Genomic DNA, 72,089 nt, shown 5'->3' on the forward strand with positions numbered 1-72,089 from the left:
CGAAGTGGCTCACACCTTCCAAGTGCCAACACTTTAGAAGGCTGAGGTGGGAGGATTGCTTGAGCCCAGGAGTTTGAGACCAGCCTGAGCAACATAAAGACACCTTGTCTTTACAAAAAAAAATTTTTTTTTTAAATTAGCTGGGCCTGGTAGCACGAGCTTGTGGTCCCAGCTGCTTGGGATTCTAAGACGGAATGCTGAGCTTGAGCTCAGGAGGTCAAGACTGCAGTGAGCCATGACAGCACCGTTGCATTTCAGCCTGGGTGACAAAGGGAGACCCCCATTTCAAACAAAAACAAAACAAAATAAAACAAAAACTTGAAGAAAAACTGCAATGGTGTTAGTAATGGTGATCTTTCTTTCTTTGGGGGTGGGCAATTTTTTATTTGGGGCTTTTTTTGTTTTGCTTTTACTGGAAAGTGGGTCAAATCAGAAAACTGCTCAGCAGACGCAGACAACAAAAAACTTTCTGGGGAAGAAAAAAACCACTGTAAACAGAACAGTGTGGAGGAAGTCCCTGTTTTTCACCTTCCTCTTTTTCCCCTCCCTGCCCTGACCTGAGGCCAATCATGCATCTCCCTGGCGTGGCATGCATGTGGTGAAGGGTGAAGAGGGGTCTCCATTATTTTTCTCTCCACTTCTCTCTCACTCACCCCCTGAGGGTGGGCCCAGTTGTATGGAACTGGAAATTTCATTAGCACAGAGGTCAAAACTCTTAACGAACCCCATCTCTCCAGCCAGAGGAATCATGAAAAGAGATCCCTGGAAGTTAGACACAGTGGAGGAAATCTCACAGGGGCGAGATTTTGAGAATGAACCTAATTCTGTGAATGAACTGACACAAGTCCCAGGCTCACCTCCAAGCTGTACGTGGAGGAAGACACACACACACACACACACACACACACACACACACACGCGCGCGCATAGCAAAGGCTTTGAAAACTGAACTAGTATTGGAAATACTACCCAAAGACAGAATTTGTAATCTAAACCTATGTGGGTTTTTGCCTGCTGAAACAAACAAAATGAACATTCTCCAGAGAATTTTAACAGGACTCAGAGACTCACAACATAATATTTAAAATGTTAAGGATATAATGCAAAATTACTTGATATATAAATAACCTTGAAAATTGGATCAATCCTCAAGAGAATAAACAATCAACTAATGCCAAACCCAATGTATTAGGGTTCTCTAGAGGGACAGAACTAATGGTATATATATATATATGAGTTTATTAAGTGTTAACACACCATCACAGGGTCCCACAGTAGACCATCTGCAGGCTGAGGAGCAAGGAGAGCCAGTCCAAGTTCCAAAACGGAAGAACTTGGAGTCCAATGTTGAAGGCAGGAAATATCCAGCATGGAAGAAAAATGTAGGCTGAGAGGCTAGGCTAGTCTCTCTTTTCACATTTTTCTGTCTGCTTATACTCTAGCCTTGCTGGCAGCTGATTAGATTCTGCCTACACAGGTTAAGGGTGGGTCTGTCTTCCCCAGCCCGCTGACTCAAATATTAATCTCCTTTGGTAGCACCCTCACAGACACACCCAGGATCAATAATTTGTATCCTTCAATTCAATCAAGGTGGCACTCAGTATTAACTATCACAAGTCCAACCCTTGTTAACTTGAATCCATACACATCTCCTGATATCATACATAATCTTCAAATAAAGACAATAATAAAGTCATAATTATGCCTAACATAATACAAGTATCCTTCGCACAACCAGAAATGCACTAATCCGCAACACAAATACTATTTCATAAAGTTAACAATACTTAAATGCTGATGTGAAGTCAATAAATCTTATGTCACTTGGTAAAGGAGAAAGGAAATAAAATGAATATATTTTCTTAGTACGAGTGTATACATGCACAAATGTTTTTAACAAAAGGAGGAGGAAATATTCATGACAATATAGGCCTCGTTTCTGCAGCTGGTCGCATGATCATGGCTGGTACTGATGACTACCTTCTTCTACCCATTCTGTATTCCCTTTGCCTTCAGCAAGCACCTCAGCAGGTCGTGTTTTTTTCCTGGTGGAGTGACCCGAACCTTCAGTCCTCAAAGGTCTGGGTCATTTGTAGTCCTGCCTGGATTGGGTAGTCCTACCCAATGTGGTGGTTTCCCATTGACCTTAATCACAGGGCATGGTAATACTAAGAGACACCCTAATGGATCTCTTGTATTCCATGCACACTTTTCCTTCCCTCCATTGTGGAGCAGTAGGCTGATTTCATCTTGATAGTCCAGGTCAGTCACGCCAGCCACCACTGTAACTCCCTTCTTTGCCAATTGACTTAAAGGCAGGAGGAGCCCAAAGTGTCCAGGTGGCAATCTTAACTTCCAGTTTAATGGAATCGTTGTGTCTCTTGGTGGCAGCATTTCTCCCTCTGAAACTAAGACCTCTAGGTCAGCAGAACGTAATGTTGCAGGAACAGGAAGCAAAAATTTTGCTAGTGGATCACTAGGGGTGATAGTGAATGGTGCCACTTTCACTTCCACCTCTTGATTCCTGGACCTGTGAATCCTGGCTATGGGAGAAACAGTACCATATGTTGGACGCCAATTCAGAGCATACACAGCCTTCTGGAGAACTTTACCCCAGCCCTGCAAAGTATTGTCACCTAGTTGTCATTGTAACTGTGACTTCAAAAGGCCATTCTGCTGTTCTATCAATCCAGCTGCTTTAGGATAATAGGAAACACAGTAAGACTGGTAAATTCCATAAGCATGAGCCCACTGCTGCACTTCTTTAGCCATAAAGTGAGTGCCTTTGTCAGAGGCAATGCTATATGGAATACTGTGATGGTGGATAAGGCATTCTGTGAGTCCACAGATGGTAGTCTTGGCAGAAGCTGTGCGTGCAGGATAGGCAAACCCATATCAGCAGTAAGCATCTCTTCCAGTGAGAACAAACCTCTGCTGTTTCCATGATTGAAGAGGTCCAACATAATCCACCCACCACCAGGAAGCTGGATGGTCACCCTGAGAAATGGTGCCATATTGAGGGCTCAGTATTAGTCTCTGCTGCTGGCCAGTTGGGCACTCAGCAGTGGCAGTACCCGGGTCAGCCTTAGAGAGTGGAAGTCCACATTGCTGAGCTCATGTGTAACCTCCATTCTGGCCACCATGGCCCCTTTGTTCATGGGCACATTAGGTGATGACAGAGGTGACTGGGGAAAGAGGCTGAGAGGTGTCCACAAAACAGGTCACTCTATCCACTTGATTATTAAAATCACTCACATGGGATACAAATGTCTTCACAGTTTTTTACCACTCAGAGAGGTCCATCCACATACTTCTTCCCCAAATTTCTTTGTCACCAATTTTCCAATCATGCTTCTTCCAAGTCCCTGCCCATCCAGCCAAATTATTGGCTACAGCCCATGAATCAGTACATAATCACACATCTGGCCATTTCTCTTTCCATGCAAAGTGCACAATCAGGTGCACTGCTCGAAGTTCTGCCCACTGAGGAGATTTCTCTTCATGGATTTCCTTCAGGGGTGTCCTAGAAAGAGGCTGTCGTGCTGCAGCTGTCTACTTTCAGGTGGCGCCTGCATATCGTGCAGAACTGTCTGTGAACCAGGCCCTAGTCTTCTCTTCCTCTGTCAACTTCTCATAGGGAACTCTCCCTGAGGCCATTGTTGAAGGCTGGGGGAGAGAAGGCAGGGTGGCAAGAGTGGAGACCATGTGCATTTGAGCCACTTCCTCATGTAACTTACTTGTGCCTTCAGGACCTGCTTGAGCCCAACTGCATATATACCACTCTCATTTTATGATGGAATGCTGCTGTGCATGACCCATTTTATGGCTTGATGAATCAGAAACAATCCAGTTCATAATAGGCACTTCAGATTGTATGATGACTTGATAACCCATAGTCAAATGTTCAGTTTCCACCTAAGCCCAATAACAGGACAAGAGCTGTCTCTCAAAAGGTTAGTAGTCATCTACAGAAGATGGCACAACCTTGCTACAAAATCCTAGAAGCCTCTGCTGTGATTCACCTATGAGGGCCTGCCAAAGGCTGCAAATAGCATCCTTATCTGCCACTGACACCTCAAGCACCATTAGATCTGCTGAGTCATATGGCCCAAGTGGCAGAGCAGCTTGCACAGCAGCCTGGACCTGTTGCACAGCCTTCTCCTATTCTGGACCTCACTCAAAACTGGCAACCTTTCAGTTCACTGATAAATGGGCCAGAGTAACACACCCAAATGAGGAATATGTTGCCTCCAAAATCCAAATAGGGCCAATAGGTGTTGTGCCTCTTTCTTGGTTGTAGGAGGGGCCAAATGCAACAACTTATCCTTCATGTTAGAAGGAATATCTCGACAGGCCCCATACTACTGGACCCCTAGAAATTTTACTGAGGTAGAAAGTCGCTGAATTTTAGTTGGATTTTTATTTCTCACCCTTTGGCACACAAATGCCTCATCAGTAAGTTCAGAGTGTTTGCTACTTCTTGCTCACTGGATCCAATCAACATAATGTCATCAATGTAATGGACTTGTGTGATATCTCACAGAAGTGAAAAGAGATCAAGATTTCTCCAAATAAGATTATGACACAAAGCCAGAAAGTTGATAGATTCCTGAGGTAGGACAGTAAAGGTATATTGCTGGCCTTGCTAGCTGAAGGCAAATTGCTTCTGGTGGACCAGGACAGGAATGGAGAAAAAGGCACTTGCCAAGTCAATGGCTGCATATCAGTTACCAGGAGATGTGTTAATTTACTCAAGTAATGAAACCACATCTGGTACAGCAACTACAACTGGAGTCACCACTTGGTTAAGCCTCGATAATTCACTGTCATTTTCCAAGATCCATTTGTCTTCTGTACAGGCCAAATGGGAGAGTTAAATGGGGATGTGGTGGGAATCACAATCCCTGCATCTTTTAAGTCCCTGATGGTGGCACTAGTCTCCACAGTCCCTCCAGGGATGCAATATTGTTTTTGATTTACTATTTTTCTAGGCAGAGGCAGCTCTAATGGCTTCCATTTGGCCTTTCCCACCATAATAGCCTTCACCCTACCAGTCAGAGAGCCAATGAGGGGGTTCTGCCAGCTGCTAAGTATGTCTATGCCAATTATGCATTCTGGCACTGCAGAAATGACCATAGGATGAGTTCCAGGACCACTGTACCCACTGTAAGTCAAACCTGAGCTAAAACTCCATTAATTACCTGACTTCCACAAGCTCCTACTTTAACTGGAGAACCACAATGATGTTTTGGGTCCCCTGGAATCAATGTCAGCTCAGAGCCAGTGTACAGTAGTCTCCAAAATGTCTGATAATTTCCCTTTCCCCAATGCGCAGGTTACTCTGGTAACCTGTGCCCTGAGGAAAGGGAAATGGCCAGAAGTCTTTCCTTGGAAAAGGATGGGAGAAAGATTCACTGCATAAATTGTCAGTAATGTAGTGGAGTCCTTCCTCAAGGGGACCCAACCTCCCCTTCATTCAAGGGGTTTTGAGTCTGTAAATTTCCAAGTCTGGAAATTGATTGAGGGGCCATGATTCTCTGTTTTTATAATTCAAATTAGTCTTTTGTCTATTTGACCTAGAAGTTTTCTGCATGTCTAAATTAAGTAGGAATGCAATAGGCTTCCTATCAATTTCACTTCTAGGAACACTGTGATTAATTAACCAATGCCAGAGCTCTACATGAGTCAGGCTCTTCTGATTGCCACTTTGCCTCTGCTGTCCATTATGGTAGTAGCTATGCCCACTTTGCCTTTGATGGCTGAGTGCCGCCACTTGACCCCTGCCACCTCAGGAGCCAATTATTCCCATTGTATTTAAATTTTGTAGATTAGTGACTGTGGTTCCTACTGTTAGAGCTGACATACAGAGAAGAGCAATTACAGGGCTCTTTAAAGATGCAGGTGCTGTCCTCACAAATTTGTTTTGCAAGACATTGGTCAAGAGTATATCTTCTGGACCCTCCCAGCTGGAATGAGTAGGTCTAAAGTGACTAATTCACTCCACCATCCAAATCTCCCTAAGCCTTTGGATCCCTTCCTCTACATTAAACCAAGGAAGATCAGGCATTTCCAACTCGTTCATACTGAGCCATCTTTTTTTTTTTTTAGATGGAGTTTCACTTTTGTTGCCCAGGCTGGAGTGCAATGGCACAATCTTGGCTCACTGCAACCTCCGCCTCCCAGGTTCAAGTGATTCTCCTGCCTCAGTCTTCCAAGTAGCTGGGATTACAGAGTGGGGCATCTTTTAATCCATATTTCAGCTAACCAAGCATATAAACTATTAGAACTTTTTTTTAACTCCCCGAGCTGCAACATTAAATGCAGAGTCCCTACTTAATGGGCCCAAATCAATAAATTCAGCCTGAACCAACTCTATGTTCCTTTCACCATTATCCCACATCCTTAAGATCCATTCCCATGCCTGTTCTCTAAATTTCTGTTTATATAAATTGGAAAATCCAAGCAGTTCTTTTTGAGTGTAGCATAGCTTCTCATAGGTCACATTCTCAACCTTACCTCTAGGGTCCTGCCAGGACTTTAGTCTAGTTATAGGTCTAGAAGCAAACAGGGGTGTTGGGGGTGGCTCTTGATGAGAATCAACATTATCTTGCCTGGCAACTACCTCAGGGGAGGCCATCACTGACGCCTCAGGCAGTGCAGGGTTTATCTCCTCAGACAAAGGTGGAAGCGCTGATGGCAGCATGGGTTGGGGAGGGGATGTTGCCACTACTGGGGATGGGGAAGCTGTTTGTTCTGGCAAAAAAAGTTTTCTCAGAGTTTACAAACTCAGTGTCCCCAGCTCCATCAGGGTCCTCCAACATATCTCCATTCCAAGTTGCAGGGTCCCATTCTTTTCCAGTCAAGCCCTCACTTAAACAGTCAACACCTGGCGATGCTGTGCATGCACCCTTCCTTGCAGGTCACCCACTCGCATTGTAAGAGCTTGTGTCTGTTTTTCCACAATTTCAGCTCTTTCTCTACAGGAGATAAGACTCTCACTCAGGGCAATCTTAGCAGATTTGAGGCTCAGTATCTGCTTCTGAAGCTGTGAGTTCATCATTTTCTTCCATCACTTTGTCCACTGAATTTAGGAGCAACCAACCAGCTTCATTATGTTCCTTGGTTCTCCACATATGGTCAAAGGTATTATGTATAGAGTCACCAAACTCCTTGCCTCTCATGAGCAGTGAGTCAGGAATATCAAATGCATTTATTTTGCATAACTCTCTAAACAGTTCATGTCAAAGACTATTAGTGTTCTCCATACTATTAGAAGTAGAGTCCTTAGCATTTTTTAGTCTAATCATATTAGGCAGCCAACTCCAGAAACCCCAAAACCAATAAAAAGAACTCCATCCTTAATATTCTGTTCCTCTAGAACCACTCCTGGTACCAAAATCTGTATTAGTCAGGGTTCTCTAGAGGGACAGAACTATTGGAATATATATATATAAAGGGGAGTTTATTAATTATTAACTCATACAATCACAGGTCCCACAAAGATGTCCCAAAAACACATAGATCCCAAAAACATGTAGGTCCCAAAAACATGTAGGCTGGGAGGTTGTTTTTCTGCCTGCTTATATTATTGCCACACTGGCAGCTGGTAACAATGTGCCCACCCAGATTAAGGATGGGTCTGCCTTTCCTTTGACAACACCCTTACAGACACACCCAGGATCAATACTTTGTATCCTTCAGTCCAATCAAGTTGACACTCAGTATTAACCATCACATCCAAGATTATCCAGATGCTGGAATCATAATACAAAGATTTTGAAGTAGTTTTTATAACCAGTTTCCATGAGATAAAGGTAAAGACTCTTGAAATGAATGGAGGAATAGATGATTTTAGCAAAGAAGTAGAGAGCATAAAAAATGAACCAAATGGAAATTTTAGAACTGAAAATATAAGAAATTAAATAAAAAATTAACCAGATGAGCTCGGCAGCCAAATAGAGGTAACAGAGAAAACGGTCAATTAACTTGAAGATAGACCAATATAAATTATCCAACTAGAAGAAAGGGAAAAAACAAAACAGATTAGAGCTTTTTTTTTTTTTTCTTTTTGATGGAGTCTTGCTGCCTCCCAGGCTGGAGTGCAGTGGTGTGATCTTAGCTTACTGCAACCTCTGCCTCCCGGGTTCAAGTGATTGTCCTGCTGCAGTCTCCCAAGTAGCTGGGATTACAGACATGCGCCACCATGCCTGGCTAATTTTTGTATTTTTAGTACAGGCAGGGTTTCACCATGTAGGCCAGGCTGGTCTTGAACACAGTACGTCAGGTGATCTACCCTCCTCAGCCTCCCAAAGTGCTGGGATTACAGGTGTGAGACACTGCACCTGCCCTCACTGGCAGATTTTTAAGAAAATCTGTGATCTGTGCTATGTAACCCCCATTGTCCATAGTGTATAAAATTCAGTGCAAATGTAAAGCTCATTAGTCGTTTGTAGCATGTGTCTACTTCTAGAAAATTGGGCAAAATGGAGACTTACTTCAGCCTTAGGGAGGGTGAAACAGAGGATGTCCTTCTGTCCTGTGACTTCTGGCCATGCCTTCCTTCTCTTGACTCTGCTGCTGCTGCTGTTCATTCTCTCTCTGATCTTTCTTTAGTTCAGGAGTGAGCAAAATTTCCTGTAGGATGGCTATTTCAGAAAAAAAAATCAAAAGCCATATTAAAACATTATGTTTTAGATCAAAAACCATCTAAAGGCAAGGTTAGGCATTTCCTTAAAATTTTCCTTTCACTAAAGTTTTTCTCTTTATTTGTTCCTTTGTCTCTTCTTTCTTTTACATATTATAGTTATGCAGCATACACTGGAATCCCTAATTATGTTTCTTTTTGAACAAATTTTATTTTAACATCTTTTTGTTGTTCACACTTCCTTATTTTGCCTATTAATCTACAAAAGGCAAAATAAGACTTTTCTGTCTTACTTAGGCCTCTCAAAATTGTATCTTTTAAATTTAGGAATAGAATGGAAAAAAGAAAAAAGTTTTGTTAAGATCGTATCTTTTAAAACAAGACATTTTCTTCTTCATTTTAAACAAGTGACAATGTCTGTAGTACCCCAAAAGTACTCCTCAATTAACTTATTTGAAACCATTAACATTATCAGTCATTTTTCTATATTGACAGCATCCGACAGCAAGGATTTCCATATTAGTTATACCTACATCCAGCCAATTTGGCCTCACAACCAGCAAAAACATCAGATCCACTGTTTTCCAGGAGAGCACAGAAACACTACTTGTTCAATGTAAGTTGTGAACGTAGCTGAGCTTGGCCATCCCTGGACTATTTTCTCCCTTCTGTAAACCTAAGGGTTCCTGAGACTAGATGCCAGGCCCTGACTGAAGCTAACCATGATGGCCTCACTACTGTGCGAATGAGCAGAGAATGTGAAGATAAATAATAACAAAGAAAACCACACTGGGTATAGAGGAAGAAGGCCGGGGTCATCTTTGCAGTTAAATACTCATTGATTTCAGAGAGGGTCTGAAGTAAGCAAAGTCCAGGCTACTCTGTGGGATGCTTATCTATTTCCTAGTGGATTTCCTGATAATCACAGCTCAGAAGAGTTTTTCCTTTAAAGTGACAGCATTGGGGCACTTGTCTATAATCAGTCTTAAAATAAAATTGAAAATACTTTCTGCCTTAAGGTGTACACATTATTGGTTTTTGTATGTTTGCTGATTTAAAATAATCCTTATTAAAACATGATTTTAAATAAAATAATCAGCATTAAAATATGCTGATTTTAAAATAATCATTTTATCGATAATATGGCAAATCAGAAAATTCTGATATCTAAATAATTCATGGTTCTTTGCATTCTGTTAGTTGTAAAGCATTTTTTCTGTTAAAAGTGCAAAATGTTTTTTGTATACACCTAGTTCAATCTTTTTAAATGTAATTGTCTCAAAAAAATCTGTCCAAACAATTCTTAAACTGAATATCCATGATACAGAAATATATATGCAGATATTTGAGCCATTTTATAACTTCAATCATAGCAAACTGAAGATTACTCAAGTTTTTTAAAAGAATTGTCTTCAGCCTGTTTGCAAGGTTATAGCTTTATATCTAGCATAAATGTTTCTCCTAGTTTTCTGAAACAGGTAGGCTAGAAAACATTCACAAACAAATAAAAATAAAGAATTTCAGGCAAGAATGAAAGCTGAAAAAGAAAGAATGCTGTTTAAAAAGCCTTTACCAGGCGGGGCGCGGTGGCTCAGGCCTGTAATCTCAGCACTTTGGGAGGCCGAGGTGGGCGGATCTCTTGAGGTCAGGAGTTTGGGACCAGGCTAGCCAACATGATGAAACCCTGTCTCTACCAAAAATACAAAAATTAGCCCAGCGTGGTGACACACGCCTGTAGTCCCAGCTACTTGGGAGGCTAAGGCAGGAGAATAGCTTGAATCCAGGCGGCAGAGGTTGCAGTCAGCCAAGATGGTGCCACTGCACTTCAACCTGGGTGACAGAGCAAGACTCTGTCTCAAAAAACAACCAACCAATCAAAAAAAAAAAAAAAAACCTTGACCAATTCCAATGCATTCATGCTGACACCACCATAACAAAGTAGTTGAAATGTTTGTTGTGATCAAGAAATTGCAAACAAATGAAAAGCCAGGTAGGTGAATAGAAATAGTTTACCTGTACTACAATAAGAAGTGGAAATTTATCATCCTATGTAAAGAGGCAGCATGCAGGGCAGACGGGCAGGAAGCCCAAGGGAGTCTGCACTCAGGAACACTGAGTTGTCACCTCAGAGAAACATCCATCTCCCTTATTACCCCACGGTGCTTTTCTGCCACACATCAAACATCAGATGTCAGCCAGCGGTCAGAAAACATTGTCCGCTTGCTCATAAATAGGAATACAACGCGTAGAAGGTACCATTTTAGAGTCTTGTACCTTCATGCAGAAATGCTAGTAAGGCAGCAGGAGCTCAGGGTAGGGATTACACGTTGCAAATATGTCCAGAAACATCAAACACTGTGCTCTCTGCAAAAAGGTAGCCTCCAGCTTTAGTTGCTGATTCTTTTGGCTCAAGCTGAGTCAAACAGTACACAAAGAATAGACAAAAGCCTGCAAACGACTGGCTCGCCGTGAGGTTCGCCAAACCAGTGCTGGCTCACTCCGGACACTGTTCTTTCCCTGTGGAAGCGCGGCTGCACCTGCGTCCAGATGAAGTTTGGTCACGTCTCCTCCTCCTGACCTCTGGAAAACTCTCCTTAACTAGAAGACCGAGAAGACCGGACTCCGGTCATTGAAGGCTTTTGTTTCCGTACAGGCTTGAATGCTTATTCATATGGAGATTTTTATTCCTCAGTCTTCACTTATTTTAAGCTTGAGCTTTTTTTTTTTCAATGAACTATAAAATGACGCATGACGCAACTGTTAAAAATAATTTCTTCAATGACCAAACCCCAGTTCCGTTTCCTTTTTCTGGAGGCACATGGTATTAGCCACATCCCTCTAATATTAGCACTTATATTGCCCGCCCAATCCTCTAAAAACTCAAACCCATTCATCTTAATCATCTGCTTTCTTTTTGCCCTAATATCAATTCTCATAGACCAATTTTTTGAGTGCTTTCTGCCCATTGTCAGGGCATATCAACTTTTTTTAAAATTACTTTTTTCTTCAAAAAGTGAAAAGAAAAAGCATTTTCTTTCATTTAATATTACTAGTATCAAGAATAATGTTACATTGGTCGGACGCAGTTGCTCATGCCTGTAATCTCAGCACTTTTGGAGGCTGAGGTGAGCGGATCACCTTGAGGTCAGGAGTTCGAGACCAGCCTGACCAACATGGAGAAATCCCATCTCTACTAAAAATACAACAAATTAACTGGGTGTGGTAGCACATGCCTGTAATCCCAGCTACTCAGGAGGCTGCGGCAGGAGAATCGCTTGAACCTGGGAGATGGAGGTTGCAGTGAGCTGAGATTGCACCATTGTACTTCAGACCGGGCAACAAAAGTGAAATTCTGTCTCAAAAAAAAAAAAAGAAAAATGTGATATTTATGGATCTTAAGAACTGTCTGCCCATAGGGTTTCTTAAATGACTATTTCTTAAATGTGTATAAAATAATCTATTACATGAGCAAGAGCCTTTTATTACTCTTTTCACTTTATAGAAAAGGAAATTAAGGCCAGTTACATAATTTCTTTTTTTTTTTTTTTTTTTTTTTTTTGAGACAGCGTCTCACTCTGTCACCCAAGCTGGAGTACAGTGGTGCAATCACAGCTCATTGCAACCTTGAACTCCTGGGTTCAAGCAATCCTCAGTTGTATGATTTCTGCAGACCCCTACCATGCAGTGGAGGGACAAGTTTATGATGAGAAATTTCAGCAATAATGATTTAAGCACCATTGTGTTGTCATTTATCAGTGTAGGAACAGCATCAAGAAATCTGCACATTTCAATCTTTTATAGAATGCAAAACTGAGGCAAGAAGAAACACTTTTCTCAGCACTTTCCCTTTTGGGTATTCTCCTGTATTATATATAGGGTAGGATTGCTGACCAGTGTTCACAGCTCCAGTGGGATCTTGGGTATTTCTAAGCCAGAGCCTCTCTGAGCAAGAGATGTTTAGGGGTGGGTGAAGCAGTGGGCATATTGAAAAAGCAGATAGCTCATGTTAGCTTTCTTTCCTATTTGTAGTTACGTAGTTGAAAGATCTTTCTTTTGGTCAAGTATCTATTTACTTCTGCACAAGTATGTGGCTATTATCATGTTCACAAAACACTCTGTTCAAAAGTCGACCTTCAAATATCTTTGACGGTAGAAAAGCAAACAAATGTGCCACTGTTCACTTAGATGACACAGGGCACCTCCCAATGTTTGCTCTAATCTGCTAATACCCCGTGGCAGGTGGAATCTGTCAAAAGAATTCCCACAAGAGCCATTTTCTCAGTTGAACAAGATGGAAATTGCACTGGATTAAGTTCAAATGATCATTTGTGACTGTAGCACATAAAGACATTAAAGAAGTTTATAACACTGTGATGACTACCATTCAACCATTACTTTCTCTTAAGATCCATCCCTATAGACTATTCCCAAAACTTGGTAAGAAAATAGAATGTGAAAGGGCAAACAACATAGCTATTTCACAGTAGAGCTAGTAATTCATATGTGTTTAGTAGTTCATTTAGAGTCTAATTCTAAAAACTGAAGCAGGTAAAAGTGACACTGCGATTTTTTTCATTCATGGTCAATCACAGAATCCTCCAGTATGGACCATGACAAGCATCATGAGACATGCAAGGGGCACCAACAGCCATAGTGAAAGCAAAGTCTCTGGAAGATACAAGGCAATCATTTGCCACAAATAATTTCCTTGGAAATTCATAGCTGGGTTATTCCCATACAAGATGACTTCAAAAATGAAGTAGTAAATAATCTGATTTCTGAGTCTGACTACACAACTGAACATATAAATAGAAAATGCACGAATCTTGAACAACAAGAGCAATGGTATTGATGAGATTACATATTCTTAGAACCTGTACAGACAGACAGGCCAATAGATTCAACACTGATGTTCTAAGATTTTATAAAACCAATAATTTTGAAAAAGCAACTGATACCACTGTTTCAATAGAAATGTCACAAAATTAAGCAAGACTTTAGCTTTGGCAGAGGGGCAAAGAAAAAAGCTGAATGAAGAAGCACAAAAGTAAGACATGTTATCATCTTGAGAAGTCTCTGGTTTCATGTCTACTGGGGACTCACTCATTTTAATGACAATTCAGAAAACAGTATCTTCAGGATATTTCTATGTTAGCAACAAATGATTATTGATAAGCCCATATTGTTACATTTTTATACCTGTTTCACTCAAGAAGCAGTTGTAGTGAAACACAAACATATGGAATATGGTATTATTGGTATCCTAAAATAAATTAGAATGAATAGATATAACCTCTATTACCTAGGAGACACATTAATTTTAAACTTGTTTTCTCATTAAGTCTTTATTATCTTTGCTCTATGGTTTTTGTTTTTTTTTTTTTTGAGACGGAGTTTCTCTCTTGTTACCCAGGCTGGAGTGCAATGGCGCAATCTCGGCTCACTGCAACCTCCGCCTCCTGGGTTCAAGCAATTCTCCTGCCTCAGCCTCCTGAGTAGCTGGGATTACAGGCACACACCACCATGCCCAGCTAATTTTTTGTATTTTTAGTAGAGACGGGGGTTTCACCATGTTGACCAGGATGGTCTCGATCTCTTGACCTCGTGATCCACCCGCCTCGGCCTCCCAAAGTGCTGGGATTACAGGCGTGAGCCACCATGCCCGGCCCTGCTCTATATTATATCGTGAATGAAAAGTACACAGTCGGGAAATATGGAAAATATCTTGAGTAGTACAGTATGTCTTGCCACAAAACATTATGATCATTGTTATAATACATGTGCAGAGCTAAAGCCACTAATTAAAGTTTATGATTCTAGTTTTAAAAAATACAATGAAGAAACTTATACGTGTGAAAGTATAAAAGCATATTAATAGTCTAGGCACTTGGCAAAAATATCAATAACAGAATATGGTCCCATTACTAAATTCAAGAGGTACTATACTTAAAAAATATATATATTATTTAAGCAAATTCCATTACTTGAATGTGTTCCAAATAAAGAAGTTAATATTGATGAGAGACAGAACAAATTAAAGTATATTTAAAAACTCATAAAAATAAATCAAAATATAGAAAAGAGCATGAAAGAAAGTACATGAATATTTTGGAAATTGTCACAAAGTACATGAATATTTTGGAAACTGGGAAAAGAGCGACAATTCCTGTATTAGTGTTCTATTTCTTTCTTCTTTTTTTTTTTGAGACAGAGTCTCACTCTGTCACTCAGGCTGGAGTGCAGTGGTGCAATCTTGGCTCACGGCAACCTCCACCTCCTGGATTCAAGCGATTCTCCTGCCTCAGCCTCCCAGAGTAGCTGGGACTACAGGCATGTGCCACCACACTGGGCTAATTTTTTGCATTTTTAGTAGAGACGAGGTTTCACTGTGTTAGCCAGGATGGCCTCAATTTCCTGACCTTGTGATCCGTCTGCCTTGGCCTTCCAAATTGCTGGGATTACAGGCATGAGCCACCGCGTCCGGCCTTAGTGTTCTATTTCTGCAACAAACTACCATAAAATTAAAGGGTTGAAACAACATGCATTTATTACCTCACAGTGTCTATGGGTCAGGAGTCTGGGAAAAGCTTTCTGTATCCTCAGATCAGGGTTTCAAACGGCAGCAATTAAGATGTCAGCTGGGCTGCATTCTTATCTGGAGAGTTAATTGGGGGAGAATCCACTTGAAAGCTTATTCAGGTTGTTGGCAGAATTCATTACTTTCAGCTTTATTACTCCAGAACACATATATATATATGTATTTTTTTTTTTTTTCTGAGACAAAGTCTAGCTCCGTCACCCAGGCTGGAGTGCAGTGGTGCAATCTTGGCTTACTGCAACCTCCACTTCCCGGGTTCAAGCGATTCTCCTGCCTCAGCCTCCCAAGTAGCTGGATTTACAGGTGGCTGCCACCACACTGAGCTAAATTTTGTATTTTTAGTAAAGACAGAGTTTTGCCATGTTGGGCAGGCTGGTCTCCAATACTTGACCTTTGCCATGTTGGCCTGCCTCGATCTCCCAAAGTGCTGGGACTACAGGCATCAGCCTACCTCTTCCACGAAGGCCCCATATTCTTACTATCTCTCAGTTGGAGGCCACTCTGAGATCTTTAAAGGCCACCCACAGGTGCTTGCCATGAGTCTCTCACAACGTGGGACAACTTACTTTTTCAAGGTCAGTGGGAGAATCTCTCCCATCAGCCTGCTAAGATATTGTCTAATATAATAAACATAATTGGAACAGTGGTATCTCATCACCTCTTCCATGTATTAATAGTATAACCTACTTAAAGGAGTTATACCCCCATTCTGTTGGTTAAAAGCAAGTCACCCATTTCTGCACACAAGAGGAGAAGATTATACAAGGGTGTGACTCATTGGGGATCACTGGAGAGTGTGTCTGCCATAGTCCCTAGCATTTTTTATGAATGCCTCCGTTCTGCAGGGTGCATTGCCACTAAACGGTGATCTCTCTACCACCCTCTGGAACAAATGTAAACTTTAAAAGATGGTCCCCAGGTCCACTTCTGAAAGAAGGAAGTGTGGGCTAAATTAATTAGCAACTATTTTGCATTTTAATGTGGCTGTGTTTTAATAATTAGTACTTAGAATTCAGAACATGTGAGAGACATACTTCATATCTCACCTTTTAGAAGGTGGAAATTAAAAAGAGGACATATTTCAATGAAGGGGAATCTCTGAAGGGGAATGTTGCGAAGGAGATGCAAGAATAGAAAATAAAGCTTAAAAAAAATAGTAGCCAGGCACAGTGGCTCACACCTGTAATCCCAGCACTTTGAGAGGCTGAGACAGGTGGATCAGAAGGTCAGAAGTTCAAGACCACCCTGACCATCATGGTGAAACCCCATCTCTACTAAAAATACAAAAATAGCTGGATATGGTGGTGCTTGCCTGTAACCCCAGCTCCTCAGGAGGCTGAGGCAGGAGAATCACTTGAACCCGGGAGGTGGAGGTTGCAGTGAGCCAAGATTGCGCCACTGTGCTCCAGCCTGGGAGACAGAGAGAGACTCTGTCTCAAAAAAAAAAAAAAAAAAGTAACAAAATCTCCTAAAGAAATTTTCAGAGGACATTTGATTTTTGTAAAATTGAAAGATTTCAAAGAGCAATTAAAAGATACTTACAAGTTTAAGAAAAATTGAGGCAAAACAAAAATACTGCTATCTACAAACTTTAGAAGGGAGCAGGAATCTGTCCCCCAAGGAAGGATATCTGATAATTACTAAGGAAGACTTTAAGTGACCTGTTCAATGGGAGAAGGAAAGAAAAAGCAAAAGAATCCTGATGGTAAGGATAAAGATTCCCCCAAGGTAGCAGAAGTATTTCAAAGAATAAAACATAAAAATAGAAAGAGTGAAACAGGATTTGGTTAAACAAGCAACATTTGAAAATTAGGTTAAAAAAATTGGTAAAAGACATTTGTAGATAACATTCAGTTGGGGTTATATTTCTGTCATTTGAAAGAGAGTTTTAATATGTAAGATGTAAAATTATTAATTTAAAATGAGAATAAAGTAATATAATAAATGTGAGAACACTGATAAAAATATACAACTTTCGAAGTGTATTGTTATATTTTGCATTCGTTAAGATTCTTGTCTTGCTATTTTGTCAATAATAATGTGTTGATGTTTATTGACAATAATGAGGTATGCATATTTAAATATGTTTGCCATTGATGTCAAAATCAATAAAAACTTAATTGTTCTATTATACTTATTGAACAAGATATTCTTTCATTGTGTATGTTTAGTTATGCACTTATTTAAAGTATTTTTCTCAAAAAGTACATTAATTTCAATTAGTCATTGTTTTAAAACTATTTTTGGGCTTGGTGCAGTGGCTCATGCTTGTAATGCCAGTATTTTGGGAGGCAGAGGTGAAGGGTAGCTTGAGTCCAGGATTTTGAGAAGAGCCTGGGCAATATGGCAAGGCCCCATATCTACACGAAATTAAAAAATAACCTGGGGATGGTGGCATGCACCTATAGTCCCAGCTACTTGGGAGGCTGAGGCAGGAACATCACTGGAGCCTGGAAAGTCAAGGCTACAATGAACCATGATCATGCCACTGTATCCTAGCCAGGGTGACAGAGCAAGATCCTATCTCCAAAAAAAAAAAAAAAAAGAAAAGAAAAGAAAAAACAACTATTTTTGGCCCTTCGACAAAAACAAAACTCTACAACCATAATCTCATTAATTTTCACATAATTCCAGGGAGGTTATCTAGCATAATTTATTATATCCTCTTTTTATCTTAGAAAAACGAATAAAGGATAATTAGTATAAGTAATCTATGCCTATGAATAGTGCCTCTGGCTGGAGCAAAGGAACTAATTGATCTAGATGGTCATTTGAAAATTCAATATTTAAAAATTTAACTAACCGGCTAGGTGCAGTGGCTCACACCTGTAATCCCAGCACTTTGGGAGGTCGAGGCAGGTGGATCACTTGAGGTCAGGAGTTCAAGACTAGTCCTAACCAGCATGGTGAAACCCTGTCTCTACTAAAAATAGAAAAAAAAAAAATTAGGCACATGCCTGTAATCCCAGCTACTTGGGAGGCTGAGGGAGAAGAATCTCTTGAACCTGGGATGTGGAGGTTGCAGTGAGCCGAGATTATACCACTGCACTCCAGCCTAGGTGACAGAGAGAGACTCCCCCCTGGACACAAGGCACAAGACAACCTCACCAGAACTGCTGTTACCCACAGTGGGCCCAAGACCCTAGGTCAGTTCTTATAAACTTTATAGTGAGCACCATGAAATCTGGCATTTCCAATGATGTCAGTAGTCTGTCTGTAAATGTCAAACAAAATGTATCCTAGTTTAGGGTCAAATATATCTGGTATATTAAAAGGGAAAAAATTTGCCAAATCTGATTTTAAGAGAAGACAGACAAATTTTATTTTAAAATTCTTAGGCTGGGCACAGTGGTTCGCACCTGTAATCCCAGCACTTTGGGAAGCCAAGGCAGGTAGATCCCTTGAGGTCAGGAGTTTGAGATCGGCCTGGCCAACATGGCAAAACCCTGTCTGTGCTAAAAATACAAAAATTAGCTGGGCATGGTGCCAGGTGCCTGTAATTCCAGCTAATTGGGAGGCTCAGAGAGAAGAATCTCTTGAACCTGGGAGGCAGAGGTTGCAATGAGCCAAGATTGCGCCACTGTACTCCAGCCTGGGTGACAGAGAGATACTCTGTCTCAAAAAAAAAAAAAAAAAAAAAAATTCAACTAACCTATTAGATAAACCTCATTGCTTTAGTTTACCTAATAGAGACACAGGCATTTATTTTTTTACTTTCGAGGTTGGTCTTAACATAATTACATATTTTGCCTCTTTGAGACTCTGATTTCTTCACCTTATTATTCCTCTAAGAAATAAAAGTAAGGCCGGGCACGGTGGTTCACACCTGTAATTCCAGCACTTTGGGAGGCCAAGGTGGGTAGATCATGAGGTTAGGAGTTTGAGACCAGCCTGGGCAATATGGTGAAATCCCATCTCTACTGAAAAAATACAAAAATTAACTGGCCGTGGTGGTGCACACCTGGGTAGTCCCAGCTACTTGGCAGGCTGAGGCAGGAGAATCGCTGGAACCCAGGAGGCAGAGGTTGCAGTGAGCCGAGATCACACCGGTATACTCCAGCATGGGTGACAAAGAGATAGACTCCATCTCAAAAAAAAAAAAAAAAAGAAATAAAAGTATACGAAGGATCTTATGTATTAATATATTTTAAATTTTTCATTAGTATGACTCCATTCTAAGCCCCATCTTATAATTTTTTTAATTTATGAAAATATAGAATCCATACCACCAAAATATACAATCTTAACACATTTACACATGCTTTTACTTCCAGGTGAGACATAAAACAGTATTGCTGAGAAAATCATCAGACAAATGAACTACATCTCAGTTGTGATTACCTTAAAATCAATATTCCTTTATTTGAACAAGCAGCAGCAAAAATCATTAAGACAGGACTCTAGCAATTCAGGTTAAATTACAGCTCAATCATGAATTTGTTAGATCATTTGGACAAATTGTTCCAACAATTTCAATTTCTGCCTCTTGTAAGTATAATAAGCATAATCATCCTTGCTGGATACTACTATTTTGAAACACATGTTTTTAGAAAAACTTTCAAGATTCTTAGATACCTAATATAAGAGAGGAAAGATACTATTACAAAAGTAATATCTGTCAAGCGGTAAGTTTTTTATCACATATATCTGAAATCATGTCCTTATTCATCCCCATGGGGGTGGTGTGTGTGTTCACATACAACTCAGAATAATGCAGTATTTCATGAAATAAAATCCAGAACAGGCTTTAAAAAATAGTAAAGATCCTGAGGAGTAAAGCAGGTGAGCCAGCCGGGCATAGTGGCTCACGCCCGTAATCCCAACACTTTGAGAGGCTGAGGCAGGAGGATCACAAGATCAGGAGTTCGACACCAGCCTGGCCAACATGGTAAAACCCCCGTCTCTACTAAAAAAAAAATACAAAAATTAATCGTGTGTACTTGGGAAGTTGAGGCAGGAGAATTGCTTCAACCCGGGAGGCGGAGGTTGCAGTGAGCCGAGACCACACCATTGCACTCCAGCCTGGTCAGCAGAGCGAGACTCCGTCTCAAAAAAAAGCAGGTTAATTGGTTTAAATGCCCAAATCCTGAGGAAATATTTTATCCATTCTATATAGCATCCAAAACGTGTCAATGCTGTGGGTTCCTTTGCTAATCTTGTTTTGAATTTCCCAAGTGAAAAACATACCAAAGAAACAAAATTCAATTTAGAACTAGCAGCAGAGAGCCGTGGACGTGACTGGTTATGTTAAAACTCCAGCCCACTTCCACTGCGAGCACGGGCCATCCAGCTGCCCCTCACAGCAGCCAGTTGTCCCAGTGACGGTGTTTCCATGGCTATCACTACCACTTCTCTGCCCCTGCAGCCTGTTAGACAAACACCCTTTGCTGTTCCTAAGAGTGCTTGCAGATCCACATAATTATCTTTTGTAGCTCTAGTTCCCAAGGATTTGATCACTAGCTGAAACAGCCATTTTCCTGTTTTCATAAATCTTTTTTTCAGTTTTATTATTTATAATGGTTTTTTGTATTGTTAGAGCCACCATCACTTCCTCCACAATGCACATCCTTTTCCCATTAGCTTTTATCTAAGTCTCCCTTAAATCTCAGCTAGCAAGATCTCCTAAATATGACTAGCCGTTCCTTTTCTTTGAATGTTCTTTAAGATGGACAAACCCCTATGAAGACACACAGTTGGCTAAAGGTACATCATCAGGTGATCATACCACAGGCAGCAACTGCTAAGAAATACCAGAGATTATAAGAAAAACCTGCTTTTCAGACCCAGTAAACTAAGAACTATCTTACAGTAGCACAGAATCAGCAGATGTGAAGCCTCAGGTCATTGCTAGAGGATGAATTCCAAATCAGAGACCCTGGGGACCTCATCAAATTTGCCAGGATATTTCAGTTGCCCCATTCTGCCTGGTGTATCCCTAAGAAAAAAAATTAAACAAGGTTTAGTTTTGGAACTAAAAGAGATTTGTACATTCAGATCCTTTCCCTGTGTCTAATTGCTTTAAGAGATAAGTTTTTCACAAATATTATTATTGTGGGTGTTCAACAAGGCTAAATATGTTTTTTTAAAATCAGATTTTCTTTTAAAAACTACAACATAAAGTCTGTGGATTATCAGAGTACTTTTTAAAATTAAAATATTTCTTCTATTTCTATATTTTAAGTATAAAAAAATGATTTTTAATTTGTGCCTTCAGCTACTCCTGTTGCATTAATTTAAACCGCATTAAAAAGTCATTTCTACTTTTCAGGTATTATAAACTGTCATGCTCCTAATAAACAATTTTATATCACAGAAAATGTAATTTCCAAACTGCAATAAATATCTTCTTTTCTCAGGTCCAGAGTCAAATACTGTTTATAAATTTGCATAAGCAGGACTTTTTTAGTCCTGTTGGATTGTTCATCTACATAAATAATACTAGAGGGTGAGCAATGAATTTTTCTGATTTATGCAACATTGTCCTAATATTTCTGGAGGATAAAAATATTTATATGGGCCAGACACAGTGGCTGACACTCTGCCCCCAGCATTTTGGAAAGCCCAGGCGGGTGGATCACTTGAGCCCAGGAGTTTGAGACCAGCCAGGCCAACACGGCAAAACCCCGTCTCTACTGAAAACACAAAAATTAGCTGGGCATGGTGGCGGGTGACTGTAATCCCAGCTACTTGGGTAGTTGGGCACAAGAATTGTTTGAACCCAGGAGGTGGAAGTTGCTGTGATCCGAGGTTGCACCACTGCACTTCAGCCTGGAAGACAGAGCAGGACTCTGTCTAAAATAAATAAATAAATAATTTTTTTTTTTTTTAAATTAGTAGGGAGTGGTAGCACATGCCTGCAGTCCCAGCTGCTACTTGCAAGGCTGATACTGAGGATTGCTTGAGCCCGGGAGGTTGAGGCTGCAGTGAACCGTGACAGCACCACTGCACTCCAGCTTAGGCAACAGAGTGAGACCTTGTCTCCAGGAAAAAAAAAAAAGTAAACATAGAATTACTATATAACCCAGAAATTCCACTGTAGGCATATACCCAAAATAGTTGAAAACATGTACTCAAATATACTGTTACACAAATATCCATAGCAGCGCTATTCACAGTAGCCAATAGGTAGAAACAAACCAAGTGTCCATCAGAGGATGAACGGATAAACAAAATGTGGTCTCTCCACACAATGAAATATTATTATTATTTTATTTTTCTTGAGACACAGCCATGCTCTGTCATACAGGCTGGAGTGCAGTGTAACAATCTCAGTTCACTGCAACCTCCACCTCCCAAGTTCAAGTGATTCTCCTGCCTCAGCTTCCCAAGGATCTGGGATTACAGACGTGCACCACCACACCCAGTTAATTTTTGTATTCTTAGTGGAGATGGGGTTTCGCCATGTTGGCCAGGCTGGTCTTGAACTCCTGACCTCATGTGATCCACCTGCCTTGGCCTCCCAAAGTGCTGGGATTACAGGTGTGAGTCACTGTGCCTGACCCAGTGAAATATCATTCGGTCATAAAAAGGAATGAAGTACTGATACCTACTACAACATGGATGAACCTTGAAAACATGTTTACTGAAGTAAGCCAGCCACCAAAAGCCACATATTGTATGATTCTATTCATATAAACTGTTCAGAATAGGCAAATCTATAGAGACAGAAAGATTAGTGGTTGCAAGGGGCTAGGGGAAGAGGAATGACTGCTAATGGTTTGGGGTTTCTTTTTAGGGGTGATTAAAGTGTTTTAATACCTTGTACTACCCACCAATATCCTTGCCTCTGTGCCCTAGAATTCTCTGAATCAATTCCAGCTTTCTGTCTCTGATTTGGACAAATTCAAGTGGAAGTTCATAAATCTTACGGGCAAGCCCTATCTTTTATTGATCCAGTTCAACCTATAATTGTCCTAGGACTTAGAAATTTGTCAAGTGTAGTTCTTTCTGAACCCAAAGCGAGATGCTCCTTTCTTGCACTCACGTATATTCACAACAAAAACCCAGAAAGAAAGAAAAGTAATGCTTGGATTATTGAATTGTATTCTCTTCGGTGTAAACCATGGTCCTCTTTGAAGCTCAAAGGCTATGTACAAAAAAAGCAAAAAAAAAAAAAAGCTAAATACAAAAGGAACCCAGACTCAAGGGTTAACAGTATAACCCCAGGTCCTTTCCCTCCCAGAACTAAACAGTCATGATGCAGATTACTATTCCTCAGAACACAATGGCTTAATGTGTTGGGATTTTGCTTTTTGTTTTGCCAGTTCTCAAAAACTTCTAATGCTCTGAGACCTTAACCCCAAGAAAAGTTATAAAACTATTGCTACCTCTAGGGATGATAATCTTTATGATACTCATGCTCTAATTGATCATGACACTATGTTCCAGATTGGTTCTTAGAATACTTTTCATCATGCTATGCACAGCCACTAATTTTCAATTGGATTTGCCTCAAGAGCAGCCCATTCAACATGGTGAGTTCAAATGGGAGAGGGGGCTAGGAGTCTGGGAGGAGGCAGGGGTAAGGGGAGGGACTCGTTAACAAGGCGGGGGCCAGGCGCAGGGGAGGAGGGAGTCCTAGAGTCATAAAGAATACTAAATTTGAAAAGAACGAAGAGTTTCCGACACCATAGAAAAGAAAAAAAAAGAGTTTACCAAATCTGATGGCCTTTTTCCTTTTGTAGATACACCAATACTATATATGGCATGCTTAAGAATATGTATTCTTGGAGTTCAACAGCAGGTTTCCAAGATGCCGCCCAAAGGAAAAAGTGGTTCTGGAAAAGCGGGGAAAGGGGGAGCAGCCTCTGGCAGTGACAGTGCTGACAAGAAGGCTCGAGGTCCCAAAAGTGGTGGCAATGCAGTAAAGGTCAGACACATTGTATGTGAAAAACACGGCAAAATCATAGAAGCCATGGAAAAGTTAAAGTCTGGGATGAGATTCAATGACGTGGCTGCACAATATAGTGAAGATAAAGCCAGGCAAGGGGGCGACTTGGGTTGGATGACCAGAGGGTCCATGGTGGGACCATTTCAAGAAGCAGCATTTGCCTTGCCTGTAAGTGGGATGGATAAGCCTGTGTTTACAGACCCACCAGTTAAGACAAAATTTGGATATCATATCATTATGGTTGAAGGAAGAAAATAAAATCATATGAAAGACTGAAAAAAAAAAAAGAATATGTATTCTTATAAGAAAAAAACACAATAGACTTGAAGTCTGGAGATCTAATGTTATTCCTGTTTTACTTCAGCTAACCAGTCTGGTTGACCTGGTACTTTCCTTTGAGGTTTTCTTTTACGTATTTATTTTACTGTATATTTAAATATATACGTGTGTATGTGTGTATGTATCTATTCCTGCTAACAAAAGCAATTTATTCTTATTTTAAAATTTCAACTATTAGTAAGATATATAATGGAAAAAATAAGTAAAGATCCCCATAGTATCTCTCCTAGAGAAAAACTACTCTGTGATTTGGTGTCCATTCCTTCATTTTTTCCTATTAATATTTAGTTTAGTGTTTTTAACAACTGCATAGTATTCTATTATCAGACTGCATCGTATTTTTATTTATTTATTTATTTTTTGAGACAGAGTTTCACTCTTGTTACCCAGGCTGGAGTGCAATGGAGCGATCTCGGCTCACCGCAACCTCTGCCTCCTGGGTTCAGGCAATTCTGCCTCAGCCTCCTGAGTAGCTGGGATTACAGGCATGCGCCACCATGCCCAGCTAATTTTTTGTATTTTTAATAGAGACGGGGTTTCACAATGTTGACCAGGATGGTCTCGATCTCTTGACCTTGTGATCCACCCGCCTGGGCCTCCCAAAGTGCTGAGATTACAGGCATGAGCCACCGCGCCCGGCTGCATCATATTTTATTTAACCACTACCAATGGACTTTTAAGTTGGGGGACAGTATTGTCTTATTATAAATAGTGCTTCAGTAAACATCCTAATATATATGCTTTTGTGCATTTGTACAAGTATTCCTGCAGAGAAGATTTCTATAAGTGAAATTGCAGGATTGGAGAGTATGCACACTTAAAGTTTTAATAAATCTCCAAATATGTTGTATCAAGGTAGACTCTCACCAGCAGTGTATTAGACTGCGTATTTCTGGTTTGTTTTTTTAAGGGACACAAAAACAATGAGAGACAGTGTTTAAAGATTAGACTCATATATTCTTGGGTCACAGTACTTAATAGGCAAAAAATGATTATGTGTCCAAGGGGAGCAATATTACAGCTGTGAGTTGTCAGGACGTCACAACCAGTAACAAATCTCACAATGTACCTTCTTGTACATTTAATTGATTTCTGAGATTCCTCAGCATTATTGGAATGGAAGAGTAGGATGGTATTTATATGGTTTCACATTTAAAAAGTGAGATAAAAGGAGGAAGGTAAACCTTATTTGTGTTGTAATTATTATTCCTTGCTTCATCTTCAGTTCTAACACTGTCTCAAGATCAGGACAGCACATTATTGGTAATAATGTAATATAAAAAATTGGGTTCCTAAAAATGACAACCTTTTTTCTTCACCAAATATTAGTGTTTAAAAAAGACAGCTAACAAATTTGGGTAGAAAAACACATGCCTCTTAAAAATTACTTATTGTTTAGTTTAAACACATACAACACTGCCTAGCTTTATATGACTTTTGTATAAAATAGTGAGCAAGGATGGCCTACAGGACAATATACTAATTAATAGTAATACTAATAATTACTACTATTTTTGAGTACTAACACAGGTACTAGGTTGTTTTACAAGAATTATCTCATTTAATCTTCAACATAACCATACGACATAAGAACTATTATTACCCCATTTACAGATACAACGTATAGTTTTTTTTCAGAGAAACACTTTAAGCACAGTTACAAATACAGATGCTTTAGACAGTTATTTATAATGCTGGAAAACGCCTTAAGCTCATCTTCCTCTTATGACTCATTCCTCTCTTGGAAGGGGATACTGATTGATTACATCTTTACTTTTCCTACCTTGGGTATTGTGAGGATTAAACGTTACACACAAATAGCACATGCAATTTGTTCTGGATTTACTCGACAATGAAGGGGAGAATGGCGGATCCTCTTACCTGGTGTTGAGCAGGGTTCTGACCCAGCTTCAGAAGCTGGAATCCTGCCCATAGGATGGCCCTGTTTCACTTCCTTGCCAATGCCCAGGTGGGCAGAACATGGTTCTACTCTTCAAAAGTTTTCTTTTTTCTTTCTTTCTTTTTTTTTTTTTTTTGAGACGGAGTTTTTTTGCTTTTGTTACCCAGGCTGGAGTGCAATGGCGTGATCTCGGCTCACTGCAACCTCCGCCTCCTGTGTTCAGGCAATTCTCCTGCCTCAGCCTCCTGAGTAGATGGGATTACAGGCACGCGCCACCATGCCCAGCTAATTTTTTGTATGTTTAGTAGAGACGGGGTTTCACCATGTTGACCAGGATGGTCTCGATCTCTTGACCTTGTGATCCACCCGCCTCGGCCTCCCAAAGTGCTGGGATTCCAGGCGTGAGGCACCGCGCCCAGCTCAAAAGTTTTCTTAACACAGGAGAGGTCTCAAGCTAACCCTAAACAAGCAATAGGAGTAGATCCTTGACGCTCATGGATAAACTATCACGAGTACAATTTACCTCATTGATGAATTACTGTTGGGCAATTTATGAGTTGTATTATAATGTGAAAGTGAGGGAGAAGAAAGCCTCAGTGCACAGTAAAAGCAAAATTACATTTGGCAGAAAAGGATCCATGTAGGAAAAGAAGCCTGCAAAGCTTAGTAGGTACATGCTGGGCACACAGCATGGGCAATAACTTTTGAGGTCTGTAGAAGAAAAAATGGCATCACTGAGATCAAGGAAAAGAAGAGAGAAAACGATGTGAATGCCCAAAGAGGGATTAACGTTCGTTCCGCTTCAATACAAAAGCATATTGTGCTTGTATTGAAATATCAATTTTGAACAAACTTCATCTGCACCCCAGTCTATTTGTAATAAAGATGTCCTCCTTGGAGCATAATGAAGAAGTCTCATAAAGTTAACAGTTAGAAGAAAGACGGTAATCAATCAGCCTCGATGCAATTTGATCAAAAGTAATGAGAGAGACGAAGAGCTGGTGAGTGTTCTGAGCAGCAAACACTTTAAAAAAGAGCATCAGTTTTTACTGGTGTAACCTTTGGTATTTAATGCATTTACAAATGAGAATCTCATCTCTGCCTGCCATTCTTCCTTTATTTAAATATTGGTTGTTTATTAAACTCAGTTCCTGAACAAAGTATTCAGTATGTAGTCATGCTTTTGTGTAAGAACAGATTCTCCAAGAAAGACATATTTTAGAAATTGATTTCTGGACTTTAGCTTTCAAACTACCATCCTTTTCAGGGCCAGAAAACAATTAGCTTTCCTTCAAACTGGGAAGTTAATCTGGAATGTTTTCAGGATGCTCAGGTTCTTGCAAGCTTTATACCTAAAGCAGATTCACAGCTCTTCAGAGAACAACCTTTGAAGTTATCATGCTTTGCTAGCATCTCAAATGTTTTGCTTTGATCCGCAGGTACCATTTTTCCTAAAAATCTTTCTTGTGATTTTTGTATTTCTTGTCACCAAGTGTTTAAATTCTGCAATGCCAAGGTTGAAATATATGGGCAAATATTTTGCCAGTTGTGTTGTCTTTGGTAATATAGAAGTAAGACAAACAGTATCACTGAAGCCGTGTGTTTTTTTTTAAATTCTCATTAAAATTCATTTTGATTATGTAGTAATTTTTTATTTTCCTTTTATGTTTACCTTCTGGAATTTGAATATGAAAGATGGAGTCATTTATCTGCAAACTTTATGCAAAATGAGAAAAAGAACAATTTCTTAATGAGTTTCATTCCTTTTATTGTTACAGCATAGGTTTTAGAAAGTTTTGTATAAAAGTATTTGATAACGAATATATATTTAACATTTAATGAAATATTTACTAATTATATTGCGTATGAAATGATATTTATAAGATGTGACGGGGAAAAGAGAAAAAGAAAAGTAAAGAGGAAACAAGCAAAGAAGGGAGAAAAGGAAGAAAATTTAACAAGAGAAGATGGAAAACAAATCAGGAAAGAAAACAGAAAGATCAAAGAAAAGGAGGGAGACAAAGGAAAAAAGGTAAAATCAAAGTGATTATTTTCTACAAATTTCATTATAGATATTGCTATTAAAATATATTTCTATGTGTATACAAATGTATATATACACATACATACATATAATTCTTTACATAAATGTCTTTATTTCCTAAGTACATGTAATACTAAGAAAAAGTAGTCCCAAATGCTTTCATTTCCTGTTATTACATTTTAAGGAAAAGGAGATTTTAAAAGGAATATATCCCAACCTTCTTGAATGCAAAGATAATACAGCATGGTTATTATTTACAGTTTTAAAAAAGCATTGCTTCTGTAAATTTTCCTACCCTGGTATTTGCTGTTAAGGTGCTCATATATTTGTTTATTTTTAAAGATAATTGAATAGCTTATGGGATACTTTACCTCCTACCAACGTAAGGTGCTAACAATGTTGAATAAATGAATAAACGGAAAATTAGTGTCTATAAAAGTCATTTTGATCTTAAAGTCAAATTACTCTCTGAAAAACTGGTATCTACTCTTCCAGAGGGCAATGAATACATGTGAGGTTAGAATTTATCATATTGCATTTCAAAAATGTATTATCTAGCATCCCTAATCTTGACGCAAACATTTTTTGCTTTGTTTTTATGTTTTGAACTCAGCTTTGCTACCAGGACCACCTAGTGATTAGAAATCCTGTTTTGTCAGTTAGAACATAGCCTGCTTCAGCTTATCTGGTCAATAGATTTTTGCTCTATCGCATACCTTGAGCATACGCATCAGCTACAATGTTACAGGTCGATGTATGGTGTTTGAGACAGCACACGGGGTACCTTTAAAACAATTATAGCACTGGGATTTTGGATCTGAATTTAAGTTGCCTTGTTAAAGTTTCCTCCTTGTAAGATGGTAGCCTTTTAAATATTAGGCAGCTACCTGCAACACTGGGCATTCAGGCGAACCCATCAGGCTTATGGCATCTTGTTCTTGTTCCCTCTCTGTTGGTACATCATGTTAGATTTACGCAGCAGACATAGATAGGGAGCAAGCCAATCAATACAGGGTATTGAAAGTCAATTACTGAGAATGATGAAGACAAGGATAGCCTTCTCTGCTAAGAAGATTCTAATGTATTCAAGGATCTCAAGAGAAACAGTCCCAGATAGCAACACTATTCAGTCTCAGACTATGGCTCACACTATATACCTAACCAGCTCCTCTGGTCCTTAGAGCAGAAAACAGAAGATTTTGAAATGAGCACCACCCCTGCTCCTGAATACAATAGTACCTTTCATCTATTTCTGGTGACTTTTATTTTCTTTTGTTGCTGGATCCCCTACATAATTGTAAGCATATCGCAGGCAAGCACAATGGTAAACAGTGGGTGGACGCTTCCTCCACAGATGCAGACAATATCTGCCTGGCCGGCACTGCTTAATTCAGCCATTAACCCACTTTTACACGCTCTTTTGAAGAAAAGGTGCAGAAAAGCTCTTAACTTAAAGGAGAAGACGCTTTTCAAATTTCTTTTTCTGGTTCAAGATGTTTTGGCGAGTCTGTCTGAAAATGCTAAGGAAAACAGCAGAAAGAAAGGCCTTCCAACAAGTCGTAAACAACCCCCAGGCCTCTTTCAGAGCAAGCAACATGTGTAACCTTTGGCAATGTGCAACACTGAAACTCATAAAGCAACCCCGTTGGATAAAGAAATATAGGAGTATATTTCAAACAGTTCTTCTGATGGGGAAGACAGATCCATCTGGATTACAGGAATTTGCAAATCAGAAGCAAGCAGCCCTTTCATACCCCAGTGGTAGAGGGTCTGAGGATGAGGATGAGTGCAGAAGACATCACCCACAGACTAGAAGTTCAAGGTTTACTGCCTGACCTCTTGGAAGCAGCTACAATAGTTTCCTCTCTCGTCCTCCTGCCTTCACTGGTTTCCTCATCTAATCGGTCATCCACACAGCACAGAGTAATAGCCTCAGGACACAGTAATTGAACTATGCACTCTGATAGTTTCAGTGGTCGCCCGTTCCCCAGAGAGCCAATGGACACAAAGCCCTCTTCCACAGCCCCCTCACTTGCAACATGCTCTTGCTCACAATACTAGACAAACTCTATTTGATGTTTTCTTGACTTGCCCTGTACTTCTTCTTGATAAGTCTTCATCTTATTCTTTTTTTCCTAGGATACCTATGCTCCACCAACTACCCGCCATTCTCTTTTATTGAAATCTTGGCTGGGCACAGTGGCTCCCAGCACTTGGGGGGGCTAACATGGGAGAATTGTTTGAGCCTAGGAGTTTGAGGCTGCAGTGAGCTATGATTATGTCACTACACTCCAGCCTAGGAAACAGAGCAAGACCCTGTCTCAAAAAGAAAAAAAGAAAAAATCCTACCCATTTTTATGGGTTGAACTGTGTTCTCCCAGAGATGTGTTGAAGTTTTAACCCCCGGTACCTATGAATATGCTTATTTGGAAATTGGGTGTTCACAGATGCTTAAGATGAGGTCACTAGGGAGGGTTCTAATCAAATATGACTGGTGTTCTGATGAAAAGGGGGGGGAAATTTGGACATGGACATCAACATGCATGGAAGGAAAATGATGGGAAGACAGCCATGCAGTGATGGAGGCAGAGATTGGACCGATGCAGCAGCAAGTGAAGGAGCCGTGACGATTGACAGCCACCACCAGAAACTAGGAAGTAGCAAGGAAGGAGTCTGCCTCAGAAAGTGTGGCCCTGCCAACACTTTGATTTTGGATTTATAGCCTCCAGAACTGTGAGACGATGTTACCAAACCGACAGGGTCCGCTCTCCTGGCACAGTAAAGCCAAACTTCCACATGGAGGTTTTGCAGTGGGAGAAAGGCGGGCATTTATTTGCAAGGCACCAAGAAGGAGAATCGGGCAGCTCATGCTTAAGACTTGACCTCCTCGATGGCTTACAGGCAAGGGTTTTTAAAGGCAGGAATACATTTCAGGAATGCAGAAATTACAGGCAAACTTGTAAATCAACACATCAAGGTTATATATTGGTTTGCCCTAAAAAGGTGGGACATCTTGAAGTAGGGGTGCTTACAGGTCATAGATGGATTCAAAGACTCTGATTTGCAGTTGGTTGTGGAGGCAAAGTTTTGTCTAAAAACTTGGGGTTAGCAGAAAGATCTATTCTGTGGGCATGACTTCCTCCAGGCCCCACAGGCAAGAATTTAGAACAAAGAACAGTGGTTCAGTCCCCAGTTCCCCCTTATCTGAGGTCTACAGACCAGCAGATCCATTTGGTGGGGGTCTGAGTTTCTGAAAAACAACTCAAAGACATATGTGAAGATGTTATGCTTAGTTTCTATAGGGAACAAACCATCTCGTGACTCCAACTTTTTAGCTATTGTTTTAGCTATTGTCACCTTCTCACTTATCAAGTCGTTCATTTACTTCTCAGGGCTAGCTAGATGCCTGGCATTTGCCTTGAAAGGAACTCACAATTTTCCTTTATTTCCATGCTTGGAAGGGGGTACCTGGCAGGCCCCTAAGAGGGGTCCCTGCTCCATCTCAACAATAAGTTTCTGCTTTTTTAAGTCACCCAGTTTGTGGTATATAGGTTGTTACAGCAGCCCTAGAAAACTAATACTCTATCCCTCAAGGACATACTGCACCTATGTTAAGCCTTCCCTGTTCAATCTGTTTAAAGAAATCCCTTGCACCTCCTATGCTCCCCTACAGCTCTTATAATATTTTAAGAGCATGTCTTTTTGTTTACATTTTTCCCATTAAATTGTGAGCTCTCTAAGAGAGACCCTTTATCCAGTCAATCTTTTTGTCCCTCCAGAGCCAGAGTGTACAGCTTTGCAATTAGAAAGCTTCCCATAGATGCTTATGAAATTAGGGGGAAGGGAATCTATATTTTTAAAGATACTAATGACAACTTACAAGAAACTAATTTTAGATGATGTCTTGTTATCATCTGTTAACTCATTAACCATTTCTGGAAGAATGGTTAGAGAAAAACACAATGTAAAAATGGGAATGGACAGTTACAGGCAGTTTCCAGTTACCATTTTTCACCTATAGGTAAATTTAAAATTCCAGTTTGATAATATGCCATACTGACATGAATTTAATAAAACTAGCACTCCCATACATGATTAGTGAGGATGTAAATTAGTACAATGTGTTTGGTAGGTAATTTGAAACACATCTACCAAAATTTGTAATGCACGTACATTTGGCCTAACAATTATACTTTTAGGAATTTATCTAATAGTAATATTCACACATGTTCAAAGATATATGTACAACTCTATTCAAGGCTGCATTGCTTAAAATAGCTAAATAATTTTTGTTTTCATTTTTTTGAGACAGAGTCTTGCTCTGTCTCCCAGGCTGTAGGGTAGTGGCAAGATCTCAGATCACTACAACCTTCCCCTACTGGGTTCAAGCGATTCTCCTGCCTCAGCCTCCCTAGTAGCTGGGACTATAGGTGGCCGCCACCATGCCTGGCTAATTTTTGTATTTTTTTAGTGAGATGGGGTCTCACCATGGTTGCCAGGGTGGTATCAAACTCCTAACCTCAAGTTATCTTCTTGCCTCGGCCTCCCAAAGTGCTGAGATTACAGGGGTGAGCCATCACACCTGGCCTAAAATAGCTAAAAATTTTGGAAAACATACGTGTTAATTAACAGGGCACTAACTGAACAATTTATGGTTCATCTATAAATGGAATATAGACTAGGTGCGGTGGCTCACACCTGTAATCTCAGCACTTTGGGAGACTGAGGTGGGTGGATCACCTGAGGTCGGGAGTTTGAAACCAGCCTGATCATCATGGAGAAATCTTGTCTCTACTAAAAATACAAAATTAGCTGGGCATGGTGGCACATGCCTGTAATCCAAGCTACTCAGAAGGCTGGGGCAGGAGAATCACTTGAACATGGGAGGCGAAGGTTGTGGTGAGCCGAGATTGCGCCATTGCACTCCAGCCTGAGCAACAAAAGTAAGACTCCGTCTCAAAAAAAATTAAAAAGGAATATTATGCAGTCAATAGGAAGATTACTGTAGCCTTGTAGTATAGTTTGAAATCAGGTAGCATGATGCCTCCAGCTTTGTTTGTTTTTTTTTGGCTTAGGATTGTCTTGGCTATGTGGGCTCTTTTTGGTTCCATAGGAAGTTTAAGGTGTTTTTTTCCAATTCTGTGAAGAAAGTCAATGGTAGCTTGATGGGGATAGCATTGAATCTATAAATCACTTTGGGCAGCATGACCATTTTCACAATATTGCTTCTTCCTAACCATGAGCATGGGATGTTTTTCCATCTGTTTGTGTCCTCTCTTATTTCCTTGAGCAGTGGTTTGTAGTTCTCCTTGAAGAGGTCCTTTACATTCTTTGTTAGTTGTATTCCTAGGTATTTTATTCTCTTTGTAGCCATTGTGAATGGGAGGTTGCTCATAATTTGGCTCTCTGTTAGTCTGTTATTGGTGTATAGAAATGCTTGTGATTTTTGCACATTGATTTGGTATCCTGAGACTTTGCTGAAGTTGCTTATCAGCTTAAGGAGATTCTAGGCTGAGACCATGAGCATACTACCTGGCTTCAAACTATACTACAAGGCTACAGTAATCAAAACAGCATGGTACTGGTGCCAAAACAGAGACATAGACCAATGGAATAGAACAGAGGCCTCAGAAAGAACACCACACATCTACAACCATCTGATCTTTGACAAACCTGACAAAAATGAGCAATGGAGAAAGGATTCCCTATTTAATAAATGGTTTTGGGAAAACTGGCTAGCCATATGCCGAAAGCTGAAACTGGATCCCTTTCTTACACTTTATACAAAAATTAACTCCAGATGGATTAAAGATTTAAACATAAGACCTAACACCATAAAAACCCTAGAAGAAAACATAGGCAATACCATTCAGGACGTAGGCAGGGGCAAAGACTTCATGACTAAAACACCAAAAGCAATGGCAACAAAAGCCAAAACTGACAAATGGGATCTAATTAAACTAAAGAGTTTCTACACAGCAAAAGAAACTAGCATCAGAGTGAACAGGCAACCTAGAGAATGGGAGAAAATTTTTGCAATCTATCCATCTGACAAAGGGCTGATAGCCAGAATCTACAAAGAACTTAAATTTATAAGAAAAAAACAAACAAACCCATTCAAAAGTGGGCAAAGGATATGAACTGACACTTTTCAAAAGAAGACGTTTATGTGGCCAAGAAACATATGAAAAAAAAGCTATCATCACTGATCATTAGAGAAATGCAAATCAAAACCACAATGAGATACTATCTCACACCAGTTAGAACAACTATCATTAAAAAGTCAGGAAACAACAGATGCTGGAGAGGATGTGGAGAAATAGGAACACTTTTACACTCTTGGTGGGAGTGTAAATTAGTTCAACCACTGTGGAAGATAGTATGGTGATTCTTCAAGGATCTAGAACTAGAAATCCCATTTGACCCAGCAATCCAATTACTGGGTGTATACCCAAAGGAGTATAAATCATTCTACTAAAACAGCACATGCACATGTATGTTTATTGCAGCACTATTCACAAGAACAAAGACTTGGAACCAACCCAAATGCCTATCAATGACAGACTGGATAAAGAAAATGTGGCACATATACACCATGGAATACTATGCAGCCATAAACAAGAATGAGTTCATGTCCTTTGCAAGAACATGGATGAAGTTGGAAACCATCATTCTCAGCAAACTAACACAGGAACGGAAAACCAAACACTGCATCTGCTCACTCATAAGTGGGAGTTGAACAGTGAGAACATATGGGCACAGGGAGAAGAATATCACACACCAGGGCCTGTTGGGGGTCGGGGAGAAGGGGAGGGATAGTGTTAGGAGAAATACAGGTTGATGGCTGCAGCAAACCACCATGGCACATATATACTTATGTAGCAAATGTGCACATTCTGCACATGTACCCCAGAACTTAAAGTATAATAAACTTAAAGTGTACGTAAAATACTACTTAGTGATATCTGTGAGACTTATTTTGCTACCTATAATAAATGATTCATTTAACACAATGTAATTAACTTTATTTTATACCTGGTAACATTTGTAATTTGGAAATGGATTTAAGCACCTGCTTTAGTATCAGACTTTTTGAAATATTTTACAATTTCGTTATAAAAGCAATATATGATCACTGAAGAAAAATTAGAAAACAAAGACAAAAATAAGCATCCTTATTTCTAACACCTAGAGATAATCACATCACAATTCAAAGAGTATCTTTCCAGAACCTTTTCCATGCTAAAATACGTGCACACAATAATGACACATGTACTTGAAAATTTTTACTGATAATATATCATTAACAGATTGCCATGTTCATAAACAGAATTAGACTTTTAGAGCTAGAGGAAATCTTAAAATTAATTTAGAACAGGACAATCAAAAAATGGCCCTATATATCACCACCCCTCCCCTGAATGCCCTCGATATTGCTGAGTCATCACAACTTTTGCTTGCAGAACTCAGACATAGCCTCAAAATCTTCCTCAACACAGACCTACAGAAAACTACAATGAAAAGTTTAATGTCATCACGCAAGTTGAAAGTAATTAATTTTGACTAACCTAAACCAATAATGAGGAGTCAAATATTTCTGCACCAAAGGCATGCAATTAACAATATAAACTTTTGACCCACAATGGCCCTCTGGTATCTTAGGAATAACTTGGACATTGAGCTCTGGCCCCAGTCTAGCTGGTTGGGCAAACGGTGACTTTCCAGAGCCTTTTCTTTAATGACGATAATAATTATCCCCCCTGCAAATGTGCTTTGAAATAACTCTTAAAAAGCTAAAATACTGTATTTGTATATGTTTCTAAATATTATTTTATGGAATAGACCTCAAAATGTTAATGTTAAACACTGAAATTGGAATGAAAATGAGTTTTTAAAAGGTAGAAGTATGAAATAATAAGTATAGCTAAATTTCTATATATTCTTTGTGCTTATCCACATTTATACCATTTTGCCATTCTGCCCCTGCTGTAGCACATTTCCAAGGCACACAAGTACTTTTCTATTTGATATTTTGAGTTTTTATTTTTATTTCTTGAGACAGGGTCTCACTCTGTTGCCCAGACTGCAAGTGCCTTGGCATGACCTTGGCTCACTGCAAACTCTGCCTCCCGGGTTCAAGTAGTTCTCCTGCCTCAGCTTCCTGAGTGGCTGGAATTACAGGCATGCGCCACCGCACCCAGCTAATTTTTGTATTTTTAGTAGAGACTGGGTTTCATCATGTTGGCCAGGCTAGTCTTGAACTCCTGGCCTCAAGTAATCTTCCCACCTCAGCCTCCCAAAGTGCTGGGATTACAGGTATGAGCCACTGTGGTTGGCCTGCGAACAGATCTAAATGACCCTTTCGACACTTGTTTGTAAAAACCATCCAGGATTCTGAGATCATGTGAGGTCCATGGTGTGTAGTTTAGAAATCTGTCTTAGAGGAATGCCACCTCTACCGTGGATTTGGGGACTGTGGGAGAGGAAAACTATCTGTGCACAATTTAAATCTTCAGATTCCTGGGTGCCTGTGGCCTTCACCATGCAGTATCTAGAGGTGTCTTTTAGACAATCCAGCTTGACATGCTGTACTAGCAATAAATTATAACCTGGAATGCACATCTTGGGACTGAATTCTACCACTGTTACCGATTCAAGATAATAAATACTGCCCAGTAAACAATACATAACAAACATTTATTGAGCACTAATTTTGTGCCAAGCTTATTTTGTGCCAACCATCTCTTTTAGGTTCTGAGCCTACAGATTAGCTGAAGTTCGCAGCCTAAAGGATTTCACAGTGAAATGGGGAAAAGAGACGTAAACGAGATCACTTTTTCCACTCTGGACTTTTTCCATGTTTCATACTTATCCCATGGCTAAAGAAACAAGAGGTAATACTTATAAGTCAAATCTGATCATCTAAGTAATAATCTATTTTCCCTTCATAATTTAACAAGTAAATTAACTGGGCACAGTGGCTCATGCCTGTAATCCTAGCACTTTGGTAGGCCAAGGCAGATGGATCACCTGAGGTCAGGAGTTTGAGACCAGTTTGGCCAACATGGTGAAACGCCAGAAACCCCATCTCTACTAAAAAGACAAACAATTTGCTGGGCATGGTGGCAGACACCTGTAATCCAAGCTATTCAGGAAGCTGAGACAGGAGAATCACTTGAACCCAGGAGGCAGATGCAGTGAGCCAAGATTGCACCATTGCATGCCAGCCTGAGCAATAAGAGTAAAACTCTGTCTCAAAAAACAAAAAACAAGTAAATTAGAGTAAAATAGCAAGTGATAAAACTTTTTTTTGTTCTTATACTCACAACATACATTATTCTATTTATGATTATATTATTTACTTATTATTTATTTTATTTATATGACCTAGCTAGATAAAACATGGACCTGGTAACTCCAGTTATTTCAGAGGAGAGGTACTGTCAGTAATGGACCATATTTATTTGCTTTTCTTGTTTGATTTTTAAACAAAAAGATATTAGTTTACAGTTTGTGGGGAGAGCTGGGGTTTTTTGGGGGGGCGCTCACAGGGTCTCACTCTGTGACCCTGGCTGGAGCGCAGTGGTGCAATCATGGTTTACTGCAGCCTTGATCTCCAGGCTCAAGTGATCCTCCCACTTCAGCCTCCCTAGTAGCTAGGACTAAAGACACATGCAACCATGCCTGGCTAACTTTTTAAATTTATTTTTGTCAAGACGAGCTCTCACTATGTTGCTCAGGCTGGTCTCAAACTCCTAGCCTCAAGTGATCTTCCCACCTTAGCTTCCCAAAGTACTGGGATTACAGGCATGAGCTCTGCACCTACCCCCACTTTTTAAAAACATAGTTTTAAATAATAAAAGTATTATAAGTAATTTTCATTATTTTAAAATAATGGCGTATTTTTTTTAAGATCTTTTAAAATCATAAAACAAACTCTTTAAGAGATTTAGCTAATGCTGAAACTCAAGAATTGGTTTTTTCCTTATAAATCAAAACAGGTCTCCCTCACTCCCAGCATGTAGCATAGTAAGCATGTTTGTGGTAATTTAACTGTTTCTACAATGCCAAGTAGGTGTTAGAAAAACAAAAAGGTTTGACATATGTTGCTAATAATTTGTTAAAAGGGTTTTGTTGTACTGGACAGACCATCTTTAATCCTGCAGTTTCTCTGTGGAGCTCATCCTATTCCAGGCATCTTCTTGAGGTTCATCTGAGTCCATGTCATCTGTAAGGGGCACAAAACTAGATGAAAAGCTGCAGTTGCATCTGATAGTGTCCTTACATACGAAGAACAAAAGCTCAACAGAACCATATAAAGTTTTTGTACTGTGAACAGAACTATCCTGCCATACTCTCCTTTTATTAATGTTTTTACAGACTGATACTGTGTACACCCTCAATATAAATGGGATACCAGAACAGCAACAGCAATAAAAAATTAATAACAATGACAATAATGATAATACTGCATGCCTTACATGCAGAAAATATTGTGGATGACAGTAGCTGGAAGAGGTAAAAATATTGAGTGTGGAAAGAAAAACTTAAGAAAGGAATTTGTAAAGGTTTTAGCTTTGAAACAGTAAAATACTGATACACATTTATAATCCACAAGGCATCAGGCATCTCGATGGTATAAACAGTATTTTTCCCCAACTGTTCACAGAGAGTGTGTGTTTGTATTTTTTATTTTCATAAGATACATATAACATAAAATGTACCATTTTCGCCATTTTTAAGTGTAGGATTCAGTGGCATTCAGTACCTTTACGACGTTGTGCAACCATCACCATTATTCATTAAAACTCTTTATCCATTAACAACAACTTTCCATCCCCTTCTGCCCTCAGCTCCCGGTAATTACCACTCTACCTTCTGTCTCTATGAAGTTGATTATTCTAAGTACCTCATGTAAGTGAAATCATACAATATTTATCTTCCTGTGTCTGGCTGATTTCACTTAGCATGATGTCTGCAAAGTTCATTCACATTGGAGTATGTTTAAGAACTTCATTCCTTTGAACTCTGAATAATATTCAATTGTACATATATACCACATTTTGTTTATCCATTTGTCTGTTGATAGACATTTGGGTTATTTCTACCTTTTGGCTATTATAGCTAATGCTGCTATACATTTTTATTTGTATTTATATATGTATTTATTTATTTTTAGAGACAAGTTCTCACTCTGTCACCCAGGGTAGAATGCAGTGGTGGGATCATAGCTCATTGCAACCTGGAACTCCCAGGTTCAAGGGCAATCCTTTGGCCTCAGCTTCCCATTTAGCTGAGACCACAAGTGTGCACCATCACACCCAGCTAATTTTTACATTTTTTGTAAAGACCCCCTATGTCTCCCAGGCTGTCTTGAACTCCAAGGCTCAAGAGATCCTCCTGCCTTGGCCTCCCAAAGCACTGGGATTATGGCCTATAAATGTTTATAACACTGCTGGGTAGTTGTTTCCTGATACTTCATTCTCAAGTTACAGAACTTTGATGAACGCATACATGAACTTCCTAGTGGTTTATTTTGTTTTTGCTAGGAGCGTTTGTAGGAGAGCACTAAGGAACCCACAAATTCAGAGACTTTGACTAATGATGTTAACACTTAGTGAAAGACACAACTCTCCTAGGCTGAAAGAACACTTTATTTATATATAACTTGATATGAAGTATTAGTACATTTAATGAAAGAATGTGTCGAGAGTTGGAAGTGGCTTGTATAAAAGTGTAGAAAAAGTAGAAGTGGAAGTTGCAATTTGAAGTTAGAGAACCCTGATAAGCAGACTGTAAATTATAAGTCAGTGGAACAGACACATCCATTCTGGAGAGAGATACAGAAAATGATTACAGCATAATAACGCATATTTAATTAAATAAACAAAAAGGCCAAATTATAAACTTTTTAAAAAAGTATTTTCTAATAATTTGCTTGATGGTCATGCTCATCATATATTCTCTAGCTCCCAGAACTTTGTTGTTCAGAGTTTAATGTAATAATTAGCCGTAAAATTATTTGTTTAATGTTTCTCTCCTTTAAACTCAGTGAGGACAGGGATTGTGTTTGTCTTTTGCGTAGTGCCTGCTACCTATAAACATGAGTCTCTTGTAAATTTAGTTGCTCTGATACATTCAGATCACAACCTTGAAATTAAGCACGAGAACTTGGAAAGTTAAAGGTGTTGACTCTGGGTAATTGACCAAAATAAAATTGTGTTATCGTAAAGTCAATCAGGCAGCCTTTCCTGGTAAAGCCTTTACAGCACATTGGGTTTCTCTCAAACTTCAGTAGAATTCAGGATTGCTCAAGATAGGAAGATACAAAGATATGAAAGAAATTTTCATCAATATTCCAACATGATCTCTGTAGAAAGGTGCACAAGCACTTAAATTACTGCAATGATTCCTTTCCAGCAAGATATTTCAAGATTTTAACCATTTTATCTTAAGTGGAAACTAAAATATAGATGAAATAATGCAAAACAAAAGTGCAAGATAGTTGGCAGTGTGTGGTGGCTCACACCTATATTTCCAGCACTTTCGGAGGCCGAGGCGGGTGGATCACCTGAGGTCAGGAGTTTGACACCAGCCTGGCCAACATGGTGAAACCCCATCTCTATTAAAAACACAAAAAGTTAGCCAGGCATGGTGGCACACACCTGTAATCCCAGTTACTCAGGAAGTTAAGGCATGAGAATGCTTGAACCCAGGAGGCAGAGGTTGAAGTGAGCTGAGATTGCGTCACTGCACTCCAGCCTGGGCAACAGAGTGAGACCCCCCCTCGAAAAAAAAATACAACATACTCAATGGTTTTTTTAATGACTAATTTACTTTTTCACTCAGATTTTTCAACCAACTTAGAAACCATAATAGGGATGAGAAATTTACCAAAAGAACAAACAGAGTATCCAAAGAACAAAAAGAATTCTTTGCCTGTTCTTAGAAAGTAGCAATGGCAGCCAGAGAAAAAGAACTCATATGTCCTGGATTTCCAGTTTCAAAACTTTTCTTCCTCAAAGAGAGACTGTTTCATGAACATGAAAGTGACTTGATTGAGCTATCTTTCAGTGCCAGTCATATTCCATTTATCAGGAATAAGCTTTGTTAAGCAACTCCCTCTATTAAGGTGCTGCTTCTCTCATTTGCCCTCCCAGAAAACCCATATCCTCAATCCACTGTTCAAATATTAACTATCAGTTCAGCCAGGCAAGATGGCTCACACCTGTAATCCCAGTATTTTGGGAGGGAGAGGTGGGCAGATCATGAGGTAAGAAGATCGAGACCATCTTGGCCAACATGGTGAAACCCCATCTCTACTAAAATACAAAAAATTAGCAGGTGTGGTAGCAGGCATCAGTAGTCCCAGCTACTTGGGAGGCTGAGGCAGGAGAATCGCTTGAACCCAGGAGGCAGAGGTTGCCATAAGCTGAGATCACACCACACTGCGCTCCAGCCTGGCAACAGACTGAGACTCCATCTCAAAAAAAAAAAAAGAACCATCAGTTCAGATGCTGTTAATAATAGTACTGGAGCTTGAGGGCTCTTTAATGAAGAGTTTTATGAGAATTAAACAAAATTACTTTAGAATGACTTTTTTTTTATAGTGGAGGAAGAAGGAGGTATGGTTTTCTACACAGTTAACATGAGCAAAATTCTCGCAGCATTCAGTAAGTTGCTGGTGCTAATTTAAAATTTCTTTTCTTGAGGGACTGTAGAAAACACTTGGTCAAGTGTAACTTGAAAAAGGATGGCTATAATCTGGACTTTTCTTCTTGTAGGTCTAGCTAATGCTCTTTTGCATGTCCCACATGGTTCCCACCTATATTTCATATTCTGATATCTGGGTTTTTATTTCCTTTAAAGATTTTCTTAGGCTGCCTTGCATAACAGCAAATATTTACAAAAAGCTTACTTTGTACCAGACGCTGCTCTAAGCATTTACATGTCTCACAGCAAACCTTATGAGATGGGTACCATTAAAACTGCATTACGCAGATAAACAAAATAAGGCACAGAGAGGTTAAGAAACTGTTCCAAAGTCACGCAGTTAATATACAGCAGAAATTAGGGATTCAAACTCCATGCAGTTAACTAATATGCTATATCGCTTTTCTAAGTATCAGGTACTTTATCACAGAATTCTTAAGGCTCACTCTCACTAGTATGCTCAGAAGAAAGCCTATTTCTATTTCCTTTTTAAAAAAAATTTCCTATGCTATTTGGCACAGAAACTCCAAATTCATTTGAGTTGGGAGAGAGCAATGAGAGATGGTAAGAAAGACTACACAGATGTCATCTCTGATATTGCTTTGTGGATTAAATCACGATGTATGTGAATTTGCTCATACAAAGGTGCTTGCAGTTGCCTTAAACCTACTATTTTTTTTTTTGCCTGTAATTTTTAGAACATCACGAGCTAACTGAAATTACAATTCTATTTAAGTGTCAGGAAATTAAAGTATGTAAAACATCATAAATATTCCCCCAATATAATAATTACACCATGCTCTTCCTTTAGTAAGTTACTAAATGTTTATTTTTGAAAAACATTCTTGGTCAGGCATGGTAGCTCACGCTTGTAATCCCAGCACTTTGGGAGGCAGAGGCAGGAAGATCACCTGAGATCAGGAATTCGAGAACAGCCTGGCCAACATGGTGAAACCTCGTGTCTACTAAAAATTTAAAAAGTAGCCAGGTGTGGTGGCACACACTTGTAATCCCAGCTACTTGGGAAGCTGAGGCAGGAGAATCGCTTGAACCTGGGAAGCGGAGGTTGCAGTGAGCTGAGATCGTGTGCTGCGCTCCAGCCTGGGCAACAGAGCAAGACGCTATCTCAGAAAAAAAAAAAAAATCCTGTCATTGAGATGTAATGGATCATGCATTCCTAATGAGAAAAAAAAAAAAAATGAAGCTACTTCCACTTTGAAAAAATATGTAAAATAAATCCTGAAGAAAAAAAAATAGTGTCATCTATTTCCTTGTTTTTCCACAAATTGGAACCAGACCATATATATATATACGTAATGGATGCCATTTCTCAATGGAGAATAGATTCACTTTCCAGAATTAAAAAACAAACAAACCACATACACACAACTCAAATGCATGCAAAATTCATTGTGTGAATGTTGACACTAGATTTCCTTGACACTAAATTTCCTTGCAACTATAAATATAACTATTAATAAAAAGATAATACATACTGACAAGACTTTACATTTCTTTTATTCAAAATATCACAGTTGATTAAAAATGTTGAATTTTTTAAATCTTATGCAAACATATTTTACTGCTGTGCAAGATTGCCCTCTTGTGTTTTCTCTAGTTAAGTCATTATTTTTTATTGATTTAATACTAGCTTTTAACTTTTCCATCTAAAATTAACTCATTACTAAATAAACTTCAAAGACATTTATTCCAAACCATGCAGATCAGAAGTTAATGTTAGTATTATGGTTTGTGGTGCATATTGTATCTTTTTAAATACGTGAACTAACATAAAATACTATGGCCTAAAGGTAAGAAAAAGCAGAGTCAAACAGAAGTAAATACATAAAGAAAAATTTAGACTAATGTCAAGGAGTTCTAAAGCCCTGATACTACCTTCCCACATTACCAAGTTATGAATGACACAGCCAATTAGTCTATTAGTATAGGTCTAGCTTAATATCCTTGCAGTCGATTTCTTCCTTTTGCTTATTTAATTACTATGGGTATACAAAAACACAATTAACATTCTTTATTATTTTGAAATGTTTTCCTTGTGTACTAAATTAGGAGTTTTCTTTTAAATATTGCCTAATTAAAACAATTATTCTCCTATGTTGTTAGTAGAAATGTAAATTTGGTACACTCTTTTTGTAAATTAAATCAGCAGTATATATGAAGAATCTTAAAAAAAAAAAAATAGAGGCCAGGCATGGTAGCTCACACCTGTAATCCCAGCACTTTGGGAGGCTGAGGCAGGTGGTTCACTTGAGACCAAGAGTTCGAGACCAGCCTGGCCAACATGGTGAAACCCAGTCTCTACTAAAAATACAAAAATTAGTTGGGTATAGTAGCATGTGGCTGTAATCCCAGCTACTTGAGAGGCCGAGGCTGGAGAATTGCTTGAGCCCCAGAGGCAGAGGCTGCAGTAAGCCAGATCATGCTACTGCTCTCCAGCGTGGGCGAGTGAGCAAGACTCTGTTTAAAAAAAAATTAGGTTTGCTTCTAGGAATTATCTTAAGAGCATAATCCTAAGCATCCAAACAAAAACAGCTCATCATACCATTATTTATAATGCAAACATTAAACATTATAATGCTGCTTTCCCTTCCAACACTTTATTATTTGGAGGAAGAGCAAAATAGTTAGGTGATGAATTCCTTCACCATAACCTAGGCCTGGGCCTATGTTAGATTGGATTGGAATGCAATCATACAGTGAAATTTTTTGCAATGATTAGAATTTTAAGGTAATATTTAAAATAACACAAACTTTTAAAGTGCTACGATGTTAAGTTCAGAAAAATCAGGATATAAATGCATATGTGTATATGTGTGTGTGTACCGTAGTAATCTAAAAGTGATCCTCCTGAAACTACACGCAAAGACTAAAACGCAATACCTCAAAATATTGCTAGTGGTTGTTGTTTAGTTGTGGCATTATGTAGGGTTTTTCTTATTTTTCACTTGTTTCTATATTTTCCATGTTTTTATGTTGAACATGTATTACTATTATAATAGATGAAATTCCCATGTTCTTATATTGGCAGAATTGAGGTACTGCTCCTCTTTATAGAGATCAGGAATTCTATGGGCTGCACAAGCTCAGGAAACTTCTTTAAAGAAAATTGAAGCTTCAGGCTGAGGCTGGTGCCTCACGCCAATAATCCCAGCACTTTGGGAGGCCAAGGCAGAAAGATCGAGGAGTTCAAGACCAGCCTGGGCAACACAGCAAGACTCTGTTTCTACAAAAAATTACAAAATTAGCCCAGCATGGTGGTGCATACCTGTGGCCTCAGCTACCTGAGAGGCAGAGGTCAGAGGATCACTTGGGCCTTGGAGGTTGAGGCTGCAGTGAGCCATGATTGTGCCACTGCACTCTAGTCAGAGTGACTGGGTGACAGAGTGAGACCATCTCAAAAGAGAAAGAAAGAAAAGAAAGAGAGAGAGAGAGAAAGAAAGAAGGGAGGGAGGGAGGAAAGGAAGGAAAGAGGGAAGGAAAGAAAGGGAGAAAGAAAGGGAGGAAGGAAGGAAGGAAAGAAAAGAAAGAAAAAAGACCTTCAGCAACTAGCTCAGATATAGCATCCAGTTGAGTGGCTGAAGATAAGTGGGGTGCCCCTACCCCACTAAAAGGGTGGGGAAGGTCCTTTCCCTCCTGATACTTTCCCTCCTAATGCTTTATTATTTGGTGGAAGAGCAAAATAGAGTTAGGTGGTGAATTCCTTCACCAAACAAATAAAAGAGAAAACAAAGCAACAGCCATTTATTAAGTACTTAATGCTTGCTAGGTTAGTTGAATAGGGTCAGAAGCTAAATGTGATGAGAGGCTGAACAAAAAGGATGATTACAGAACTTCAGCCATCTTGTAGGACTTGCTCAGCTTGTAGCTGAAGAGTTGGTTTTACTTACTGCCTGCAATTTTGCAATAATCCTTCTTTCCCTTATCTCTCATCCCCACTGCCAACAGCAATCCCTTTACCAGACTGCATCTTTTCAAAGAACAAATCTGCAATAGATTCCCAGGGTATCTTGGGATAAAATTTAACCCCCCTGGGGTGGTTGACAAGGCCCTTTGTGATCTGGTTTCAGCTTTCTCCTCTTATATTCTGATCTTCCCAGGCTTCATCTCTGGTGTTCCACCTTGGAATGACCCACCCTGTCTTGTTTGTCTAGCTAACTTCTGCTTGCCCTACAAGTCTCAGGTTAAATGCACCTTCACTGGGAAACCTTAGCTGCCCCTGGCATGTGCATCCATTGTAGTCACTATTTTCCCTATCATAGCCATTTCTGAATGTTACTTAAATCTCTGGTTTAATTGTCCTTCTCCTTATCCTGACTGTAGGATGTGTGATGGCAAGTGTGGAGTCTGCTCTGCTCCTCATGGTACCTATAATGCCTAGCAGGGGAGCAAGCATTGTCCATTGAATGAATGATTAAGTGGGTGATTAAGTGAGTTAACCTGATCATATTTAACTTCTCAAAAACTTTCTTTGAAGAGGTACCATAATTGACGCAAGTGCATATCAAACTAAAGATGATATTACACATTGGGATCAGGGATGCTGTGAGTATTTAACTCAGCACTGAAGTCATAAATCCTGCTCCTTGTTCACGAATACATAGTAGTCCCCCTCTCTTCACAGTTTCAGTCAACCATAATGTGAAAATATTAAATGCAAAATTCCAGAAATAAGTTTTAGGTTGCACACTTTTCTGAGTAACATGATGAAATATTATACCATCCCACTCTGTCCCACTCAGGATGTGAATCATCCCTTTGTCCAGCATATCCATGCTGTTTGTGCTATGTCTGTGAGTCGCTCAGTAGCCAGCTAGGTTATCAGATTGAAGAAAGAGTATATATAGCACACTATCCATGGTTTCAGGCATCCACTGGGGACTTGGGAACATACCCCCTGCAGATAAGCAGGGACTACTTTGCATATGTGTGTACAGACTTTAAGAGATTTCTAAAATTAGATTTTCAAGCTCCTATGGGAAAAAATAAACATCCACATACGCTGATGCATTGTTTTTAATCCTTAAAGACCTCTTCATCCAACAATATGAGATATTAATTAAATCTTCATCAAAAATCTTTACAGAAACCAGAAAACATTTGTATAATAGTAAGATTTTTTAAGTACACAGATTACATGTGCAGAAAAAGCTGATCTCTCCTATATAAAAAGAAATATATATATATATTTACATAATAAAAAGATTGGAAGTAAGTATATAAAAGTGCATATTGTAATTATTTCTGAGGGTCATCTTGTGTAAAATACTTTTCTTTCTTACACTTTCAGTGTTTCTCTGTATAAGCATGTATTACTTTTGTTAAAATACCAAGAGTTATGTAAAAAAAAACTTTATAATAAGATGAGTTCCTTTATATGTAGGCAGCAGTTTCAAAAAATGTCTTAGGACTAAAGAATAGCCTAGAAGTAGTTAACCAATTGCACAGTTACTCGAAGCGAATTAGGAGAGAGGCTACCTTGGGCTGCACCATAGAATTACCTCTTGAAATAGACCATAAGCAGTAGTTCAGACAGCTGGTCAGGAAAAGTCCCTCACCTGCACCACCTATCTCAATAGATCTAGGAAGTGGCTTTTCCTTTGCTTAACAATAGGTCCAGTGATAAGCAAAACTGCCCTCCTTCAGTGCTCCCTGAAGTGCAAAATGACTAAGGAAGATCAAAGGAACCATTAGCCACTCCCTGAACTTCAAAGGTTTCTCCTATGGGAACTCTGAGAAGCAGCTGTGTGTTTGTACATTACATAGAAACTTTCATTACTGTGCATAAATATAACATGACAAATATCTTAGTCACTTTATCCTTTCCATTTCCTTATTATGGTTGCATTTTGAGGCTGACAGTTTTGTAAACATATTAAAATAAGGAACATATCAAAATGTATTAGGAAGAGATCCACACAGCTCAGTAAACACTGGGACCCTATCCTATTCTTAGCATATTATTTTTGTCCTTTCTAAGGCTAGTTTTTAAATGTCTTGTTTCTATATTTTCTCACTCAGAGACAAAGTCATGAAATAAACATTTTGCTTCACATACTTGTGTTTTAATGCAATATTCAGGCAAAGTTTATAAAATCATTTCCCTTTCCTGGACTGGTTTCACAGAATCAGTCCCCACTATGATGGAAAATGTCCCTTCACTAAAACATGTGATGCAGCATGTAGTGAGCTAAAGTTGAAATAATTCAGTCAACCATGTGTATGTAGACTGTGGTATGGTTATTGAACGCATTGTCTTGAGGTGTTCATTTTAATAATAAAAAATGCATCTGGGGCTTGGCATGGTGGCTCATGCCTGTAATCCCAGCACTTTGGGAGGCCAAGGCTGGCCAACATGGTAAAACTTCGTCTCTACCAAAAATGTAAAATATTAGCCAGGTGTGGTGGCGCATGTCTGTCATCCCAGCTACTCAGGAGGCTGAGGTGGGAGGATCACCTGAGCCTGGGAGGTTAAGATTGCAGTGAGCTGAGATTGTGCTACCGAACTCTAGCCTGGGTGACAGAGCAAAATCCTGTCTCAAATACTACTACTACTAAAAAGCATCTGTGATTATTTTAAGTAAAATAATCTTAAAACCCAAGTATATCATATATGTGATGAGAAGTTCTAGATAAGTAAATTTAGTTAAAGGTATATACGCCAAGAGTGATATCTACATTCTGAAAAGGTATAGAACAAGATTAATATTTTATTCATGCATTCAAAATAATGTATTATGTATATACAAATAAAAAGAGGATTAAGACATAATTCCTACCCTTAAAAGACTTTTATTCTAGAAGAAGCAACAGACAAACAACAATCACAGAAGTCTGCAGCACTCACAGAGTAGGGAGAAACCAGTTTTGCAAGAGGTGGGGAGGTGTGTGTATGTGAGACAGAAAGAGAGATGGGAGGGGAGGAGAGGGGAGGGGACCCGTGCTGTCTTTAAAATAGCCAATCAGGATTAGTCTAGCTTGTGCAGTCTAACCCTAGCCAATAGGGAATGACACAGCCCTTAGGGACAACCCCCATCAGCCATAAGTACCCCTTCCCCACTTGTTGAAGTGTGCAGCCACCATTGCTCCATCCCTATGCCGCACCCTTCTATAGAAGTAAACTGCCTTGCTGAGAGGATTTATTTCTGAGTGCTATTTGTTTTGCTGCATTGAAATTTTACTAATAACACAGATTTTGAAGAGTTAATGTGAGGTTGAAAGTAATGGAAATGGGGACCATTTGACCATAACCCTCTCTGGTTCTTCATAGTTCTCTGAGGCCTGAGTTCTACAAACAAAATTGATGCCTACCTACAATTGGGACTGCCATCCACTATTTGCAAGGGGAAAGAAGGTTGAAGAACAGACTGTCATTCCCCAAATTCTACAGGAAGAACCAAATTGTTAGCCCTTTATCTGGGCATCTCAGAGTGTTCCAAGATTACAGGTAGTAAAACAATATACTAATATTCATCCTTTGGTTAAATTCTTTAGCTCTCAAATTTGATGTATGTTCTTTCTTTCATTCAGGATGAAACAAAGCTAAGGACATTGATTTGCAGGGCTTTATGTATCATAGATAGGATTAGTGGGATTAAGAACCACATGACATGTAAAATAAAACTACACAAATATTTAAATTATTTAGTATGTGTGCCTACGGCACATAACAATGTCATCCTGCTGTGTCAAGGGAACTTAAAGCATCTTTCCATTATTCATTCCCACAGTTACCTTTCAAGTAGGTACACAGTTAGGTTTTCTCTCTAAACCTTGCCAATAAGAGAAAAATGCCTCACTGTTAGAAAGAATTAAAAAGAAATGTTTCTCTTTCCAAGCTGATTTCAAGAAATTGCTTTAGGATGTTGTTTTAAAATTGCTGTTAGTTATTTTAATTGATTTAGTGAGAAGTTTTTTTTTCTTCTAAAAAATTAAGGTATGTCCTCTTCTTCCTCAAAAGAGAACAATAGTAAAAAAAAAAAAAAATGACAGTTGCTTCATAGGATATTACAAAACAATGAAAATATCAACTACCCACACAGAAGAGTATCACTGGTACACTTACCTTGCTCTGAGCCCTTTCTTTCCTATGAAGTTATTGCTCATGGAGGTGGTTGTATTTTCAGAGTCTCATAATAGCAAATGTGTCTAAAGCAGTAGAGTGAACTAATCCTATTTCTATGCCTATAATAATGCTATCATCCTACCAAGTAAATATGAATAAAATAGAAAACATTTCATAACTTATAAAGACAAACTTCTTAGAGAAGTCATCTGATTTAGAAGGCCAACATTGAAATTTTAATACTGGGATATAAAGAAATATCACTGGGGCTGAGACATTAGAATCAGTTCCCTAACTATTGAGGAGATCAGAATTTACTTTGTCATTATAAGCATTCTAGAGTACTGAATGAGAGAACAGAGTAATTCAAAAAGTTTAACAAGTTCCCTTTTATGTGTTAGATATGTGAATACAAAGTAACAGTTACTCCCTGGCCTCAAGAAGGTACTTTAACTCTTGACTTTCTGAAAATAACTTTGAAACATCTGGTCAGCTCCTCAGTCTGAGTGAGCTCATTGCCAAGTTGCAACACAGGAAGAACAGGGAGACGTGCTGCCATTCATTCACTACCACAGAGGCACACGTTTTTTTAGGAAGGGCTTACATTTCAAAGTGAATGCCTGAGAGACATTTTTCTAAGTAAAAATCACCCTTAAACATTTCGTACAGAATTATCTGGGGCCTCTTGGGTCAGTTTTTCCACCATGATTTGAACAGATAATTGTTTCATTAGCTGACCACCCGGCTTGCACTTAGAAACTTTGAAAAATATATATCTTTAAACAAGGTATCACATTTGCAAATACGGTTTTGTTTTGTGCTTTAAAAAAAAAAAAAAAAAGGCCGGGCATGGTAGCTCATGCCTGTAATCCCAGCACTTTGGGAGGCTGAGGCAGGCGGATCACAAGGTCAGGAGTTCAAGACCAGCCTGACCAACATGGTGAAAACCGGTCTCTACTAAAAATACAAAAATTAGTCGGGTATGGTGGCGAACAGCTATAATCCCAGCTACTCAGGAGGCTGAGGCAGGAAAGTCGCTTACACCCCGGAGGCGGAGGTTGCAGTGAGCTGAGATCGTGCCACTGCACTCCAGCCTGGGCAACAGAGCGAGACTCCATCTCAATAATTAATTAATTAAAAAAAACAGAAATAGGATCACACTGTACTTATACATCTCATTTGTATCCCCCCCACCTTAAGGTGTTTAGGAGGTCTTTCAATGTATCTGTAGAAAGTTATATATTCCGAAATGGCCACAGCAATATTTCTGGTCCCACATGTTCTTTGAGAATGTTGCCTCTCCCCACCAAGAGGTAGAGTCTATTTCCCCTCCCCTTGACTGGATATAATTTTGTGTCTGCCTAGATAAAATGCAGCAGAAGTGACACTACATAACTTGTTTTTTATTTTGTTGTTTGTTTTTTTGGAGAAGGAGTCTCCATGTGTTGCCCAGACTGGAGTACAGTCGGGCAGTCTTGGCTCACTGCAACCTCTGTCTCCTGGGTTCAATTGATTCTCCTGCCTCAGCCTCCTGAGTAGCTAGGACTACAGGTGTGAGCTACCACGCTCGACTAATTTTTGTATTTTTTGGTAGAGATGAGGTGTCACTGCGTTGGCCAGGCTGGTCTCGAACTCCTGGTCTCAAGTGATCCTCACGCCCTGGGCTCCCAAAACTCTGGGATTACAGGCGTAAGCCACCGCACCTGGCTAGAGATTACATGACTTCTAAGGCTAGATCATAAAGGGCAATATGCTTCTGGTTCACTTTCTCGCACGATACTCGTCGCTGGAACCCAGTCACCGGGCTGTGACGAAGTCCAAAACAATCAGTGCTAAAAGACCACCTGGAGAAGTCTACATGGACTAGAACTGCGGCTTCCAGCCTTTTGCCTGCATCAACCACCAGCAGTCAGAGTGAAGTTTTCAAATAATTTTCCTCAGCCTTGGAGTCTTCCAATTGAAGCGCTATGCATAATGGAGTAGAGAAAAGCCATCCCAGCTGTGCTCTCTCTGGATTTCAGAGCCACAGAATCTGTGAACCTAATAGTTATTTTATGTATACAGAGTTTAGACTATGGCAAAAAGTTGCAAACACGTTCCGTCATATAATTATATGCTGAAAACGTCTATCTGCGGCACACCAGACCAACTGTATAAATCAGGTTTTTAAAAACCTAATTTGCTCAGTGTGCGAGTGAGTTGCACTACCTGTCTCAGCTCAGACCTGCCGAGTCAATTGTGGACTAGAGCAGGAGTCCAGTCACAAGCTCAAGTTCTATCCCCTTTGCACTCGCTAGGCAGATCACTTGGGAGGAAGGATCAGGCCTCCTGTTTACTAGTGCTTCCCAACCTATTCGTGTCACAAGTTTAGGAATGTGCTTCTTAGCACTGGTCACTCTCTTTCACCATCTCGCTCTAACCCTTCCCCAGGTGTGCTCGCAATTGCCCAACACCTGTTAGTCACATTTGCCTCCAATTTTACTGGGCGCGAGGAGCAGAGTAAGAAGGGGGAGAAAGAGGGCTGACTCTCCTGCCTCAAAGTGGCAAGGGCCAGCTGAACTTAATTCACACTGCAAACAACCACGTTTCGACAGTCATCCCCATATTTTCACGGCTTCCTTTCCTTTAGGATCTGCTTCCCTGATTTGCTCCATTTTTAACCGCTTCTCCCCCACCCTCTTTCTCCCTAGTCGGGACAAACATTAAACGCTGTGCAGCTTTAAAAGGTATATTTAGGTAACTTGTAAATGGCTGGTTCCACAGGCCACGAACTGGCGAAATTCGCCGCAGCTCCGAGTGGGCGGTGGACTTGAAGCAGGGAGCGCCTGCCGGGTCCATCCCTCCCCGGTCCCGCGTGGCAAGTGCCGCGGGTTGAGGAGCCCCAAAGCCGAGAAGAAGGGTTTGGGAGCCTGTGACCCCAAAGCCCTCTGCAACTTCCCGGCCCCACAGCCCCACCCACTAGCACGCGGCCTTCCCCAGAGATCGCAGGAGACACCTTCGTCCCCGCCCCTCCACAGGTCACCTCCCTCCACGCCCCTCTCCCTTGGTCTGGGCAGCCGGCAGGCAGGGAAGTGTCGTAAAGCAAGGCCTAGGAAACTTTACCCGGGGTAACAGCCGAGGCGCTTTACGGCGACGGCGGCTGAGTGAGAGCCTTGGCGGCTGTGGAGGCGGCCGCAGCGGATAAGGAGGCGGCGGCGGCGGCTAAGGAAGAGGAGTGGTGGCAGCAGCGGAGGGACCGGTGCGGGGTGAGCCGCGAGGAGGGGACGGGGAGGGGCCGCGGGTGACAGGGCTGGCGGGTGGGCCCGGGCGGACGGGGACGGTGGCCGGCTGAGCAGCTGGGCGGCGCTGAAGAGCGGGGGGGGCGGCGCGGAATTGGGGGGCAGCTCCGAGAGAGACGGTTTCTGCCTTTGTTCCCCCCACCGCGGCCGCCCCCCACTCGCCGCCCCCTTTTCTCCGCGCTTGTCGGTCGGGTTTCATGGCCTCCCCTCTCGGTCTGTGTCGCTTCTAGGATGGCGGAGGTACCGCCTGGGCCTAGCAGCCTCCTCCCACCACCAGTACCTCCGGCCCCGGCGGCGGCCGAACCCCGCTGTCCCTTCCCGGCCGGGGCCGCCCTTGCTTGCTGCAGCGAGGACGAGGAGGACGACGAGGAGCACGAAGGCGGCGGCGGCAGGAGCCTGGCGGGCGGCGAGGCGGCGACGGCAGCGACCAAGGGGCATCCGTGCCTCCGCTGCCCTCAGCCGCCGCAGGAGCAGCAGCAGCTCAACGGATTGATTAGCCCCGAACTGCGGCACCTCCGGGCGGCCGCCTCCCTCAAGAGCAAGGTCCTGAGCGTAACCGAGGTGGCCGCGACCACGGCCACCCCTGACGGAGGCCCCAGAGCGACTGCAACAAAAGGAGCCGGGGTACTCTCGGGCGAGAGGTCCCCTCATTCCCTCCGTAATAATGCAAGAACTGCGGTCCCCAGCCCGGCGGAGGCAGCGGCGGCGAGCGATCCCGCGGCGGCCCGCAATGGACTGGCCGAGGGCACCGAGCAGGAGGAGGAGGACGACGAGCAGGTGCGGCTGCTGTCTTCGTCCCTGACCGCCGGCTGCAGCTTAAGAAGCCCTTCGGGCAGGGAGGTTGAGCCTGGGGAGGATCGGACGATACGATACGTCCGATATGAATCCGAGCTACAAATGCCCGATATCATGAGACTGATCACCAAAGATCTGTCCGAACCCTACTCCATTTATACCTATAGATATTTTATCCACAACTGGCCACAGCTGTGCTTCTTGGTAAGTGGATAGAATGAAAAGAGGGTGAACCCAGCAGTGATCTAGACCGTGCGGGGCTGGGAGTGAGGGCCGAGAGTGTGGCAGTGGATATCTCCTGCTGCATATATCATGGTACATTATATGACGTCAAGTGCGTGTACACATTCCTAGTTATTTAATGAAACTGTTCTGAAGGTAAGACTTCATGATTCAGGTTAACGTGATAGTAGTGTAACTGCAGCAAGCCTGTATGTTGGCTTGTTCCACTGGGGTGGGGGTCTTGTTTACATTAGATTATAATCGTGTTTAAGTGTCTTTAATTACCCACCCTCATCCTCAGACACTTCACAGTCATTTAATTTGAACATGGTTCTATTCGGATACAGGCCTTATTAGTCTCTGAATTAGAACCGTAATCAGAGAAGAGTGTATGCATAAACATGTTTTGGTGAACATGTATGTCAGCAAACTTGATGTGGCCATATTGGAGAATTAAATCTTACAAGCATTTTCAGTAATTATGGAGATTGTTTCCTTTTACTTCAACGGGACAATTAACAGTTGTAGCCAGCCTGCTTTCTGGTACTCCATTGCAGAAAGCGCTACTAACACTTCTGGTGGTTGAAAGACCCCCGAAACTTGAACAAAATACCCTTTTGTGGAATTTAGAAAACTTAAGTGTGAAATTGTTACCAATGTGATTTTTTCTTTCTTTTTTTTTTTTTGATTTAAGAAACTGTAGATGTGGCTAAACACTAGTAACACTGACTTGTGTAGAGTATAATTGACTATAATATTACACTTAAGTGAAAGACTTTTGGACAAACAGTTTTTTAAAAATTTACCTAGTATTGGCAGTACCAGTAATTTCTTCAAAATAATATTAACCAACTTCAGTCTGTATGAACCCTTTAACTTAAATGTTGACTGCAGGTGTATGCTTTGTATCATGTGCTCTTGTTTCTGTTGAATTTTACTAAAAAGATGATATGCTTTTAAGGAATATTTTATAATATGTGAAGGGAAAAGCCACCATTACTTAATGTTTTAGCATTGGCGTAGTTTCACTTAGTAATTCCCTGCAAGATATTTTCACAATACTTAATTGTTTTTTTAATTCTCTAACTTGGTAATTTGAAAATATAACCTGGGTATTGTAGATAATGGTAGTTCTATTTTCTATTTTTACTTTGCTTAAACTTCAGTACATTTGTTTAAACTGTGGGTACTATTTTATATTCTTGAAAACTGCTCTTTCAGAATTCGAAGCATCATCAGAATAGTTCTAAGACGTCTATATCAATAAGTAGGAGAAAATGATTTATAGCACTGTTATAAATGTCATATCAGATGCCACTGTAATTGCTGAAAATTGTAGATTTAATTGTAAGTTAAACCACAGAAGTAGATGATTGAGTCACGTTTTAAATTGAAGTAGATGTTTTTCTGTCCATTCCAGGAACTAGTTGTATATATGATATTTAACCAGCTTTTGAGTCCTGATATTTACCTAAGCCTCTCTCAGCTTGTCTGCCATTTTAGACTCTGGTCAACGATATTAGTAAACTTTAGTTTTTATTTTATGTAGAACCCTCCCAATTCACCAGCTGTGTGTATGTTAGCTTTTAGTAGCTCGTTTGTTTAATATTAAATTCTGAATATCAAGAAATTAAGACATGCACAAGTGGTTGACCTGTAAGATTTACTGGTGCAAGTATGAGTCAGGAGGTATTAAACAATAACAAAACAGTAGTTAAAAAACAATCAGACCATTTAGAACTGAAGCCTTTGTCTTGACATACTTTTAAATTTAAGTCTCCCATAGAAACTATTTTTTAAAAAATACAAATGCGTAAATGTATATGTTTATTTTAAACCATATCATTTTAGAACTGAAAGGGATCCTAGAAATAATCTAGCCTAACTTAGGTTTTGTTTTGTTTTGACTGAAAAAAAATTAAGGACCAAAGTGACTATTAAAATGTTTAAATCTCCAGATATTTACTGACAGGGGTAAAGCTAGAACCCAGCTCTCCTGGCCTCTCATTATGGTAACAAATAACCTGAAAAATGATGTACCCTTGATCCATTCAGTAAAGATTATGTCACAAAGTTATCTTCACAAGGGGCAGTTGCCCTTACAAACATCAATCTCAAAAGATTAGAAACCTCCAAAATGTTCATGTTTTCCATGGATAACCTGCAATGGGTCAGTGGAATATATGGGATTGAACCTTACAAAATTGCCAATACTTGATTCACTAACAAAAATGACAACTTATTATGATTCTTCCTAATTGTAAAAGATATATTTAAAAAAGTACAATACAAATGTAAGACACTTTCAGTTACCCTGTAACCACTTTATCTTTACCTCTTTTCATAGTAATCTTTTCAGTTGATACCTTTTTGAAGTTCTTAAACTTACTGTCAACAATAAACATAGTACTTGCCTTTATTTGCTCTAAATTTAACTTTTGGCTTCCTCCAGTTTTCTATTTGTAGTGTTCTAGAATTTGGTAATATCTCACTTTATGTTTTTCATAGTTTATAGACTGACAACCCTTTGGCCCTGTAGTGTTAAGTCTTAATTTTGACAGGGATTTTTCAGTTCCTGTCCTTGAAAAAAACACATATACTAGCATGAATTCTAAATGTATGTGCAGAGCTTTTATTTGGAAAAATTGACAAGCAATTTAATGATTCTTGTACCATATATTCATGAGTAGTTTATCAGGAAAAAAAAATACAGCGTTGATCTTCTTCTCTACCAATATCATCATAATGGTGTATGATATATTGGACTTTTTAGATAATGTATATAGCTTGATTTTTGCTCCTACAGATTCTGAATTAGGAAGAAATCAAGTCTTAAGAATGAACTAATATAATATTTTGTTTTCTTATTCCATGCTCAAAGGACAAAGATTTGTTTGAAATTCCTGTTCAGATTGAAAGTACTGTCCAGTTGTATTGTGTTTAATGGTTTTAATTTTTCCTCATTTGCAGGTGGTTTTATATAAGGTGTAGCTGTTCTATAGTTTATATCATCGGTCTAATATAGGTTTTCATTTCACATAAGCCTAGTTTATGAGGTCAGGCCAAATTTTTTCTGGCCCTTTTAAATATGCCATTTGGTCTGTGATTATTTTATGTATGTATATATATTTATATATATCTGTATACACACATGTATATTTGAAGTGAGTTATTTTTAAATCAGAAAGCTTTCAGAGTTGTTTAAGGCAATTTTTGTGCATACTTTAGGTCTTTATTTAAACAATTTTTTAAAAAGATTGAGAAAAAAAAATAGAAATAACAATTTCAAAGGTTTTATTGACCCAAAATAGTTTTGGAATGTGTGATAAACCAGAAATGAATTAGTGTGGGTTGTTGAATTTCACATTTCTTCAAAAGGATTCTTCCGACCTAGTTTAGGTTTGCATGAAATAGATTAGAATTATCTTGCCTAAAAGATTTCTTCACAGGTAAGGCTTTTTAATCAATTTATAGAATGACAGACTAAAAAAGTCACAAATTTATGTTAAAATATGTATTAAGTATAAATTGGACATTACTTATTTTTTTAACTCATTTCTGCTTTTTGTTGTTGAAATAGTTCTGAAAAGTTAATTTATGGAAATCTTTCTACTGACATATTATTTAAACAGTTGGAGGTTTTGCCCTATTTATATTAACCAGAAATACCCTGTTACTAGAACTTTTTTTTAAATCAGCATTGGAATTTTGAAAAACATTTTCAATGGTAACACGAGAAATCTTATGAAAATGGGGGATGATTAAGATTTAACATGTAGCTTTTAATACTCTGGAAGCTGTACATTTTTGTTAAAACAGAAAGTTCTGTAAAATTGAAGCTTTTAACATAAACCTTCGATTTTGAACTATACATATTCTGAGAGCTTTATGACAGTTATCCACAGGACTGGATATGTCAGGAGTATCCTAAAAATGAGATCATGGTATGTTTATATTAGCAAAAACCTCTTAGGTATGATCTAAGCAATACCTTATAAACAGTGCTTTTTCTGAAAATTTTTAATTTTTCTGATCAAAATCTACCATTCAGGTATAAATATGTATTATATCCAGCTTTCACTAAAATATTAAATTTATTTTTATTTTTCTCTTTTATTGAGATGGGGTCTCATTCTGTCACCTAGGCTGGAGTGCAGTGGCACGATCTCAGCTCACTGTAGCTTCTGCCTCCCTGGCTCAAGCCATCCTCCTATTTCAGGAACTACAGGTACACACCACCACACCGGCTAATTTTTGTATTTTTGGTGGAGACAGGGTTTTGCCATGTTGCCCAGGCTGGTCTCAAACCCCTGAGCTCAAGCAGTCTGCCCACCTCAGCCTCCCAAAATGCTGGGATTACAGGTATGAGCCACCATGCCTGGCCATTATTATTAAATTTAACTGAATATGTTTGAATTTATATTCTGCTGATAGGCAAGTTTTACAATATTTTATGTCCTAATGAATAGACTTTTTCTTTATAATAATTTTTTTATGTATTTGTTCTTCCAGAAACTTAGGCCTTTGTGGCAAATAACTGTGATTATAAGCACCTGTGTGTAATCTTATAAAGTACTTGAATGTTTACCTTGTGGAAATCTTGTCTTTTTGCCTTAGGCTTTAATAGTAAGCATAAAAAATTCACGTTCTAAAGAATATTGAGAAATTTTGAATAGAACATTTGAAGGAGTTATGGGATTTAGAATTTTGAAACTTCTGTGATTGCCCTCTTGCAAGCGTTTCCATTATCTCTTCCCCTGTCAAAAATGCTGATGAATGGTTGGTTGTTGTTTTCTCTGGGTAATTGTGCAGTACCTGATGGTGATGTATTCTTCCTAACTGTTTGTTTATTTTTAAGGCCATGGTAGGGGAGGAGTGTGTAGGTGCCATCGTTTGCAAGTTGGATATGCACAAAAAGATGTTCCGCAGAGGTTATATAGCCATGTTAGCCGTGGATTCCAAATACAGGAGAAATGGCATTGGTAAGAAACATACTATTTCACAGAAGGAATGCCTAAGCTACTTTCATTTTTGTGGTTTGAAACAAAAGACTTAAATGTAAATATGTAGAAATGAAAGTGAAACTAAGGGAAGAAAATTAAGGTGGTTTAAATTTTTAATTTCAAAATGGTATTTTTTAAAAGTTCTTAAGATGAAATTTTTTTCTCAATGTTTTGAGAGTTTTTCTTTTTAACAAGTAACTGATGATCAGTTTTCACCTCCAGATTTTTTTAAATCGCATTCAAAATGCTTTGCATTATACTAAGTACCACAATAAATACTGCAATTTATAATTACATTATGATGGTTCTTCATCCCACCCTTCAAGCACTTCTCTGTATTTGGGTTAAATGGACCTCAGTCAAGCCAAAATTATGGAGAAATTGTTATCATTACTTGGTGCTAGTCATCAACCATATACTGCAATTCCGGAAGGATCAGGAGACGAGAATTTATTGTTTCTTATAATTCCCAAACTTGATTCTTTGTTGGGGGTCTACTTTTCCTGACATGTTTCATTAATCTAACACTCATGATTTATAATCATTAGAGTCATCTTGGTGGTTTAAAAACACATATTTAGGCCCCTCACCCTGAGAATCCTGTTTGTCAGAGGTGGGGTTGAAGCTTTCCAAGGTGACTGTGATATAGGCATGATTAAGAACCACTCTTCTAGTCTCTAGGACTTACTGGCTGTTTGTTCACAATGGAGGATTGGGTAGACAAGCATTTGTCTAAGCATGTCAAATTTTGTAATGTACTTTAGCTAAGCATTCACAAAAAATGTTTAATACCTGTACCAGTATTTAATCATTAACAGTTTTGTCACTTTTATCTTTTTTAAAAACTATGTATGTTATTATCCAACCTAAGACTGTCTCACACAGTCCTAGGTGTCATTAGAAGTAATTATAAATAGGTTTATTTAATATGTTAGGTTTAACCAACTCTATTACAGTTTTACAGCTTTCCACTAAGATTTTTAATGAGTTGGCTTGTTTTATGGACCAAGTTTGAGCCTTTGATGCCTTAAAAAGCACTGATAAGGACTCATGATAAATTATAGCCAATTATTCAGCTAGTTTGGAGGGCAGAAACCAGTGGCTTTAGGGTTGCATCCTGGCCTTCAGACTTACTTTGTTTGGGCCATAAAATGCATGCATACTCATATGCATGGTTTGGAAATTATAAAAATTACAAAAATAAAAACTCTTTATTTTTATTTTATTTTACTATTATTTTTTGAGACGGAGTCTTGCTCTGTTACCCAGGCTGGTGTACAATAGCATGATCTCAGCCCACTGCAACCTCTGCCCCCAGATTCAAGCAATTTTTGTGACTCAGCCTCCCATACAGGTGTACACCACCATGTCCAGCTTATTTATTTTTTTGAGATGAAGTCTCGCTCTGTCGCCCAGGTTGGAGTGCAGTGGCACGATCTCAGTCACTGCAGCCTCCGCCTCCCATGTTCAAGTGATTCTCCTGCCGCAGCCTCCTGGGTAGCTGGGATTATAGGCACCCGCCACCACGCCCGGCTAATTTTTGCATTATTTTAGCAGAGACAGGGTTTCACCATGTTGGCCAGGCTGGTCTCAAACTCCCAACCTCGTGATCTGCCCGCCTTGGCCTCCCAAAGTGCTGGGATTACAGGTGTGAGCCACCGTGCCCGACCAGGTATTTTTTAGTAGAGATGGAGTTTTTGCCATGTTGGCCAGGATGGTCTTGAACTCCTGACCTCAGGTGATCCACCTGCTTCAGCTTTCCAAAATGCTGGGATTACAGGCGTGAGCCACCGTGCCTGGCCAAGATTTTGTATTTTTAATAGAGATGGGGTTTTGCCATGTTGGCGAGACTGGGATAGAACTTGGCCTCAAGTGATCTGCCTGCCTTGACTTCGCAAAGTGCTAAGATTACAGATGTGAATCACCGTGCCCAGCCTAAGAATTTTAAAATAAGATTTGTCTTCTCTTAAAATCAGATTTGGCAAATTTTTTGCCTTTTAATATACCAGATATATTTGACTCTAGGATATGTTTTGCTAGACATTTATAGACATACCACTGACATCACTGGGAGTGCCAGACTTCATGGTGTTCAGTGTAAAGTTTATAGGAACCGACCTAGGGTCTTGGGCTCACTGTGGCTAACAGCAGTTCTGATGAAGTTGTCTTGTGCCTTGTTGTCCAGGGGAGTTTGGAAGATCTTTGGTGAGATCAGCTTGGGTTATGCAGTAAGTTCTGGCCAACTCACAGGAGTTCCTGGGTTGTTCTGGCCATACCATATCTTGTGTTTTTCTTTCCCTTTCCTCCTACTTTCAAACACAATAGAACAAACTCCTGCTTGGGGCAAATAATTATGTCTGAGAAAAAGGAATATATTGGGAGATAGGTCTTTCAAGAGGAAACATACTGTTATATATAGGTTCTATTGGCTTCTCTTAGCTTCTTGCTAAAATTTATCCCATTTATTTTGAGATAATCTGTGTATCTGCATTCAGGATAGAAACCAGCATTTGACATTTCTGTGCTTATGAATATTATAATTTAGGTTATCTTTAAGAAACTGATTACATTTTTCCTTCATTAATACTCAGATCTGTATTCCAGGTACTAACTTGGTTAAGAAAGCTATATATGCCATGGTTGAGGGAGACTGTGATGAGGTGAGTCTCTATAGATGTTTTATACTTTTTATTTGGGTGTTATTCTTACTGGATATTTTTTATAAATGTTTTATAATTTACTGCAGATTTCATTGCAGTGTTACTACACAAATGCAGCCTGTGGGGAAAATTATATTCCATTTAAAAACAAATGAATTTTCGACCTAAAACAAATTGCAATATAATGGAGCTAAAATTTCTTCAAAATGTGAGGGTGGACTCTTAGGCATTTTCAGTACACAATTTTGATATTCAGAGGCTTTATCATCATTTATTTAAGGTAGCTCTTATTATAGACTCTTCTATAATTTGCTTACGTATTGGCCTGAGTTTCTAACAATGGGAAAACTATCAGTCTATATGGAGGACATTTCACACTTGAAAATAATCTTTTCAGAATTAAATAACGACAATGTTGGGCAGGAGAAGACAACCACTTTTTAAGAGTAGAGCTATCTGTTCATTAACGTAAGAGCATTTTCTCTCTTCAGCTTGTTTGCAAGGTCTGATGGCAGATACAATTTCTTTGTATCCTACCACACTGTGTTTCTACATATGGTAGGTGCTTGATAAATATTGGTGATGACTGGGAATGTTAACATTTACTGTTGCACAGGATAGAAGGGAACAAGCATAAACTACAGAAGTACAGATGTCTTTAATATAGCAGTAGTGACTAAGGAGGAGCAAAGTTGTAATTTTATGAGCAATATAAGTAGCAGTTGTCTTTATTATTAGAGGACAGATGTGCCTTAGAGAATTCTCAAAATATGTGAAATTGGGTAACTTTTTTCAAAAGGTTGACCTTAATAAGTAATTTCTTTTAGTGACTTTAAAAATGGAGTTTTTTCATACAAAATTTATACACAGTCAGCATATATGATATGTGTGCATGTGTTTTTGTTAAAATCCCTTCTGTCATTCTCACCAACTCTTCATCCATTTTTTAGAGATGAGAGTCTTGCTATGTTGCCTAGGCTGGTCTCCAGCTCCTGGCCTCAAGTCATCCTTCCACCTCAGCCTCTCAGAGTGTTGTGATTGGCGGCATGAGCTGCTGCTCATGGCCTATTGCTACTGTTAACTATTTGAAATGCATTCTCTCACTTTTTAAACACACCTATATGTGGATGTATAGTTTTAAAAACAAATGAAGTGATCCTTATTCAATAATTATTAGCAATAATAATTGCTTTTTTCTTTTAACAATACCTCATGAATACGTTTCCGGGTTAGAATGCAGAGATTTACTGTTGACTATTCTCAGGCTTCTCATTCACATTAGGCTATATTCTGACAGATGCACTCTAAGTGGTGCTTATATGAGAAGACCTACAGACATATTTGGGTAGCACAGTGAAGTCATACTGGGATTTAAAAATAGCTGATTTTACTCCAAAGACATAATTCACAGGTGTCGAAGGATCTCACATTGTTCACAGCTTTGAATATTAAAATGTAAAAGGTGCAGTAGCCAAAGTCCTTTACATGACTGGTAACTGAAATTTTGAGGAGAGAATTGGATCGGATATCTTCATGAGTATAGGTCCATGTTTGGACCATAGCCACACTGCTGGTCAGCTCATCAAAAGAAGTCAGATTTCACAAAAGTTGCTTAACAGCTTGGAGAAATCTTTGGGATAATAGATCATGTTTTGATCTTCTGCCTAGTAGAGAGATCCAGTGAACAGGGGTGTTAAGAGTAGGGAGTATTGTGTTCCTATGATTAAACCTTACCTTACTCAACTATCCTAAGTCACTACCTCTGCAGCAGGTTGTGCTTTTCCTTAACTGATCAAATATTTGAATAGTGTTGGCTTTTCATTGAAAGTTCTCAGGAGGGATAGGAAGATTTTTATTATATTGTTTTGGTCTTAAGGTTAAATTATAAATTGATATATTTTATGATAGAAAAACTTCATTTTGTCCCTAAAAATCTAATGCTGATTCATTCATTTTTCTTTTGAAACAATGAATATTACTTAATATTTAGGCTGAAATCAGGGATAGCTTTATGAACTTTTTTCTTTTGTATGATTTTAAATGGATGGTTTTTACAGTTTGAATACCTCTGTCTCTGGATAAGTAACTTTTTCTTGGTATAAAATTTTGCTTATCTGTGTCCAACATCATTCAGATGAATAATTTGCCATATGAACTCTTGTTTGCCCTTTGTAAGATCTGGTGGCTATTTAGTTTTCCTTTGTTTGTTAAAATACTTTAGTCTTTAAGACCCAATTCAAATACCAAAAACTCCCTTAAGTTTTTCATGATCCTTGTGGACAGAATCGATTGCACTTTTCTGTTATTCTTGTTACTCTTTTTGTAATATTTGTTGGACTTAATTTCACTTGCTCAGTGTCTGTGCCTTAGCAACAATGTGGGACAGAGATGCCTTCTTGTTTTTGTTGTATTCTTAGTGCTTAGTCTGACATTTGTGTGAGAGTACCTGCTTCATAAATATTTTTTGAATGATTAGTTTTGTGTTTCCAACATGATGTTTGCACCTCTCTCTCTCGTTCAAGCACTTTTAAATTTTGACTTGTATTATTGTTAACTTGTCTTTCTCTCTGAACTTTCTTTAAGCTTTCTAAAACAGCAATTGTCTTATTTTTGTTCACAATAAGATTTTTTTTTATTTTAAAAAGGCATCTTTGGGGTTAACCAAGTTGTTGAAATGCCTTTGAAATGAAAAATCTCCAAAAATACAGTGATTAATGAACAGGCAAATACTCATGTGCTTTCCCTTTCATTAAGTTAGAACAACCTTCCTTTCTTTTAAAGGGTCTAGAAATTTTGACAAATTATCTGAAAATCTATGAAAGACATTTGAGAAGGGTTTTAAATTACAATTTGTACTACTTAGATTATTCTGCTATTTTAAAAATTCTTACAAAGATAGAGATTTTAAAATCTGTGAACCTTTTAATAGAGATACATTTGGCCAGGCACAGTGGCTCACGTCTGTAATCCCAGCACTTTGGGAGACCAAGGATGGTGGATCACTTGAGGTCAGGAGTTCGAGACCATCCTGGTCAACTTGGTGAAACCTCATCTCTTACTAAAAATACAAAAATTAGCTGGGCATGGTGGCACATGCCTGTAGTCCCAGCTACTCGTGAGTCTGAGGGAGGAGAATCACTTGAACCCGGGAGGCGGAGGTTGCAGTGAGCCAAGATTGTGCCACTGCACTCCAGCCTAAGAGACAGAGTGAGACTCTGTCTCAAAAAAAAAGATACATTTGGAAATCTCTAAAACCTTACTGAACTCTCTGGCTCCCCTACTCCCCGCACAAAAAAAAAAAAAAAAAAAATATATATATATATATACACACACACACACACACACACACACACACACACATACACACACACATTTGGCAATCTCTGTGAAACCTTACTGTGCACATCAAACAATTTTTACTTTCTGTTCTGTTTACAGAATTTGTGACCTTGAGGTCAAGTTTATATTGCTTTTTGTTGCTATTAGTCATTTTATGTTCAGAGAATATTCAGCCAGAGTTATTAGTAGTCACAGAATCTAAAGGTAGATAATGTTTTTCTCTAAATAATGCTGCACTGTTCCTAGTCTAATTATGTTTTCATTTTGTCTTACTGTGATTTTCCCAACTTTTCATATCGGAATTAGACATATGTTAAAACAGCATAGCTAAAATTTTTTTCATTTTCTGTATATTTCGAGCTGACTAAAAAATTATAGCATCAAAACAAGAAACAAGTGGATTTGTTAATTCATGAATAAGAAATACATTATCAGTATGCTGATCTGGCTTAAATTTGTTTACACTCCCTACATGCTCTAGCTGCCAGACGTGTATTGGCTAGGACAGGTATCTCAGGCTCATGTTTCATAATAGAAAAAAGGATAAGATAAATATGTAGAGAATGAATGAGTTTTCTATGATGTAGATTTTAAAATAGGATCTGTGTACCTAAAATCAACCTAGTTGGTGGCTATTTACATTTATGTACTTTTTTCCTGAAGTAAATAAATTAGAATATGGACAGGTGATTGATCAGTATGATGAATTATGCCTTGATTTTTCAAGCCACCAATATCCTTAAAATCTTCATCTCTGAAAACTTCAAGGTTTTTTGTTTAAAAGAGTTTTAGGCTGGGCACGGTGGCTCATGCCTGTAATCTCAGCATTTTGGGAGGCTAAGGTGGGCGGATCACGAGGTCAGGAGTTCCAGACCGGCCTGGCCAACATGGTGAAACCCCGTCTGTACTAAAAATACAAAAATTAGCCTGGGGTGGTGGTGCACGCCTGTAATTCCAGGTACTGGGGAGGCTGAGGTAGGAGAATCGCTTGAACCCAGAAGGTGGAGGTTGCAGTGAGCTGAGATCACACGCTGCACTCCAGCCTGGGCGACAGAACAAGACTCCGTCTCACAAAAAAAAGAAAAAAAAAGAAAAAGAAAAAGAGTGTTTAGGTCTGATTACTGTGATATGAATAGTCAGACATAACTGATCAGAATACAGTGGAATTAGAATTTCTTAATGGAATTTAAGTGTGTAGTGCCTTAAAATATTTTTAGTTGAAAATCGTGTCAGTTAATTTTTGCTTATTTACATTAAAGACATTTTTCCCATTGTAAAACCATAATAAACATCACAGAAAACTTGGGAAACAGAAGAAGAAAGTTCACCACCTACCTTTCTAGAGCATTGTATTAGTTCGTTTTCACGTTGCTGATAAAGACATACCTGAGACTGGGCAGTTTACAAAAGAAAGAGTACCAGATTGGATTTACAGTTCCACATGGCTGGGGAAGCCTCATAATCATGGTGGAAGGCAAGTAGGAGCAAGTCACATCCTATGTGGGCAAAGAGAAGAGAGCTTGTGCAGGGGACGAGAAGGCAAAGAGAAGAGAGCTTGTGCAGGGGAAGTCCTCTTTTTAAAACCATCAGATCTCTTGAGACTTATTCACTATCATGAGAACAGGATGGGAATGAGTTGCCCCCAAAATTCAGTTACCTCCCACTGGGTCCCTCCCACAGCACATGGGAATTCAAGATGAGATTTGGTTAGGGACACAGCCAAACCATATCACACATCCGATTTGGTGTTTTCTTTCTATTCTTTTTTTGATGGGTACGTTTATTTTTACCAGTTTCTTCTGTAAATAGTATGCTGTGTGACTTGTTGCAGACTGTTCACAATCTGCTATTCAACCCAAGACTTTACCTACAACCTGATTTATTTGACCTACCTAATGCTACTTATTTCTAGCAATATAAAAGTAATGCAAAAGACATTTTGGTAAATTTTAGACAGGTAATGTAGTAGCCAACTGTATTTTGTACAATTAAAAGGATAAAATAGATCACATTAGCACTAATGACTAAATCAGATTATTAGGAGCCAAGGACATCTAAGTTATTTTTTGAAATAACTTATATTTTTCTAAGTTAGAAAAGTCTAACTTAGAAAAGGTACAGTCATTCGTTTCCCCCCTTGATGTAAAAGATTACTTTTTAGCTTTTTAATTAGCCTTATTTATGTTTATTATGTATTTACTAATTAAGTATATATATAAAAACATTTTTAGTTTCACTGGAAACATTGTGCTGTGTGATAGAGGCTGCAAGGTAAAGAACAGAATACAGTGGGGTTAATTAAACTGTAAGGATTTTGGGTGAGTAGTCTGGCCTAATAGAACTGAGTATGAGAAGCCTGGTTTCCATATTTATCTTCTGTTACTTGGCAGTTGTGTGATTGTAGGAAAGACATTTAACCTTTCCTGGTCTTTCTCTTTGTCTATGCAACATGATGTTAATTCTGATCTTAAAGAGATGTTGTGAAGAGCAGTACTGTTGTTCATTCAGCAAATAGCAGTGAAGGGCTTCTAGGTGCCAGACAAATGCCAGCACTAACGTTCTAGCAGTGAACAAACCTGCCCTCCAGGAGCTTCCAGCATCCAGTATTTAAAAATACTATCTTAAACAGTAATGTTTTGTAATGGTTTGGCTTATCCTGATAATGGTTTCTTACTATTGCTAAGAGGGACAGTAGAATTTCACTGTAATTTTTTTTCTCTGTTAAGTAGAATTCAACTCTGTCAAGTTTCTTTAGGATGAAAATAACCTAATTATCTTTTGCCTTCTTGTTTAATACTCATGCAATGTGGATTTAAACAGTAGTTTTATGCTGAATTTCTAATATAAATCCAGATTTTCTTTTAATACGTCTATAAGAATTTAATTAAATTAGTTAATTTTAGTTAATTTATCCTGGCATTTTTCTGTTGTGTCAAATAATTTTCTAAAGAATCTCTTTGTTTAGAACATATGAGTTCCAGACGAATCTTTACATTTTAACTAGGTTAGACCTTTGTGTAATTTTTTTTCTACGTAATTGAGCATTGTTTTATTAATCTGTTAGGATGCAAACAAACTTGAATTCAGTTTTTAACCATACCTCAAGTGTGTATTTGTGTAGTGGTGGTAGCCTCAGATGTATTTGGAATATTTTGGATCGCAAAATATTAATGATGGTGGACTTAGAATCCCTTTCATCTTGTCTTAAGTAGGTTGGATGTTCCAGTTGCTACTTTGCTTTACTTTGGGAAATAATCAAGGGGGGGGTACAGTCGAGTAGTTACTATTAAACTTTAGTTCATAATTGGACTCTGTTCTGTCCTTGCTCTACTGGTGGCTTTGAGTTTTATTCATCTGTAAAATGGATAACCACATTGATTTAATAGGGTTGTTGTGAAAATAAAGCTGTATAATACATGCAGAATGCTTTACATTGCGCATAGTACAGCTCCAATAAATATTAGCTGTTATATTTTGAAATTGTCACTCTTTATTTCTCTGAAATCAGTTCCAAGTTTTGAGTTGTGACTTTAGTATTTCTCATATTAAATTGCTTTGATTTAACATTTTAAGTATAATTAGGTGCTGGACCTAATAACAGAATTGCAGGAATTACCCAAGAGAATTGTTAAAAACTGAAAACTTGTATTGACCAGACTGTGGTGTTACCGACTGTAGTATGACATACATTACTAGAAATCGAATTTTGTGTGTGTGTGTATTTTGTTTTTTGAGACAGTCTCACTCTATTACCAGGCTAGAGTGTAGTGGTGCAATCACGGCTCACTGCAGCCTCAACCCCCTGGGCTCCAGTGATTCTCCCACCTCTACCCCCACCAAGTAGCTGAGACTATAGGCACACACCACCATGCCTGGCTAATTTTAAATTTTTTGTAGGAATAGGTTTTTACCATGTTGCCTAGGCTGGTCTCAAACTCCTGGGCTCAAGTGATCCGCCTTGGCCTCCCGAAGTGCTGGAATTATAGACATGACATGAGCCTCTGTACCTGGCCAAATTGTGTTTTTTTAAGGGCAGAGATAAACTGACTTATCCTAAACCAGTTTGTTTACTGCACAACTTTTATTTTAGTTTTTCTTAGGAGCATATTTACTTGCTTGATCCTGAACTATTAATTACTTCATTTTAGATCTTTTAAAGGTTTAGATTTAGCATTGGTCCCTGCTGTTGGGCTTACCAGCTTAGAGAGATGACATACCACTCATCAAATGTTGAATAAGAATGTGTCATAGGAAGAGTGCAGAGTGCTGTTGGGTAATATATAAAGAAATGGACACTGTATCTAATCCGGAAGTGACAAGCTAGGGCCAAAAGATAGGAGGATAGAAAGAGCATTCTTCCAGACAGAAAACAGTTTATTTGAATGGTCTAAGGTGGGAAAGATCATAGTGGGTTCCAGAAACTGAAAATTCCATGTTGAGCATGGAAAGCAAGAAGAGAGAGCCCTAAAGCACAGCTGAAGATGCAGATAGAGGCCAATTTATTGATGGACCTTTTATGTCTCTTGATATTATTTTTAGATGTGGACTTTCTCTTGAGGACAAAAGGGAATCAATAAACAGTTTTAAGTAGGAAATTAAGAGCATCACCCTAACTTTTTATTTACAGAGAAAGGGAGACCTCTTGAGTTAGGAGGCTCTTGTAATTGTGAGAGTTGATGGCAGCTTGGACTGTGATAGTATTGAGCATAGAAAGAAGAGGACCAGTTTGAGAGAGATTTAAGAGGGAGAAATAACAGTATTCAGTGCTTGGATGCATATAGGTGGTTGGAGAGGAACAAATTTCAAAGGTGACTCCTGGGTTTCAGGTTTGAGGCATTGGTATGGTGGGATGGTGATCCCATTTACTGAGATATGGGAATTTTGGAGGAAGAGCAGATTATGAGTTCAATTTTGGCTATAAGTTGAGGTACTTTCTTTTCTCTATTATTTGCATCTCTTTGCATTCTTGTCAGACTTTTTGATAGCTTAAGAAAGAACAGGAAGAGACTCATGCTTCATTTGGGCCTTTGTTTAATTATACTTTGCCATTTTCACCCCACTCCAAACACTTAAGGGTTATAACACTCCCAACAGTAACTGTGGCTCACTGTGTTGATAGTTCTCGATGAAATAGGTTGAGAATCAATAGAAAAGGCAAATAGAACTATGTGTGTAAAAGTTGGGAAGATGGGGTAGAGGGTGTTACAGAGGGAGGTAAAACTAAAATCACAGTTTTCAAAAATATCAATTATTCATTGTTTTCAGGGCCACTGACTCAGTAATAGTTCAGAAGGCACAAATGAAAGTTAATACTGTATGTTCCTCTTGAGCTTTGCTATTTAGACCAGTGGTTCTTGAAATATGGTCCCTTGACCAGCAGCAACATCATCTGGCAATTTAAAAATGTTAAAAATGCAGATTCTTGTGTCCCACTCCAAAACTATTCATAAACTCTGTTTTAACAGGCCCTTCAGGTGATTATGACACACTCTAGCATTTTGAATACCTCTTGTCTGGATTTAGCAGACTTTCTTGGTAAAAGGCCCAATAGTAATTATTTTAGGCTTTGTGGACCATAGGTCTTTGTGGCAACTACTCAGCTCTGCCCTTGTATTGAGAAAGCCGCCACAGACATCATGTAAACAAATAAACATGGCTGTTTGACTAAAATTTTATTTACAAACAGACAGCAGGCACGTTTGGCCCAAAGTCTATAGTTTGCAGACTCTGGTCTAGACTCCAGACAAATAGGGTAGTTATTGCCAGGATAAATGACATGTTAATGAAAATACAGAAGTTGGAAGTCAATCTGAGTAGCTTACTATAATAATATAGTTTATTATTTTAAGGAAATAAACCAGTACTTTTTTTTTGATTGTTGATTTTTAAAATTTTCATCTTTAGTTATTTTACCTTTCCCCACCGGGAAATAATTAATCTTTGTTTTAGTATAAAACATACTCTCATTGCTAAAAATTTCAAACATCACAAAAATCAGGACAGAAGATAAATTTCCATTGATCCTCCAAGCCCTTGACCCAAATATAGCAATTTTGATGACTGTTTTTGAGTTCTTTCTGTATATTACTGTTTTCACTATCAATTTTTTAAATAATGTGTGATTTTTAAAAAATTGTTTACTTGGTAGGTGATTTTTTAAATTATGTAATTATAACTTAGTTTTTTCTCATTTCTTTGAAGGTTGTTTTGGAAACCGAAATAACAAATAAGTCTGCTTTGAAACTTTATGAGAATCTTGGTTTTGTTCGAGATAAGAGGCTGTTCAGATACTATTTAAATGGAGTTGATGCACTGCGACTTAAACTGTGGCTGCGTTGAGAAACTGACATCAAGGAACAACTTTCAACCACACAGAGTCGACCTTTGCATGCAATGCAATTTGTACAGAATTGCTTTGCAGGTGGATTTAGTAATTTCCATACAGCTCTTACCTGTCAGTGTCTCATTGAGTGTCGCACAATATTTGTTGCACTTTGGCGTGGCGCATTTGTTCTGAATTAAAAGATTGTTTTAAACTTCAGGAGTTCTTTTGATACCAACAAGATGTGCCAGTTGATAGC

At 39.1% G+C, this 72,089-nt stretch overlaps 2 protein-coding genes across 2 annotated transcripts in view; both read left to right on the top strand.

Annotated features, from left to right (window-relative positions):
- Nucleotides 1-23,978: 23,978 nt before the first annotated feature.
- Nucleotides 23,979-24,409, top strand: LOC105716448 (peptidyl-prolyl cis-trans isomerase NIMA-interacting 4-like). The gene has a single exon (XM_064365740.1). It carries the CDS (start codon nt 23,995-23,997, stop codon nt 24,388-24,390), a length of 396 nt encoding a protein of 131 aa, XP_064221810.1. The 5' UTR covers nt 23,979-23,994; the 3' UTR covers nt 24,391-24,409.
- A 29,178-nt stretch (nt 24,410-53,587) lies between these two features.
- Nucleotides 53,588-72,089, top strand: part of NAA30 (N-alpha-acetyltransferase 30, NatC catalytic subunit) — a 24,702-nt gene continuing 6,200 nt past the window's right edge. The window contains exons 1-4 of the mRNA XM_012450980.2: nt 53,588-54,488; nt 59,365-59,488; nt 62,114-62,169; nt 71,710-72,089. The exon at nt 71,710-72,089 is cut by the window's right edge and continues 6,200 nt beyond it. Of these exons, the coding sequence (XP_012306403.2) occupies nt 53,721-54,488; nt 59,365-59,488; nt 62,114-62,169; nt 71,710-71,847 (1,086 nt within the window). The 5' untranslated portion in view covers nt 53,588-53,720 and the 3' untranslated portion in view covers nt 71,848-72,089. The remainder of the gene's footprint in view (nt 54,489-59,364; nt 59,489-62,113; nt 62,170-71,709) is intronic.

Source organism: Aotus nancymaae, unplaced genomic scaffold (assembly GCF_030222135.1).
Source record: "Aotus nancymaae isolate 86718 unplaced genomic scaffold, 86718_ANA_hifiasm-v0.15.2.pri h1tg000062l, whole genome shotgun sequence".
NCBI classification, from domain to species: domain Eukaryota; kingdom Metazoa; phylum Chordata; class Mammalia; order Primates; family Aotidae; genus Aotus; species Aotus nancymaae.

Coding starts and splice junctions, on each gene's coding strand:
- LOC105716448 (XM_064365740.1), top strand. CDS start 23,995: ATGCCGCCCAAAGGAAAAAGTGGTTCTGGAAAAGCGGGGAAAGGGGGA.